Below are 72,089 nucleotides of genomic sequence, written 5' to 3' on the forward strand. Positions count from 1 at the left end.
CTCAGCATGTTGGAAAGAACATGATATATATATCTAATTGGATGTGGGGGAGCATGAACCATTATTGTTGACATTACCCTTGAGGTAAAAGGTTGTGGGGCAAAACTATAAGCCCCTATCTTTCTCTGTGTCCGATTAAAACTCCGTAACCACAAGTATTGCGTGAGTGTTAGCAATCATGAAGGACTAGATGATAGTTGAGTATGTGGACTTGCTTTTTAGCTCTGACATAGACTCTTTCCGATGTTATGATAAATTGCAATTGCTTCAATGACCGAGATTATAGTTTGTTGGAGCCCAATAAGGTTTATGATTTATACTTTTGCATTGTGAATAGATCATCACTTGAACATAAGTAATCATATGAAAAAATCAATATATGTTGTTGTTATGGGAATAATCATGATGCCTTCATGTCTGTATTTTATTTTTATCGACGCCTCTACCTCTAAACATGATGACATATTTATTGTTATCGGCTTTTCACTTGAGGACAAGCGAGGTCTAAGCTTGGGGGAGTTGATACATCCATTTTGCATCATGCTTTTATATCGATATTTATCGCATTATGGAATGTTATTTCACTTTATGTCACAATACTTATGGCTATTCTCTCTTATTTTACAAGGTTTACATAAAGAGGGAGAATGCTGGCAGCTGGAATTCTGGGCTGGAAAAGGAGAAAATATTAGAGGCCTATTCTGCGCAACTCCAAAAGTCCTGAAACTTCACGGGACATCTTAAAAGAAATAAAGAAAAATCCTCGCCAAAGATGAAGGCCAGGGCACCCACACCCTTCTCACGAGGGTGGGGGCGCCCCCCCCTAGGGCGCGCCCCCCTACCTCGTGGGCCCCCTGGTGGGTCTCCGACGTCCATCTTCTCCTATATGAAGTCTATCGATGAGAAAAAAATAAGAAGCAACCTTTCGGGACGAGACTCCGCCGCCATGAGGCGGAACCAATCTAGAGCTCTGCAGGGCTGTTTTGCCGGGGAAACTTCCCTCCGGGAGGGGGAAATCATCACCAACGCTCCTCTCATCGGGAGAGGGCAATCTCCATCAACATCTTCACCAGCACCATCTCATCTCCAAACCCTAGTTCATCTCTTGTATCCAATTCTTGTCTCAAAGTCCAGGATTGGTGCTAGTAGGTTGCTAGTAGTATTGATTACTCCTTGTAGTTGATGCTAGTTGGTTTATTTGGTGGAAGATCATATGTTCAGATCCTTTATGCATATTATTACCCCTCTGATTATGAACATGAATATGCTTTGTGAGTAATTACGTTTGTTCCTGAGGACAAGGGAGAAGTCTTGCTATTAGTAGTCATGTGAATTTGGTATTCGTTTGATATTTTGATAAGATGTATGTTGTCTAGCCTCTAGTGGTGTTATGTGAACGTCGACTACATAACACTTCACCATTATTTGGGCCTAGAGGAAGGCATTGGGAAGTAATAAGTAGATGATGGGTTGCTAGAGTGACAGAAGCTTAAACCCTAGTTTATGCGTTGCTTCGTAAGGGGCTGATTTGGATCCATATGTTTCATGCTATGGTTAGGTTTACCTTAATACTTTTGTTGTAGTTGCGGATGCTTGCAATAGAGGTTAATCATAAGTGGGATGCTTGTTCAAGTAAGAACAGCACCCAAGCACCGGTCCACCCACATATCAAATTATCAAAGTATCCAACGCGAATCATATGAACATGATGAAAACTAGCTTGACGATATTCCCATGTGTCCTCGGGAGCGCTTTTCCTATTATAAGAGTTTGTTTCAGCTTGTCCTTTTCTACAAAAAGGATTGGGCCACCTTGCTGCACTTTATTTACTTTTGTCACTTGTTGCTCGTTACAATTTACCTTATTACAAAACTATTTGTTACCACTTATTTCAGTACTTGCAGAGAATACCTTGCTGGAAACCGCTTATCATTTCCTTCTGCTCCTCGTTGGGTTCGACACTCTTACTTATCGAAAGGACTACGATAGATCCCCTATACTTGTGGGTCATCAATCATCATGTAGTGTCTCGGCACGACGAACTTTGGCAACGGTGCATACACATGGAGAACACTTGTATCTTGAAATTTAGTGAGAGATCATCTTATAATGCTACCGTCAATCAAGCAGAATAAGATGCATAAAGGATAAACACCACATGCAATCAATATAAGTGATATGATATGGCCATCATCATCTTGTGCCTATGATCTACATCTCCAAAGCACCGTCATGATCACCATCGTCACCGGCTTGACACCTTGATCTCCATCGAAGCATCATTGTCGTCATGCCAACTATTGCCTCCATGACTATCGCTACCGCTTAGTAATAAAGTAAAGCAATTACAGGGCGATTGCATTGCATACAATAAAGCGGCAACCATATGGCTCCTGCCAGTTGCTGATAACTCCGTTACAAAACATGATCATCTCATACAATAAAATATAGTATCATGTCTTGACCATATCACATCACAACATGCCCTGCAAAAACAAGTTAGACATTCTCTACTTTGTTGTTGCATGTTTTACGTGGCTGCTACGGGCTGAGCAAGAACCGTTCTTACCTACACATCAAAACCACAACGATATTTCATCAAGTTAGTGTTGTTTTAACCTTCAACAAGGACCGGGCGTAGTCACATTCGGTTCAAATAAAGTTGGAGAAACTAACACCCGCCAGCCACCTGTGTGCGAAGCACGTCGGTAGACTGGACCAGTCTCGCGTAAGCGTACGCGTAATGTTGGTCCGGGCCGCTTCATCCAACAATACCACTGAACCAAAGTATGACATGTTGGTAAGCAGTGTGACTTGTATCGCCCACAACTCACTTGTATTCTACTCGCGCATATAACATCTACGCATAAACCTGGCTCTGGTACCACTATTGGGGAACGTAGTAATTTCAAAAAAATTCCTACGCACACGCAAGATCATGGTGATGCATAGCAACGAGAGGGAAGAGTATCGTCCATGTACCCTCGTAGACCATAAGCAGAAGCGTTATGAGAACGCGGTTGATGTAGTCGTACGTCTTCACGATCCGACCGATCCAAGTACCGAACGCACGGCACCTCCGAGTTCAGCACACGTTCAGCTCAATGGCGTCCCACGAACTCCGATCCAGCAGAGCTTCATGGGAGAGTTCCGTCAGCAAGACGGCGTGATGACGGTGGTGATGTAGCTACCAACGCAGGGCTTCTCCTAAGCACTGCTACGATATGATCAAGGTGGATTATGGTGGAGGGGGGCACCGCACACGGCTAAGGGATCAATGATCAACTTGTGTGTTCTAGGGTGCCCCCTGCCCCCGTATATAAAGGAGCAAGGGGGAGGCCGGCCGGCCCTCCTAGGGCGCGCCAGGAGGAGGAGTCATCCTCCTAGTAGGAGTAGGACTCCCCTTTCCTACTCCTAGGAGGAGGAAAGGAAGGGGGAAGGGGAGAAGGAAGGAGAGGGAGGAAACGAGGAAAGGGGGCCGGCCCCCTAGTCCAATTCGGTTTGGGCTAGGGGGTCCGCGCGCCCTGCCTCCTCTCTTCCACCACTTGGCCCATGAGGCCCAATACTTCTTCCCTGTATTCCCGTAACTCCCCGGTACTCCGAAAAATACCCGAATCACTCGGAACCTTTTCGGTGTCCCAATATAGTGGTCCAATATATCGATCTTTACGTCTCGACCATTTCGAGACTCCTCGTCATGTCCCCGATCTCATCCGGGACTCCGAACTACCTTCGGTACATCAAAACACATAAACTCATAACACCGATCGTCACCGAACGTTAAGCGTGCGGACCCTACGGGTTTGAGAACTATGTAGACATGAACAAGACACGTCTCCGGTCAATAACCAATAGCGGAACCTAGATGTTCATATTGGCTCCTACATATTCTATAAAGATCTTTATCGGTCAAACCGCATAACAACATATGTTGTTCCCTTTGTCATCGGTATGTTATTTGCCCGAGATTCGATAGTCGGTATCTCAGTACCTAGTTCAATCTCGTTACCAGCAAGTCTCTTTACTCATTTCGTAATGCACTATCCAGCAACTAACTCATTACTTGTATTGCTTGCAAGGCTTATAGTGATGTGCATTACCGAGAGGGCCCAGAGATACCTCTCCGACAATCGGAGTGACAAATCCTAATCTCGATCTATGCCAACTCAACAAGTACCATCGGAGACACCTGTAGAGAACCTTTATAATCACCCAGTTATGTTGTGACATTTGGTAGCACACAAAGTGTTCCTCCGGTAATCGGGAGTTGCATAATCTCATAGTCATAGGAACATGTACAAGTCATGAAGAAAGCAACAGCAGTAAACTAAAACGATCAAGTGCTAAGCTAACGGAATGGGTCAAGTCAATCACATCATTCTCCTAATGATGTGATCCAGTTCATCAAATGACAACTCATATATATGGTTAGGAAAAATAACCATCTTTGATTAACGAGCTAGTCAAGTGGAGGCATACTAGTGACATTCTGTTTGCCTATGTATTCACACATGTATTATGTTTCCAGTTAATACAATTCTAGCATGAATAATAAACATTTATCATGAAATAAAGAAATAAATAATAACTTCATTATTGCCTCTAGGGCATATTTCCTTCATCTCTGGCTTCGGAGGTGCCAGGGTCGCTGATGTTGTTGCTTCTACGAGCTAGCCAACTGTCTTCTCCCACGCAAAAGCGGGTCATGAGTGCAGTAAGAGTTGCCATGGACTTCGGTTTTTCTTGGCCGAGGTGTCGGGCAAGCCATTCGTCACGGATGCTGTGTTTAAAGGTCGCGAGGGCTTAGGCGTCCGGACAATCGGCAATTTGGTTCTTTTTAATTAAGAACATAGTCCAGAGTTTTCGGGCTGACTCTCCGGGTTGCTGGACTATATGACTAAGGTCATCAGCGTCTGGAGGCCAGACATATGTACCTTGGAAGTTGTCTCGAAAGGCATCTTCCAAATCTTCCCAGCTACCAATGGAGTTCTCTGGGAGGCTGTTTAACCAGTGCCGCGCTGGTCCTTTCAGTTTTAAGGGGAGGTATTTGATGGCATGGAGATCGTCACAACGAGCCATATGGATATGGAGAAGGAAATCTTCAATCCATACCGCGGGATCTGTCGTGCCGTCGTATGATTCGATGCTTACGGGTTTAATCCCTTCCAAGAACTGGTGATGCATTACCTCATCGGTAAAGCATAAGGGGTGTGCGGCGCCTCTGCATCGGGCAACGTCACGACAGAGTTCGGATGACATCCGTATGCGGTTTTCTGCCCGGGTGGGGTTATGCCTATCGTGCTAGACCTGATGGTCATCTTCTTGCGTTGGGGCACGCCCCCTTGATCCATAGATAGATCTAGCTTGACCTGCTCTATTGTCTAGGTCTTGTCTTAGGTCATAGGTGTATCCTGGAGCCTTTGTCTCTCTGCCTCTACGGCCTAGGTGGTGTGGGTTGGTGTTCGGCGTAGATGGCCACTTTATCTCACCCACGTGGTGGCCGGTCTGGTTCATCAGCGCGTTCATGTCTTGACAGTATTGGCTCGAGGGCCTCGTCGTCAAATTGTGGTAGTAGCCGACGCTTCGGGTAACTCTTTGTTGGGCATTGGAGGCCATATTCTTCGGCAGCTAGGACCTAGGTCCATCTGTCATTGAGTGTATCCTGTTCGGCTTGGAGCTGTTGTTGCTTCTTTTTTAGGCTTCTCGCAGTTGCGATTAGTTGGCGCTTAAAGCGCTCCTGCTCGATGGGTTCCTCTGGCACGATGAAATCTTTGTTGCCGAGGCTGACATCATCCTCTAAGACCGGTAGATAGTTGCTATCTCCGAATCCACGTTCCCGACCAGATCGTCGGGGTTAACTTGCTCCTCCTCCCCATCATCCTGTTCGGATGCAGGCTCGACGGGGGCTTCGCGGTCTTCAGCGTTCTCTGGAGTGTTATTGTCTCTGGTGCCGGTATTACTGTCTTTTTCATGACTCAATTTTGAGCGGCGTCGCTGGCGTCGACGCTTCGGTGGTGCCTCAGCAGGTTTGTCCTCAACCAGATCCTTCCTGCCTTCACCGTCATTCTCTTTGGGTGTATCCACCATATACACGTCGTATGTGGAGGTGGTCGTCCAACGTCCGGTAAACGGCGGGTCTTGGCCTTGTTCGTCTGCGGCATCATCGTCCATGTCGTCGATGTCTTCGGAGGTGTAATCCAGTATGTCGGTTAAGTCCTCGATGGTGGCTATGAAGTGGGTGGTGGGTGGAACGTAAAATTCCCTGCTCTCAACCCCTAATCCGGGCTGGGCGTAGTTCAGAGGTGATCCCTCTGTAATGGCGAGCGATCACATTAAGTCTAGAGCCTCGTTTAATGGCGAGGATTGGATGGGGAAATGAGAGTCCGCAGAGCTAGCCAGGGAAAAAGCCTCCTGGCCATGCTCACTTGGTGTGGACTTTGAGAATTCGGAGCTAGAGTCCGGGGTGAGTCCGGCTTTTCAATGGTACGGGGAACACAGTCTGACTCCGGGCTTGCCGAGGACACAATCGCCTCCGGATCTCTGATAGAGAGCTTCATAGCAGAGAGTATGGCGGGCTCCAAACTCCCATCTTCGGACCCGGCAGTTTGCTCCGGATCGAAGGCCAGAGCGGTGGTCGGGGCCACGAACCCTTCGAAGATCAAGTCTCCTCGAATATCAGCGACATAATTCAGACTCCCAATACTGATCTGATGACCAGGGGCATAGCTGTCGATCTGTTTGAGGTGGCCAATTGAGTTGGCACGCAGAGCGAAGCCGTCGAACACAAAAATTTGACCGGGGAGGAAAGTTTCCCCCGAAACAGCATCGTTGTTGATGATCGAACGAGCCATCGAACCTTTCTGTCGACGACACAGTGGAACTCTCAATGAAAGCACCAATGTCGGTGTCAAAACCAGCCGATCTCGGGTAGGGGGTCCCGGACTGTGCTTCTGAGGATCGAAGGTAGCAGGAGACAAGGGGACACGATGCTTACCCAGGTTCAGGCCCTCTTAATGGAGGTAAAACCCTACGTCATGCTTGATTGTATTTGATGAGCATAGGGGTTACAAGAGTTGATCCACCTCGAGATCGTAATGGCTAAACCCTAGATGTCTAGCCTATATGAATTTTGATAGCCTCTACGGACTAACCCCTTCGGTTTATATAGATACCGGAGGGGCCTAGGGTTGTACATAGTCGGTTTACACAGAAAGGAAACTACGCATCCAGACGCCAAACTTGCCATCCACGCAAAGGAGAGTCCCATCCGGACATGGGGGAAGACCTTCTACATTGTATCTTCACGGCCCATCAGTCCGGCTCACAACACACGGACCGGACTCTCGAGAACCCCTTAGTTCAGGACTCCCTCAACTATAGTAAGCTAGAACTAGCACGACGGCGAGTTGTAAACGGAGGCGACAAATGTTACAATCGACGTACGGTAAGCTGGAATGGGAGCCTCGATGTTGCAACCGTCATGGCGGTGAGCTAGAATTGAAACGCCCGATGTTGTAACCAGGCGCGGCAGATAAGCAACCGTAGTGGGGCGACGACGTCAAGCATCTGCGAGCGCTGGTGCAACCGATGGCAATTCGGCCATGAGCGCGTTGGGTGGCAATTTTTTTTGCGAGCGAAACAACATTGTGCTGGCGTGGAGCTAAGCAGGGGAGGTTAGGGAACACCTGCTTCTTGTTGACTTTTTTTTGTTATGGGGAACCACCGATCCAATGGGCGTTACGCACTCAATCATGTGGCTGTTGTGCAACCGGCCGAGTTTTTGGCTGGCTGACCGGCGCGTTGCGTGGCCCTTGGCCCCGGCCCACGATGGGGCGGGACCCACCTTTTTTATTTCTTATTTTTTTGCTCCTTGTTTATTTTTAAAAAAAATCATAATTTTAAAACTAGTGTATTTCAGAAAAAAAATGTTTCAAGAAATAATAAAATATTTGAGAATTCAAAAAATAATCATGATCTTGAAATGTTCAGGAAAAAATATAACTTCGTGGATTTGAACGTTCGAGTAGTAAAAAAATGTTCAGGAAATCAAAAAATGTTCATGATTTTTTTTTAAATTGCATATTAAAAAATGGAAAAAGGCCGTGAATTAGAACAAGTTGTTCGTGAGTTGAAAAAATGTTCATCAACATTGTTCACAATTTCAAAAAATATTCATGTATTTGAAAATTTCCACTCTAATTTTTGAAAATTATTACTTAAAAACAGTTCGACGATTCAACAAATGTTCATGAATTACAAATTTTGTTCCTGAATTTCAAATATAAATTCTCAATTGAAAGAAATAACCGAATAAAAACGTTGACACCATTCGAAAAAATATTCAAGAGTTAGAAAAGTGTTCATGAATTTATAAAATTTGTTGATGAATTCAAAAAATGTTCATTATTTCAAGAAATTCATTATTTCAAAAAACATTTTTGCAATTTGAAGCAATGTTCATAAATTAAAAAAAATAGTAAAAGGAAAGAAAAAGGAAAGAGGAAGAAAAGAGGGAAAAAGGAAAAGAATAAACAAACATGAAAAAAAAGCAAATCAACAAAGAAAGAATGAATGAATGAGAACAAAAACGAAAGGGAAGAACATAAATGAAAAAATCCAAAGAAAACACACCCAAAAAAATCGGTCTGTGAAGCAGCTACTTTGGCCTGCCCAAAAATACGTAACGAGGAGCGGGGTTTGCGTGTTTGGTCCCTATCCTGTGAGGTAGTAGCCGACGTGGCGTGAACGGAACACTTGATAGGCCTAGCGTAGACTCGGGCATGGACAACCTAGCTCAGATAGCCTAGCCCGAAAGCCCGACATCTAGGTCGGGCTCTCGCTCTGCTTTTTTACGAGAAGCCTGGCCTGAAACCCGAAAATAAGCCCAAACAAAGCATAAATTATTATTTTATTAGAAATATAGGTATAATACATATTTTAAATACCGGCCCTAAAGACATATTTTAAATACTCAAAAAACATCATTTTAATAAAAAAGTTACTGTTCATCTATTTTGAGCTGGGCTGGGCAAGGCAAGGGCTTGGGATTTTAATGTTGGGCTTTACAAAGCCCGACCGAAACCAAACCCGGCATGGAGAATGCCCAGGTTTAGCCTAGCCGCAGCGGTCATCATGCTGATGTCACTTTGATTTATTTTTCTTCACCTTTTTATTTTTTTATTTTAAATGCATATATTTCCAAAACATAAATTTAGTTAAGAATTCAAAACCATGAATTTGAAAAAAAAGTTTAACATAGTATAAAAAATTGTTAGCACAGTTTTCAGAAAATGTGAATAACTTTCAAAAAAAAATATTCGTGACAACGAACAAATGTTTTGTTCCCGTGTTTCAACAAATATATGCGCAATTTTAAAAAATGGTTTATTCAATTAAAATAATAAATTAGAAATAGCCTTTGGTTTGCTGATCCAACTGAAAATCACAACCTTTGGTTTGTTGATTAGATTAAAAAAATCCCCTAAAAAAGATTAGATTAGAAAATTAGCGCCACCGACGTCAAAAAGAAAAAAAAACGCGCCTACTGTTGTTCCGAAAAGCATCGGATTGGATTTGGATAGAAGTTGCGCCAATCCGTCGAGCTGCGGATCCAAGAATCAGATTTAGTTTTTGCTTCGATAGATTTAAAGGGGACGACGCACCGGCGGGTTCGCAACCCTAGTTTTCGATCTGATCTTCCCCCGATCTTCGCCCCCCATCTTCCCAACTTCCCCCCATCTCGCGCACTCCGGCGAACATGGCAGCGATCATGGCGGCGCGCGGGCAGGGCCTGGAGCAAGATTTTGATTTCTTCGTGGTGGTCGACTTCGAGGCGACGTGCGTCAAAGACGCGCGGATCTTTCCCCAGGAAATCATCGAGTTCCCCGCCGTGCTCGTCGACGGCGCCACCGGCCGCATCAAGTCCGCGTTTCGCAGGTACGTTCGTCCAAAACATCACCCTGTGCTGACCCAGTTTTGCAGGGAACTCACCGGCATCCGGCAGGAGGACGTCGACGGCGGAGTGGATCTCGGCGACGCGCTCTGGCTGCACGACGCTTGGTTGAAGGCGGCGACGGCGGGGGCAGGGAACAAGAGACGCGTCCGCTTGGCCGTCGTGACCTGGGGTGACTGGGACTGCCGCACCATGCTCGAGTTCGAGTGCCGCTTCAAGGGCATCGAGAAGCCCTCCTACTTCGATCAGTGGATCAATCTGAGAGTCCCTTTCCAGGCGGCGCTCGGCGGCGGAGGGCGGGTCAACCTGCAGGAAGCGGTCCGGGCGGCGGGGCTGGACTGGGAGGGCCGCCTGCACTGCGGGCTGGACGACGCGCGCAACACCGCGCGGCTGCTTGCTGAGCTCATGCGGCGCGGAGTGAAGATCACCATCACCGGCTCGCTGGCGCCGCCGCCGCCGATGCAGAAGCAGCCTGCTCGCACAAGCCCTTGCGGTGGCTCACCGGGGCTGGCGTCGGCGCCGCCGCCGATCCAGCAGCAGCCGCCTCGCACAGACCCTTTCGGTGGCTCGTTTGCGCTGGTGCCGGCGCCGATCCAGCAGCAGCTGCCGCAGCCTTACATGATCAGCCCCTGCGGTGGCCACTCTGCGACGTGCTTGTGCTACTGCGGGCTAGCGAGCAGAGGAGGCGTGATGCAGGGCAAGTGCTTCTCGGGATGCGCTAACTGGGCGCCGGCCATGGGAACCGTCTGCCCCTACTTCGCGTGGAGCAACTGAATGAGTGACCCACGGCATGAGACTGAGATTCAGAATCCAGTGTGGCTCAGTTGTTAGCCATCAGAATCAGATTCTTGTCTAGGTGTAAATTTGGTCTTTGAAATAGAACTTGACCAATGGGGCTATTCTTGATGTAATCGGTGTCTGAACTAGTATTATCAATAGAAATTTCGTTTTAGTTATGTAATCGGTGTCTGATTCTACTATACTCCTAGTCTAGTGTGATTGTTCACTGTAATTGGTGTCTGAATTACTATTATCAATACAAATTTCGTTTTAATTATTACTATTAATACAAGATTCCTTTTTCTCTGTATTTCTTCAGTATTGAGCAACAGGCCAACGGTTCGCTTGCAAGTGAAATTGATAAATTTCTGATGAAGGCTGCAAAATTGATAAATTTCTGATGAAGGCTACAATTCCAATCGACAAAGCAAACTGTAAGTCATCATCCGATGAAGCCCCCTGCTCGTCCAAGGGGCGGCTCGCCGGGCAGCGCATCCATCACGTCGGCCAAAGACGCGGCGACAACGACCGATGCCGAGGAGAGGGATGCAGTGAACAAGGGAATGTTGACAACTTGCCATCTTGCCGCATATCACCATCATATAGGCAACATTATATCAAGATTGGAAAATAAAACAGCCAACTGTCGATTTCTGAGATAATAGCTAACTCAAATAATTTGCTCCAACACAAATGCCAACGGTTGTCAAGCTCTTACATAAACGCCATACATTTTCAGTCACAAAACGAAAGCTTGGTCACAAGCACACCACAACCGTTGTTGCTGGCCAATCAAGCGTCCCCTCTGCAGACCAGCAGGTAGCATCACAGCCAAACACAAGGAAGGACTAACCAGTAACCATGGTTTGGGTGGGTCGGTTACAAGGTGCTCAAAGACTAGCAAAATCTACTGCCTACTGAGGGGAACAAGCTACTCTGCACTACCTAGCCCTTGGTTTCTACTGCAAGGGCTTTATCAACTAGAGAAGTTGTCGCGGACCACCTGAAGTGCGCCTTCAGGCCAATAAAACCAAGGTTGCTGTTAGCATCACACCAGCTGATGTGAATGTGCATAGGAATTTCACTTTGTTGTGCTGATGTGTTTCCTGATCATGTTCAAGGTCTCCATAACCTGTGAAAGCAAGACTACAATAAGTATCCGACAGAAACATCAAAATCATAATTTGTAAGGGTGCAAGAAAATCATGCTGTATCGATGGATGCCAGCAATTCCTACCACACTAGCATGATATGGAGCAATAGGTAATCCTAGACGAGAAAAATCCACTTTACAACCCTCAACTTGCCACTCGCTTAGGACTGAGAACCCAAAATCGGTATCCCACATCCTTAACTTGCCACTTGGTTCAGAAATCCACCCCCTTTTTGGTTTTGACTGCGTTGACTGCTGAGTCAGCCTGTGGGACCCACCCAAAAAATAAAAGCTCTCTCTGCCACCTGCTGCGACCTGGCTGCCGACCTGCAGTGGACATGCACCGTGGGTGCAGACAGCAAAGTCGAGCAAGGAGCCAGTGCCAGCAGCTGCTCCAGCTCCTTTGCCATGGAAATGTTTGCTTGATGCGGCGTGCAAGTGCCTGACGAGGAGCGAGGCGTTGACGACGGTGCGAACCCAGCTGGGTGAGCAGGGTGCAGGTCTTGTCGCAGGCACCAGGTGCACGCCTGCCAGCTTGGTCGGCTTTGACAAGCTCCGCCGCCCCACGACCTCATTCTACGACCACCCCAGCTCCTCTGTCTATGTCCTTTCCTTTCTTAGGGATGTCGATGCACCCTTGCAAGCCATCCTCCCCCATCCTCCCCCCCCCCCCCCAGCTGTCATCGGCACACAACCTGCTCCTCCACATGCCGCGCAACGACGGCAGAGGCGCGCACAAAAACTCTGGGGAGCGCCATGGGCGAGGCCCAACCTCCGTGCCGGAAGCCACGCGGGGCGATGCCCCAGCCTCCTACTTCCCCAGCAATCTCCGTACCCGGGGCAGCGTGGTCGATGGCAAGAATGGGCGAGTCGGGGGACCGGCGCAGGCGAGGCTCAGCCACCTTGACTGGAGTGCCACGGGCGAGGCCCCAACCTCCTCTACCCGGCTACCTCCCTGCCTGGAGCGGCAGGATCGACGACAGGAATCAGTGAGTCGTGGGATGGCGGGCGTGCATATTAGGGGCATGGCAACCGCACCCATTTTCTCCTCATGCTTCCCACTAATTCAAACCGCACCCCTCTCCTCCAGCTCTGGCGGAAATCGCTGCTGCGTTTGCCGATGACCGTGTCAAACCTACGGTGAATCCCGGATCAATTCCCCACGCCTAGAGCTCCCTCTCCACCCGACTCAGCTGCTCCCCCTTCAATTGCAGGTCGGAGGCCTCCCCATGAGCGCAACGTCAACATGGCCGGTAGCTGTTGTCGCCGGCGAGAGAGAATAGAGAGATATTTATTTTTCTTTGATTTTTGGGTGGGTCCCACATGTAAGGAGGGTTCAACGTGGTCAAACCCAATCAAAACCAGCCAACATGGTTAAAACCGAGTGGGGGGTCAGGGTGTGGGACAACCGGTTTTGAAGTTCAGGGTTGAATCCTAAACCGAGTAAGTTGAGGGTTGTAATGTGGACTTTTCTGATCCTAGACATGCCCTCAAATTGCACGCAAAGAGCAAATTCATTAATGAAGAAACAAACCAGCAAAATTTGATTGGAATTTCTATTACCATCCATGTTATATGAATTCGTGCTTTTAGCAAATTGTTTTGGTCAACTTCAAACAGAGATGGACTAATTATCGAGAGTTACCCCAGAATAGTGTTGCAAAACTGGAGAATAGTGGTCGAGCGCAATATAAATTTTTGCAAGAAGATCCGTTAAGGCCTCAACTTCATCGCCAAGTAAATCCACCTGCAGAAAAATTCAGAAATCACAACTCAATACATCACTCGCCTCCCACTTTAGGGCATTATCAAGGTTATAACCTTGTTGCATTTTGCAGGCAAAGCAATATACATGGAACAGAAGCAATAAAGTATACTAGTCGTTACGATCTGAAATTATATTTACCTCGAGCTCAGCCTTTTGAAGATTAGATCCTCTTGTCTCAGATATCTCCTTGTATCGCAATGCCTTTCTTTTTAAAAGATTGCCTTCTTTCGTGAGGTGTTTACATTGGTCTTTCAGTAAACAGAACCTGTGCAAGAAAAGGACACCATCCTTATTCACAGAAATAGAACACAGAATAGCCATAAGTACTGTGAACTATAAAGGTAATCATATGGCAAGATTAGTTAAGATAAAATTAATTATCAGCAAGTAATCTAGTTTTCACAAAAATTAACAGGTATCCCCAGTACTGAATGCAATGCAAATACAAGCACCTTGATTCACTGTGCTGAATTTTGTTTGCAATGATAGTTTGTTGATCTGTAATCAGATTCTCAAACTCTCTCATAGATTCAACAAGACTTGTCATGCGTTCTTTGAACTCCTTTTCTTTATAAATGGTTGATGTGAATATTTTCTCCTTATCTTGGATGACGTTACGTAAATATTGATTTTGTTTCTCCGCCTCCTTTAGAGAGTCTGTAGCATTTCTAAATCTGTGGAGCAACTCACTGGAAATGATCTCATTTTGACGTACATCCTCCATAGCTTGCTCCAGCCTGCCAGCAATCATATCAAACTCCTTGTTTTTTTCAGATATACAAGAGTCTTGCTTGTCGACTCTGACTGTAAGTAAATCAAGTCGATGGGATAATAAATCCATATGACCCTTCATTGCTCCCAGTTCGATCTGACACGCCTCTTTTTCCCTCACTACTTTACTGAAAGAGTCAACAGCTCGCTTCAGTTTCTCAATCTCTTGCTTCTGTAGAGTCGATACCGCTTCAGAGCAGCTCCTTTCCTCATTGAACTTTAACAATGCAGAGTTGAGGTTTAACAGCGCTTCTGCTACAGCTTCATTCTGAATGACTGAACAAATGTCTTGCTTCATGTTATACTCCATCTCATTACCATGCAACCGTATTTCTATTTCGTTAACGAACTCTCTTAGTACAATCATCTCCATCTCTTCTCTAATGATGGTTGCCATCCTGGCGTCTTCAATATCAGATTCTAACATTCCAATTTTCTCTGCATGATCTGGCTCTATGGGTGTAGTGTGTGATGCCTGGATGGGAAAAGCACACGCTTCTACTTGATTATTAGTAGCAGCACAATGTATTGGCTGGATTTCAGAATCTAAGGCATTGCTCTTGTCGTGTTGGCCAGCAAATGTTTCTGCCTTGATGCCAGAAGTGGTTCTCTTATTATTCTCCAAGAGAAGGCCATCTAATCTTGCCATAACTTCCCCGATTTTCTTTCTAATTTGCTCGAATTCTTTGTTATTCCGTAAATGCCATGGGTTGGATCCTTCCTTTTTTAGCAGTTTTCGCTTTAGTGCGAATATCTCTTCTGTCTTCTCTTGCACGACCTTATCATGCTGCCTTTTCATATGATTCATCTCTTTATTAAAATGGGCTATCAAAGCATCCTGATCCATGTGCTTCAGGTATGACAGATCACCAAAAACCTCTTCAGGAGGGACTCTAGGACTGTCTTCCTTTGTTGTACCATTTCTACAGGATTGTTCCTTGCCTCTTTGTTTACTCACATCTTCTGCACCATCAGAGTTATACTGGGATCCCAAAAGCCCCCACTCAGAATTCAAGAGTGACTTGGAAATCGCATCAAGCTGTTGACGAATACTATAAATTTCATCATATTTTCTATCCCGACCCTCAGGCAAACTTAAGCTGCCATTTCCAAGCTGTAGCAGCTTTTGGTTCAGCAACGTTATCTCTTCATCCTTGGAGGCAAGCTGCTGACCTATTTCTTGTTCTGCATCTTTTACAAACCCTTTGATGACAGAGTATGTCACGAATGTTGAGATGTCAACCATGGTATTTACATCATCCCACAAGGAGTCCATCTCATCCACGATGATTAACTCATTTCCTTCCGAAGAACATTCATCCTGAACAGTGGCACTTCCATTCGTGTCACTTACTGGCACATCCAAGCTCTCTTCACCATGAACACTGGCACTTCCGTTGGTGTCACTGAGTGGCACACCCAAGCTCTCAGCCTGAACAACAGCACTTCCATTGGTGCCACTGAGTGGCACATCCGAGCTCTCTGCCATGTTTGCTAGGCTGGGATTTGAAGGCAAGTCACTGCAGAAATGAAAAAAATATAAATAAGGAAATTGCAGCAACTGAATGCAGCTGTAATTAGAACAAAGCTCACTCTAACAACAGATTGGAACACGCTATCCCGACCGTCTAACAACAGAATGATTTGTAAGCAAAGCCCTAGCTTTATCAATCAACCAACCAGCAAGGCTTACAAATATCTGGAACCAATCAGTTCATAATGCCCGGTTAACTATTTCTTATAAAGACAAAAAACAAATAGACGAGGATAAGGACACAAGCATCAGTATAGTCCAAATGCTCTACACCTGACTACATGCTAACCAAGAAAGGGACATGGATTGAGATCCAAAGGAGTGCGGAGATAAATTAATCCTTTCTAATCAGTCAAACATGGTAAAACAAGAAAAATCAGAACTACTCTAATATACTAACCAAGACCTAACCATCAACCGCCGAGATTAATCAGCTCCAGGACTAGACGAACTCGGAAGGACTCCATCAGCCTATGCTCGAATCAGGGGCAAAATATGGGAACGAGACCGAAAGAGTCTCAGCGAGAAGAGCTACGCACCACCAAGGACACGAACTTACAAGGAAACAGATGAAGAACATGGCAAGAAATCTAGAGAACACGGCCACATAAGGCAACTACTGCGACGATCCCCGCAAAAGATATAACAACTAATGCGACAATCAGCGGATGATTCTCGCAATCGGGCAGGGAATCATACCTTTCCTGCCGCGGTGCCGCCGCCGTGGTGGGTGCGGGGAAAAGCGGCCGCCTTTCCTCTCCTTTTCCGCCGCCGCCGCTGAACTGGTGCGCTCCCCGTGCTGTCGCCTGTAGTGGGAAGCGACTATGCAACTGCTGCTTCTCGGTTCGGCCCATAGCCCAAGCCCGAGTAGCCCATTTCGTTATAGAAGCCCAACCCATAGCACATTACCGCAACCACTAGTTTCGTTATATTTGCCTAAAAAACCTAATTTCGTTATAGAAGCCCAACTCAAGCCCAGCCCATGGGGCGTGAGCGCCACATGGAGAAAATAGCTTTCTCCCGAAATCCCTGGTTGAGGAATACTCGTTGCAAAGATCAAACTCCTCTAGTTGTAATAAGTGGCGCGCATGTCACTTGTCGCAATCTGGGAGTTTTCGTTTTTCGTAGATTCGTTTATTCAAAACGTTTTATTTCTCAAACCGTGCGTCCAAATCTCGATCCGCTTTCACCATTGGATTCCTCGCGTCGCGTTGAGATCTTTAAAAATAGATCCCATGTTGATAGGTTTTGACGAGCTTTTTTTCATAAAAAAATCGACCGAAAAAACCACACGAAAAAACTGAACCGGGAGCACGGGCTTTTTCCCTTTCCGAAAGAGGGTGGAAGCAAAACTGTGACTCTCGCGGAAGGGGAAGAAAGAGAAAACACGTTTTTTTCGTTTTCGAGGAGGCACAGTCGTGACTCTCGCGAAAGTACAACCGTGCCTTTCGTAGAAACCAAACTGTGGCTCTCGCGAAAGAAAAAAATAGAAAACATGTTTTTGTTTTGTTTTCGAGAGGCACGACCGTGACTCTCGTAAAAGCACAACCGTGCCTCTCGCAGAAGTAAAACCGTGACTCTCGTGAAAGGAAAAAAACAGAGAACACATTTTTTCCGTTTCCTAGAGGCACGGCCGTGACTCTCGCGAAGCACACCCGTGCCTCTCGTGGAAACAAAAACTGTGACTCTCGCGAAATGAATAAAACAGAAAAATGTGTTTTTTCGTTTCCGAGAGGCACGGCCGTGGCTCTCGCGAAAGCAAAACCGTGTCTCTCGTGGAAGCAAAATCGTGACTTGCGCAAAAGGGAAAAAAAGAAAACGTATTTTTTTGCGCAATTTTTTAATTGTTTTTTTATCAAAAAGCTATGGAAGACTGGTGGAAAACCAAAGCGTCAAAAATATCCGAAAAAACCCGTTTTAAAAGCCGAAAACGCGTGCGGAAAAATAAAAAAAATAAAATCTGAAGGGAGCGCCTAGAGCGCGACACGTGGCGAATGGCTAAGAGCGCGCCAACTGGCGTTGATTGTTATGAGGCTCCCGAAGAAGCGCTCATTAACTAGTTGCCCTCGCTTTCTCCTCTATCGCATATAGAAGCCGGCCCATATAAAGGCGAGCGCTCGATCGCCATTTGATTGCTTTCTCCTCTATCGCATTTTTGACCGGTCACGGATGACCAATTGACCTGAAAATAGCTGATGCTCGTGTTCCTTGCTCCATTAGTCCTTCGCTTATGCCTTTTCAGACGGTTGGTATTGTTGGGAATCATTGCATGGAAACAAAAAATTTATACGCACACGCAATGATCTATCCATGGATATGCATAGCAATGAGGGGGAGAGTGTGTCTACGTACCCTCATAGACCATAAGCGGAAGCGTTTCACAACGCGGTTGATGTAGTCGAACTTCTTCGCGCTTCAACCGATCAAGTACCGAACGCACGGCACCTCCGCGTTCTGCACACGTTCAGCTCGGTGACGTCCCTTACCTTCTTGATCCAGCAAGACGTCGAGGGTAGTAGATGAGTTCTGTCAGCATGACAGCGTGATGACGGTGATGATGAAGTGATATCCGCAGGACTTCGCCTAAGCACTACAAAAATATAACTGGGGTGTAAACGGTGAAGGGGGCGCTGCACACGGCTAGCACTACAAAAAAAGACACATCTGTGACATTTTGGGCGAAACAAAATTTTTTCTTTCATACTGATGACACTTCTATGACGATAATTGTGACAAAACCCGGTATCATCATATATGTGGTGGGGGCCTACTTCTATGACAAAAAAATATGACAGAAAATGGGCTTTTCGTCCTAGGCGGGCCGGAGACGCAGTTGCATGACATTCTTTGGGCCGTCCATGACGGAAAAAACCATGGTAGAAGCGAGGACGAGGAAAATATCGGAGAGTTCCCAGTTACGGCGGGTGGTTGGGGGCGAGCAATGCGCGTTTCTTTCGTATGTACGCGTGTGTGTGTGTGAGGTGTTGCGCTCTAACTGAAGCCAAGCGAGGCTTTGGGCTCTAACTGAACCCGAGCGATTGCACTGCAGGCTATGCGTTACTGGATCCGAGCGATCGATCGATGGCTGTTAACTGAACCCGATCGAGCGATTTCTTCCCTATTGCTACTAACTGAAGTCGATCGATGCTGCCTCTGGATGAACAGTGAGCGTTGTTGGCGGTTTGGATGAACAGTTTCCTGTGGGGGTTGGATGAACAGGAACCCATGGTAGTAGAGGTCGTTGCCGCTTGATGAACAGTACCCCGATCGATCGAGCTGGCGGATGAACAGGACCCCATGCAGGGCTGGATGAACAGGACCACGTGAAGGGCTGATTGAACAGTAGCCAATGGAGGGCTGGTTGAACAGTAGCCCATGGAGGGCTGGATGAACAGTAGCCCGTGGAGGGGTGGTTGAACAGGACCCCATGGAGAGGGCTGGTTGAACAGTAGCCGGTGGAGGTTGGATGAATAGGAGCCCGTGGATGAACAGTCGCAGGTGGAGGCTGGAGGAGGTCGACGGTGGATGAACAGTAGCCAATGGAGGCTGGAGGAGGTCGACGGTGGAGATGAATAGTATCCCGTGGAGTCCCGTTAGGCGGTACGCCACACCCCTCCCAATGAACAGAACCCCCGTTTCGACCGTAGCGCTCCAACACAAGTCTATTTCCTTCGTTTTGCGGTACGCCACACCCCTCCCGGTCAATAGGACGCCATTTCGATCGTATGAGGTCCAAGAGAAGTCCATTTCCTCCGCTTTGCAGTACGCCAGACCCCTCCTGATGAATAGGATCCCATTTCGACCGTGGCCGGTCGAACACAAGGCCGTTTCCTCCGTTCTATGGTATGCCAGGCCTCGTTTCCATCGGTTTTTCCGTCCAAGCAGGTTGGCTCCCGATGAACACGACGACGCAGTTTCTTCGTTCCGACCCAGCCATGTACACGAGCCCTAGCCATACGTATGCGCGAGTAGGCATTCGAGACCCTGTCCGTATGTACGTACGTGGCCGTATTTACTTTCTTGCACCCTGGCTGTTATACGTACGTGTACATGCTACGTGCGCGCCTCTACTATGACACGTGCCCTTTCTTGCACGGCCACGATTCATCGCTGCAGCCTGCAGACAGACCGATCGTATGTACGTACATTTTCGCGACTAGAATGACAATGATACATACACTTCGACCGAGTGGGTCCCGACTATCAGGCACTTCCTTGCATGCGAAGATGTAGCTGGTGGGTCCCAGCAGTCAGGGAAAAACATTTTTTTGTGAAATACGGTGGCCCGTCCGGTGGGTCCCTGCTCACAGGTGGAGGAATCATTATTTTGCATGTAATAAGGAGGCACTTCCTTGCTGCGGCCGTGGACCCACCTGTCAGCCTCTCCACGTACAGTACTCTTCCAATGAAAGTCGTTCGTTGATCACATTGACCACGCCACGCCAAGAGCACCAAGGCGGTGGACGATGGCGAGGCCTAGGAAAGGGACGACACGAAGCCGGGGTAGACGCGGTAGTGGATGCCTGCGTGGAGAGGAGTACGAGGGTTCACTGGTTTGACTGCGATGTGAGGCTGTTGGGGACCGTAGCAGAAATTTAAAATTTTCTACGCATCACCAAGATCAATCTATGGAGTAATCTAGCAACGAGGGGAAGGAGAGTGCATCTACATACCCTTGTAGATCGCCAAGCGGAAGCGTTCAAGTGAACGGGGTTGATGGAGTCGTACTCGTCGTGATCCAAATCACCGATGATCCTAGCGCCGAACGGACGGCACCTCCGCGTTCAACACACGTACGGAACGGAGACGTCTCCCACGCCTTGATCCAGCAAGGAGGAAGGAGAGGTTGAGGAAGAGAGTCCAACAGCAGCACGACGGCGTGGTGGTGATGGAGTGGCAGTTCTCCGGCAGGGCTTCGCCAAGCTCACGCGGAGGAGGAGAGGTATTGGAGGGGAGGGGCTGCGCCAGGTTCAAGGGTGTGGCCGCCCTCCCACCCCTCCACTATTTATAGGTGGGGAGAGAGGGGGCCGGCCCCCCTAGATGTAACATCCCAAATTTCCAATTTGGAATGTTATACATTAGATCATCATTGCATATCATATTTTATTTTGCATTTTGGTTGATCCTAGAAATTCTACGCAACTCACTGACCCACGAGAGAGTTGGGGATTTCGTTATTTTCATATTTGAGTTTTCTCAAATTTTGAGAATAGGATCATTTGATTTTATTTATTTTATCATCAATTATTTCTATTACAAAAATATAAGAGAGGGAATAAAATGACTTTCCCAAAATAAAGAAATATTGAGGATTTAATAATAAAATCAAATAAGATTTTTATTTCGGAGTTTTATTTGAATTTAGGAAAAATGTGCGTTTTTCAAAATTGCATTTAGGTCCCAAATAAATGTTCACCTTGTGCGGCTTGATTTTAGAAGCCCGTGAAAATTTATTTCGGAATTTTTTGAGTCCGTTTAGTATTTCTTTTTATTTTTCTTCCGCGCGTAATATTTTTTTTTAAAAAAAAGTGAACCGACCTAACCGGGCCGTGTCCGTCCGGGACTCTGGCCCGGCAGGCTTTAAAAGCCGGGGCAGCCCACCCGGGCAAACCCTAGCCCCGAGCCGCCTCGCCCCGCCCCCCGCGCCGCCGCCGCCCGCCGCCGCCGGATTCCGCCGCCCGAGGTTAGCCGCGCCTCCACTTCCATGCCATCAGTTTTCTTTTTTAAAGAAAATAGATCGGTTTTCGTCGGTTTTTTCGTCGGTTTTTTTAGTTTTGGTTTTTTTTAATAGATCGGTTTTTCCGGTTTATTTAAATAGTGAGCGTTCGTCCGTCCGTTCGTTCTAGCGAACGTTCGTCGTTTTTCTTTTTCTCGGATTAAATCCGTGATTTTTCTGATCGCGATTCCTGTTCCGATTTTCGTTTTAGTATAACTTTTCGCTCGTTTATCGGAATCAGGCGATTCAAGCGCCTAGAGTTTCGTCTCGAAACCCTCTATCCGTTTAACCAACTGAAACAAGATCTTGCTACTGTAAAATTTGCCCTAGATCCATATTACTAGAATGAAGTTGTTTTCTTTCGCCGTTTGACTTTTGTTGCTTCGTTCGATTTGATTCTTTTTGCCAACCGGAGTTCTTAAGTTGAACCTTCTAGTTAGATCTCTTATTTGAGTTTTACCTGTGCATTAGATGAGTTCTTATTGTATGCTTGTTTGTTTGTTTGCGATAGAGTACCCGGAGTGCGCCGCTTGTTACTTCGAATCTCTAGGTTTCAAGGATCATCAGCAAGGCAAGTAACACTTTGATCATACCTTTTCTACTACCCAATTTTATTGCATTAGATCAATCCTCACACATTGCATGATGAGGATCTAATTAAATTATGGGATGGGAAGTAGATGAGGTAGTACCTATTACCTGTTTATTATCAAACCTTTGGGAGTTACTTCTACGTTTGCTTATTATGCCATGCTATGCTAGTAGACGTGGATTGGGTGAGTGATATCCATGACAGATGTGAGTTTATTAATTAATGGTTTATCTAAGGTGGAAACTTAAACACACATCTAGGTGGATTGAGGCACCTGGGTATTCCAGGACTTGCCTGTTTTTCTTTTGGACCGCCACCCAGGCTCAAAGGGATCATGAGACTATTCATACTAGAAACTTCCATGTGTAGCCACAAGCTATTATGGGCTCTAGCATAGTTGACTAAGTTGTGTGAACTCTTACAGTGGTAGACTAGCAGATATAGGGGATGTAGGTGGTACGGTCTACCTGATCGTAAGGTGATAGCGCTTCTGAAAGACTATGTCTCGGTCATCCGTATTCTCAAACACCATGTAGTGCGAGAAACCAAACGGAGGCGATCAAGTCTTGTGGGGAAAAGTGCGCAAACCTCTGCAGAGTGTAATAAACTAATCATGGTTAGCCGTGTCCCCGGTTATGGACATCTTGAGTATCTAGTACTTGGATTATCATGTGAATCTCAACATGTTACTCTAAATTAATTTTGTTGGGTTATGTTTAATGATGATGCTTAATTGGGATTGAGAATGCTGTCAACCATTCTCAATGTTTAACAACTACCATGATAGTTAAATAAATTTATTTCTTTGAAGTAGGGAAAAATTGGCTTTCCGCAAAACTGTAACCATAGAGCTTTCCACCAGCCAAATATGCATATAGTATAGTTGTTTCATTCCATTACTCTCTATGTGTTACATTGCCAGCATATTCCATGTGCTGACCCGTTTTCGGGCTGCAACGTTAATGTTGTAGACTTTTCAGACGATGATTAAGGAGTTTTTAGGTCATGGTTCTATACTCAGTGATGCCATTGGAGTTGATGGACTCACTTATCTTCCAAGCCTTCCTCTGTTATCGTTATTAGATGGCCTTAAGCCATATTTATTGTAATAAGTTCTCTTTTGAGACACTCGATGTAATAAGTGTGTGATTGCTACTCTGCTCCGAGTACTGTGTGGTGTCAGCATTACTGATCCAGGAATGACACCGGAGCACAGAGATCAGACTGTTTGAGGTCTAGTCGCTACAGAGATGGTATCAGAGCACACGCTGACTGTAGGACACGACCACTAAGCTAAAGACCTAGATCACTATCCACTCTCTTCTTTTTTGACTTCTCATCTTTTCTACTCTTTAGGATGGCGGATGCAAGGAATAAGTTCACGCAACCGGATGAAGATACACCCTTTGGACATCACTTGAAGGAAGTCACTAGATACCTGAATATAGGAGTACCAAGCTTCACCGGAACCTACAACGCCACTTTACCTGAAGAAGAGCGCTAGATGATTCAAGTTCAAGTTCCAGGAAGGACGTTCATGCCCGTCACTGAGCCCATAGAGTTTTCTTTTGATGCACCAACTTGGAGTCTAGGAAAGAGCATGGTAGCTCACATCGCCATGGGACGCATTGGAGAAGTCTACCGCAAGGATCTCAAGGATACTATCTACCAGATTTGCGCCGAGATGAGCACTGGGAGATGATCAGCACCAGGAAGGATAGATCAATCGCAGCTTTTATCCAGGAGTTAAACCAGCACATTCGATGACAGGAGAACCAGATGTGCACCGACATGATAGATCTGAAGAAGGCAAGGACAAGAATCAAGGAACTGGAGGAAGAACTCAAGGCTACACGTGAAGATTATGAGGAGGGAATTGAAGTATTGGTGGAGAAGAATGACGACCTGATCAAGAAGATCGAAATATTTATGGGAGGCCCTACGCCAGTAGATGAAGATGAAGAACCCAAGGAGATTAGCCCGAAGACTACATCATCATCGACGACACCGACTCAGATCTAGATAGTAGCGATGATGACTATGTTGATGAAGCTGGAGCAGATATCATGGAGTCTGCAACCGAAGAATATTTCTAGTAGACCACCTCATCAGTAGTAGTAGTCCACCATGTAAATATAGTAGTCCGAGCACTTTTGCGATAGATAGATCGATTGTATGCCCTTGTTTGATTGAATGAAGTGAATTGTTTGCTTTTGCCTCATGTGCATATGGGTAGTGTTTTCTCTTTAGACCCCCTCTATTCTTACATCTCATCTTTTCTAAACCCTCAGATGCCTCCGAGACGTGACCCCAGATTTGCCTTTCCACCGGAGCTCACCCAGTTGATCCAGCAGCAGAACACATTGATGCAGTTGCTAGTCCAGAATCAGAATCAAGGGAACAACAACAACCCACCACCAGCACCACCACCTGTTAACCACTTAGCCCATTTTCTTAGGCTGAATCCGCCGATATTTTCCAGTAGCACCGAGCCGATAGTAGAAGATGATTGGCTCCGCAAGACAGCTAGAGAGTTGACCACAGCAGGATGCACGGATGCAGAGAAGGTGAAGTTTGCCGCACATCAGCTAGAAGGACCCGCGGCATCATGGTGGGAGAATTTCACAGCCACTTTCCCTGTCAACACTGTCACATGGGACCAGTTTCAGCAGGCTTTTCGTACTGCACATGTTTCAGCAGGAGCTATGGCCATGAAGAAGCATGAGTTTCACAACTTGCACCAAGAAGGACGGACAGTTGGCCAGTATGTAGAGGACTTTAGTAAGTTAGCACGTTATGCCCCAGATGACGTTGCTACGGATGCAGCTAAGCAGGAGAAGTTTCTGGAAGGACTGAATGATGAGTTGAGCATGCAGTTGATGGTAGCAACCTTCAACAACTATCAGGAGTTGGTAGACCGTGCTCTTATGATTGAAGGGAAGCAGCAGCAAATTGAGAATCGCAAGAGGAAGTATGGACAAGGGAAGTACAATTCAGGAGTTCAGTAGAAGCCACGTTTTACCCCTAGACCGGGAGGACATTTTCAGCATACCCATGGAGGAGGTAGCTCGCACAACCACAATGGCACCAAGAATGGAAATGGCAATGGAGGAAGCAACGGCCAGAATCGCACCAACCCATCAACCCCAGCTAAGAAGGACCTGAGCCAAGTCACTTGCTTTAAGTGTCAGAAGACCGGACATTATGCCAATGAATGTCCTGAAGGCCAAACTGACAATGGAAGTTCTGGGAAGAAGCCGAACCCTTTCAACAGGGGACAGGTGAACCACGTTAGCGTGGAGGAGGTTGAAGCTCAGCCTGATGCAGTAATAGGTAAGTTTTTGGTTAAGTCATTTACTGCACTTGTTCTTTTTGATACTGGTGCATCGCATTCATACATCTCAAGGGGATTTGTGGATAAGTATAACCTATCAACTCAAGCCCTTAGGTCACCCATGTTAGTAACCTCGCCTGGAGCAGAGTATATGGCTAGTCGATGGTGTGATTGGTTACCATTAAGGATTGGTAACTATGTTTTTCCCTTAGACCTAATAGTATTGGAATCTCAAGGATTGGATGTGATATTAGGCATGGATTGGTTATCAAAGTATGAAGGGAATATTGAATGTGCTAGTAAGTCAATTTTGCTTACCACCCCAGAAGGGAGAAGGATCAAGTATGTATCCCGACATGTGCCAAAGAGGACCCAAGTAAATTTCTTAACAGGAGTTGTGCAGGAGGAAGTACCAGTGGTAAGGGATTTCCCTGAACTATTTCCAGAAGAGTTGCCAGGCATGCCACCGGATAGAGATATTGAGTTTTTGATTGAGCTATTGCTAGGCACAGGGCCAATATCAAAGAGACCATATAGGATGTCAGCAAAGGATTTGGTGGAAATTAAGAAGCAGATTAAGGAGTTACTGGATAAGGGATATATTCGCCCAAGTTCTTTGCCTTGGGGATCGCCAGTACTTCTAGTGGAGAAGAAGGATGGATCGTTAAGGATGGTTGTTGATTATCGAGGATTGAATGAAGTAATGATCAAGAACAAGTACCCACTACCAATGATCAACGATCTGTTTGATCGATTGCAAGGAGCTAAGGTATTTTCCAAGATCGATCTGCGATCAGGATACCACCAGTTGAAGATTCGAGAACAGGATATACCTAAGACAGCTTTTACCACCAGGTATGGGCTGTACGAGTATACCGTTATGTCATTTGGTCTGACTAACGCACCTGCCTATTTTATGAACATGATGAACAAAGTGTTTATGGAGTTTTTGGATAAGTTCGTCGTAGTGTTCATTGATGATATCTTGGTTTATTCGAAGAATGAAGAGGAGCATAAGGAGCATTTGCGTTTGGTACTTGGAAAGCTCAGAGAACATCAATTATATGCCAAGTTCAGCAAATGTGAGTTTTGGTTGATGGAAGTAGGATTCCTCGGACACGTTATATCTGGAGAAGGTATAGCAGTTGATCCCACTAAAGTTGAAACCGTGACCAAGTGGGAAGCCCCAACAACAGTTGGAGAGATCCGGAGTTTTCTTGGACTCACAGGATACTACCGGAGATTTATTGAGAATTTCTCAAAGATTGCGAAGCCTATGACCGAGTTGTTAAAGAAAGATACCAAGTTCATATGGACAAAGGAATGTGAGGCTAGTTTCCAGGAGTTGAAGAAACGCTTAGTTACCTCACCAGTATTGATTTTGCCAGACCAGACCAAAGATTATGAGGTGTATTGCGATGCTTCACGTCGAGGACTTGGAGCAGTGCTTATGCAGGAAGGGAGAGTTGTTTCATATGCCTCAAGACAACTGAAGCCTCATGAGTTGAATTATGCTACGCATGATTTGGAATTAGCAGCCGTAGTGCATGCATTGAAAACATGGAGACATTTTCTGATTGGAAATCATTGTGAGGTGTACACGGATCATAAGAGTTTGAAGTACTTTTTCACACAGAAGGAGTTGAACCTCAGACAAAGGAGATGGTTGGAGCTCATCAAGGATTATGATATGAGATTGCATTATCACCCCGGAAAGGCTAATGTAGTAGCTGACGCATTAAGCCGTAAGAGCCATGTCAACACGCTAATGACGGGAGAAATACCCAAGGAGTTAGCAGAAAATCTTCGTGAACTATGTTTGGAAATAGTTCCAAGAGGCTATGTAGCAGCATTGGAGATTCAGTCAACTTTGATGGATAGAATCAGGGAAGCTCAGAAAACTGACAAAGAGATTGCCGCTATAAAGGAGAAACTGAGCAAAGGAAAAGCTAAAGGATTTCATGAGGATGAGCACGGCACCCTATGGTTTGAAGACCGTGTTTATGTGCCCAATGACCTAGAGATCAGGAAGTTGATTTTGCAAGAGGCACACGATTCACCATATTCAATTCACCCAGGAAATACCAAGATGTATTTGGATTTGAAAGATATTTTCTGGTGGACCGGAATGAAGAAGGATATTGCGGAGTATGTAGCAGTTTGTGATGTATGTCAGAGAGTAAAGGCAGAGCATCAGAAGCCAGCAAGATTGCTACAACCATTGCCGATACCCGAATGGAAGTGGGATAAGTTAGGCATGGATTTTATGACGGGATTACCCAGGACTCGTTCAGGCTATGACTCGATTTGGGTTGTAGTCGATCGATTGACGAAAGTAGCTCATTTCATCCCAGTAAAGACCACTTACACCAGTGCTAAGTTGGCAAAGATATACATGACCAGGATCGTATGTCTGCATGGAGTTCCAAGGAGTATCGTATCACATAGAGGAACCCAATTTACCTCAAAGTTCTGGAAGCAGTTGCATGAAACTTTGGGAACCAGGCTAGAATTGAGTACAGCTTTTCATCCACAGACAGATGGACAGACCGAGAGAGCAATCAAATTTTGGAGGATATGCTGAGAGCTTGTGCGCTAGATTATGGATCTAGTTGGGACAATAATTTGCCATATGCAGAGTTCTTTACAACAACAGTTACCAAACCAGTTTAAAGATGGCCCCTTTCGAAGCATTGTACGGAAGGAGGTGCAGGACACCGTTATCATGGGACGAAGTTGGAGACCGCCAGTTGTTTGGACCTGACTTGATTAAAGAGTCTGAACAAAAGGTGAAGTTGATTCGCGATAGGCTCAAGATAGCCCAATCTAGGCAGAAAAGTTATGCAGATGCTAAACGCAAGGAGACAGTTTACGAAGTCGGAGATAGAGCTTATCTTCGAGTATCTCCACTTCGGGGAACAAAGCGTTATGGAGTTAAAGGGAAGTTAGCGCCATGATTTGTAGGACCGTATCGAGTTTTGGAGCGTATGGGAGAAGTGGCCTACAAGTTGGAATTGCCCGAAGGATTGTCAGGAGTTCATGATGTGTTCCACGTTTCTCAGTTAAAGAAATGTCACGCGGAGATGGCTGACATACCATTGAGAGACACAGTGCCATTGGAAACTATTCAGTTGGATAACGATTTGACCTACGAGGAGAAACCAATTAAGATTCTCGAATTTGCCAATCGAGTCACTCGCAGCAAGGTTATCAAGTTTTGCAAAGTTCAGTGGAGCCACCACACAGAGGATGAAGCCACCTGGGAACGAGAGGAAGTTTTACTCAAGGACCACCCTCACCTATTTTCTAGCCAACCCGAATCTCGAGGGCGAGATTCATCTTAAGGGGGGTAGGTTTATAACATCCCAAATTTCCAATTTGGAATGTTATACATTAGATCATCATTGCATATCATATTTTTTTTGCATTTTGGTTGATCCTAGAAATTCTACGCAACTCAATGACCCATGGAGAGAGTTGGGGATTTCGTTATTTTCATATTTGAGTTTTCTCAAATTTTGAGAATAGGATCATTTGATTTTATTTATTTTATCATCAATTATTTCTATTACAAAAATATGAGAAAGGGAATAAAATGACTTTCCCAAAATAAAGAAATATTGAGGATTTAATAATAAAATCAAATAAGATTTTTATTTCGGAGTTTTTCGGTGTTTTATTTGAATTTAGGAAAAATGTGCGTTTTTCAAAATTGCATTTAGGTCCCAAATAAATGTTCACCTTGTGCGGCTTAATTTTAGAAGCCCGTGAAAATTTATTTCGGTATTTTTGGAGTCCGTTTAGTATTTCTTTTTATTTTTCTTCCGCGCGTAATATTTTTTTAAAAAAAGTGAACCGACCTAACCGGGCCGTGTCCGTCCGGGACTCTGGCCCGGCAGGCTTTAAAAGCCGGGGCAGCCCACCCGGGAAAACCCTAGCCCCGAGCCGCCCCGCCCCGCCCCACGCGCCGCCGCCGAATTCCGCCGCCCGAGGTTCGCCATGCCTCGACTTCCGTGCCATCGTTTTTTAAAATAGATCAGTTTTCGTCGGTTTTTCCGTCGGTTTTTTTTAGTTTTGGTTTTTTAAATAGATCGGTTTTTCCGGTTTATTTAAATAGTGAGCGTTCGTCCGTTCGTTCGTTCTAGCGAACGTTCGTCGTTTTTCTTTTTCTCGGATTAAATCCGCGATTTTTCTGATCGTGATTCCTGATCCGATTTTCATTTTAGTATAACTTTTCGCTCGTTTATCGGAATCAGGCGATTCAAGCGCCTAGAGTTTCGTCTCGAAACCCTCTATCCGTTTAACCAACTGAAACAAGATCTTGCTACTGTAAAATTTGCCCTAGATCCATATTACTAGAACGAAGTTGTTTTCTTTCGCCGTTTGACTTTCGTTGCTTCGTTCGATTTGATTCTTTTTGCCAACCAGAGTTCTTAAGTTGAACCTTCTAGTTAGATCTCTTATTTGAGTTTTACCTGTGCATTAGATGAGTTCTTATTGTATGCTTGTTTGTTTGTTTGCGATAGAGTACCCGGAGTGCGCCGCTTGTTACTTCGAATCTCTAGGTTTCGCGGATCATCAGCAAGGCAAGTAACACTTTGATCATACCTTTTCTACTACCCAGTTTTATTGCATTAGATCAATCCTCACACATTGCATGATGAGGATCTAATTAAATTGTGGGATGGGAAGTAGATGAGGTAGTACCTATTACCTGTTTATTATCAAACCTTTGGGAGTTACTTCTACGTTTGCTTATTATGCCATGCTATGCTAGTAGACGTGGATTGGGTGAGTGATATCCATGACAGATGTGAGTTTGTTAATTAATGGTTTATCTAAGGTGGCAACTTAAATACACATCTGGGTGGATTGAGGCACCTGGGTATTCCAGGACTTGCCTGTTTTTCTTTTGGACCGCCACCCAGGCTCAAAGGGATCAAGAGACTATTCATACTAGAAACTTCCGTGTGCAGGCACAAGCTATTATGGGCTCTAGCATAGTTGACTAAGCTGTGCGAACTCTTACAGTGGTAGACTAGTAGATGTAGGGGATGTAGGTGGTACGGTCTACCCGATCGTAAGGTGCTAGCGCTTCTGAAAGACTATGTCTCGGTCATCCGTCTTCTCAAACACCATGTAGTGCGAGAAACCAAATGGAGGCGATCGAGTCTTGTGGGGAAAAGTGCGCAAACCTCTGCAGAGTGTAATAAACTAATCATGGTTAGCCGTGTCCCCGGTTATGGACATCTTGAGTATCTAGTACTTGGATTATCATGTGAATCTCAACATGTTACTCTAAATTAATTTTGTTGGGTTATGTTTAATGATGATGCTTAATTGGGATTGAGAATGCTGTCAACCATTCTCAATGTTTAACAACTACCATGATAGTTAAATAAATTTATTTCTTTGAAGTAGGGAAAATTGGCTTTCCGCAAAACTGTAACCATAGAGCTTTCCACCAGCCAAATATGCATATAGTATAGTTGTTTCATTCCATTACTCTCTATGTGTTACATTGCCAGCATATTCCATGTGCTGACCCGTTTTTGGGCTGCAACGTTAATGTTGCAGACTTTTCAGACGACGATTAAGGAGTTTTTAGGTCGTGGTTCTATACTCAGTGATGCCGTTGGAGTTGATGGACTCACTTATCTTCCAAGCCTTCCGCTGTTATCGTTATTAGATGGCCTTAAGCCATATTTATTGTAATAAGTTCTCTTTTGAGACACTCGATGTAATAAGTGTGTGATTGCTACTCTGCTCCGAGTACTGTGTGGTGTCAGCATTACTGATCCAGGGATGACACCGGAGCACAGAGATCAGACTGTTTGAGGTCTAGTCGCTACACTAGATCCCAACTAGGGTTGGGGGCGGTGGCCAAGGAGGGGAGGAGTGACTCCCAAGTCAAGTGGAGGCCCTCCCCCTTAGGGTTTCCCCTCTCCCATGCGCATGGGCGTTGGGGGGGCTGGTGCCCTTGGCCCATTAAGGTTAGGGCGCCCCCCTACAACCCATGCTGCTGTATTGGACGTGGTGGAACATTTTCCGGACCTCCGGACCCCTCCGGAATCCTCCGGAAGCTTCCCGGTACAATACCGGAAAAAACCGAACTTTTCCCGGAACCCGAACAACAAATTTCCATATATAAATCTTTACCTCCGGACCATTCCGGAACTCCTCGTGATGTCCGGGATCTCATCTGGGACTCCGAACAACATTCGGTAATCACATACAAGTCTTCCTAATAACCCTAGCGTCATTGAACCTTAAGTGTGTAGACCCTATGGGTTCGGGAACCATGCAGACATGACCGAGACAACTCACCGGCCAATAACCAACAGCGGGATCTGGATACCCATGTTGGCTCCCACATGTTCCACGATGATCTCATCGGATGAACCACGATGTCGAGGATTCAATCAATCCTGTATTCAATTCCCTTTGTCCAGCGGTATTGTACTTGCCCGAGATTCAATTGTTGGTATCCTGATACCTTGTTCAATCTCGTTACCGGCAAGTCTCTGTACTCGTTCCATAACACATCATCCTATGATCAACTCCTTGGTCACATTGTGCATATTATGATGATGTCCTACCGAGTGGGCCCAGAGATACCTCTCCGTTACACGGAGTGACAAATCCCAGTCTCGATTCGTGCCAACCCAACAGACACTTTCGGAGATACCTGTAGTGAACCCTTATAGCCACCCAGTTACGTTGTGACGTTTGGCACACCCAAAGCACTCCTACGGTATCCGGGAGTTGCACAATCTCATGGTCTAAGGAAATGATACTTGACATTAGAAAATCTTTAGCAAATGAACTACACGATCTTGTGCTAGGCTTAGGATTGGGTCTTGTCCATCAAATCATTCTCCTAATGATTTGATCCTGTTATCAACGACATCCAATGTCCATGGTCAGGAAACCGTAACCATCTATTGATCAACGAGCTAGTCAACTAGAGGCTTACTAGGGACATGGTGTTGTTATGTATCCACACATATATCTGAGTTTCCTATCAATACAATTCTAGCATGGATAATAAAGATTATCATGAACAAGGAAATATAATAATAACCAATTTATTATTGCCTCTAGGGAATATTTCCAATAGTCTCCCACTTGCACTAGAGTCAATAATCTAGTTCACATCGCCATGTGATTAACACTCACAGGTCACATCGCCATGTGACCAACATCCAAAGAGTTTACTAGAGTCACTAATCTAGTTCACATCACTATGTGATTAATACTCAAGGAGTTCTGGGTTTGATCATGTTATGCTTGTGAGAGAGGTTGTAGTCAACGGGTCTTGCCATATTCAGATCCCTATGTATTTCACAAAATTGTATATCGTAGATGCTGCTACCACGTTCCACTTGGAGCTATTCCAAATTATTGCTCCATTATACGTATCCGGTATCTCTACTCAGAGCTATCCGGATAGGTGTTAAGCTTGCATCGACGTAACTCTTTATGTTGAACTCTTTATCACCTCCATAACCGAGAAACATTTCCTTATTCCTCTAAGGATAATTTCGACCGCTATCTGGTGATCCAGTCCTAGATCACCTTTGTACCCTCTTGCCAGACATGTGGCAAGGCACACATCAGGTGCAGTACTCAGCATGGCATACCGTATAGAGCCTATGACAAGAGCATAGGGGACGACCTTCGTCCTTCTTCTTTCTTCTGCCGTGGTCAAGCTTTGAGTCTTACTCAACTTCACACCTTACAACTCAAGTAAGAACCCCTTCTTTGACTGATCTATTTTGAACTCCTTCAAAAACATGTCAAGGTGTGTGTTCTTTGAAAGTATCATCAGGCGTTTTGATCTATCTCTATAGATCTTGATGTCCAATATGTAAGCAGCTTTATCCAGGTCTTCCTTTGAAAAACACTCTTCAAACAACCGTTTATGCTTTCCAGAAATTCTACATTATTTCGGATCAACAATATGTCATCCACATATACCTATCAGAAATGTTGTAGTGCTCCCACTCACTTTCTTGTAAATACAAGTTTCTAGCAAACATTGTATAAACCTAAAAGCTTTGATCACTCCATCAAAGCATATATTCTGACTCCGAGATGCTTGCTCTAGTCCATAGAAGGATCGCTGGAGCCAGCATACCTTTTAGCATCCTTAGGATCGACAAAACTTTGATTGTATCACATACAACTCTTTCTTACGAAAACTGGTAAGAAAACTTGTTTTTGACATCCATCTGTCAGATTTCATAATCGAAAAATACAGCTAATGCTAACATGATTCCGACGGACTTAAGCATCGCTATGGGTGAGAAATTCTCATCATAGTCAACTCCTTGAACTTGTGAAAAAAAACTCTTTGCCACAAGTTGAGCTTCATAGACGGTAACATTATCGTCCACGTCCGTCTTCTTCTTAAAGATCCATTTATCTCAATGGCTTGCCGATCATCGGGCAAGTCCACCAAAGTCCATACTTTGTTCTGATACATGGATCCTATCTCGGATTCCATGGCTTCTAACCATTTGTCGGAACACGGACCCACCATTGCTTCTCCATAGTTCGTAGGTTCATTGTTGTCCAACAACATGATATTTAAGACAGGATTACCGTACCACTCAGGAGTAGTACATATCCTTGTCAACCTACGAGGTTCGATAGCAACTTGATCCGAAGCTTCATGATCACTATCATTAACTTCCTCTTCAACAGACGTAGGCGCCACAGAAAACATCTTTCTGTGTTGCATCACTCTCTGGTTGAAACAAAGGTTCGACAACCTCATCAAGTTCTATCTTCCTCCCACTCAATTCTTTCGAGAGAAACTCCTTCTCGAGAAAGGACCCATTCTTAGCGACAAACAATTCGCCCTCGGATCTGAGATAGAAGGTATACCCAACTGTCACCTTTGGGTATTCTATGAAGATGTGTTTGTCCGCTTTTGGGTTCGAGCTTCTCCGGCTGAAGCCTTAAGCATCGCAGCCCCAAACATTAAGAAACGACAACTTTGGTTTCTTGTCAAACCAATGTTTATATGATGTCGTCTCAACGGACTTAGATGGTGTCCTATCTAAAGTGAATGCAGCTGTCTCTAATGCATAACCTCAAACTGAAAACGGTAGAATGGTAAGAGACATCATAGATCGCACCATATCTCATAGGGTTCGATTACGACGTCCGGACACACCATTACCTTGTGGTGTTCCAGGTGGCTTCAATTGTGAAACAATTCCACAATGTCTTAAGTGATTGCCAAACTCATAACTCAGAAAATCCCCTTTTGATCAGATCGTAGGAACATGATCTTATTGTTATGATGATTCTTAACTTCACTCTGAAATCGCTTGAACTTTTCAAACGTTTCAGACTTGTGCTTCATTAAGTAGATATACCTATATCTACCCAAATCGTCAGTGAAGATGAGAAAATAGCGATACCCACCGCACGCTTCAATTCTCATTGGATCACACGCATCAGCATGTATGATTTCCAATAAGTCACTTGCCCGTTTCATTGTACCTGAAAACGGGGTCTTAGTCATCCTGCCCATGAGGCATGGCTCGCATGTGTCAAGCGATTCAAAATCAAGTGACTCCAAACATCCATCGAATGGAGTTTCGTCATGCATCTTACGCCAATATGACCTAAGCGGCAGTGCCACAAGAAAGTGGTACTATCATTATTAACTCTACATCTTTTGGCGTGAACATGTGTATTACTACGACCGAGATTCAATGAACCATTCACATAGGGTGCATGACCATGAAAGGTATTATTCATGTAAACAGAATAACCATTATTCTCTAACTTAAATGAATAACCATATTGCAATGAACATGATCTAATCATATTCATGCTCAACGTAGACACCTGATAACATTTATCTAGGTTCAATACTAATCCCGAAGGCAGATGGAGCGTGCGATGGTGATCTCATCAACTTTGGAAACACTTCCAACACACATCGTCACCTCGCCCTTAGCCAGTCTCCGTTTAGTCCGTAGCTTTTGCTTCAAGTCACCAATAATAGCAACTGAACCGGTATCCAATACCCAGGTGCTACCAGGAGTACTAGTGAGGAACACATTAATAACACGTATATACTTTGAAGTTGCCAGCCTTCTTATCTACAATGCATTTGGGGTAATTCCGCTGCTAGTGACCGTTCCCCTTACAATAGAAGCACTTAGTCTCGGGTTTGGGTTCAACCTTGGGTTCCTTCACTGGAGCGGCAACTGGTTTGCCATCCATGAAGTTTCCCTTCTAGCCCTTGCCCTTCTTGAAACCAGTGGTCTTGTTAAACCATCAACACTTGATGCTCCTTCTTGATTTCTACCTTTTGCGGTATTAAGCACCGCGAACAGCTCCGGGATCAACTCCATCCCTTGCATGTCATAGTTCATCATGAAGATCTAGTAGCTTAGTGATAGTGGCTAGAGAACTCTATCAATCACTATCTTATCTGGAAGTTTAACTCCCACTTGATTTAAGTGATTGTAGCACCGAGACATTCTGAGCACATGCCCACTAGCTGAGCTATTCTCCTCCATCTTGTTGGCAAAAGAACTTGTCAGAGGTCTCATACCTCTCAACACGGGCATGAGCCTGGAATCCCAATTTCAGCTCTTGGAACATCTCATATGTCTTATGACGTTCAAAACGTCATTGGAATCCCGATTCTAAGCCGTAAAGTATGGTGCACTAAACTATCAAGTAGTCATCAGGATGTGTCTGTCAGGTGTTCACAACATCCACACACGACGTTGTAGGGGTTTGCACATCGAGCGGTGCATCAAAGGCGTAAGCCTTTTGTGTAGCAATGAGGAAACTCCTCGGACTACGGACCTAGTCCACACCATTGCTTACAATATCTTTCAACTTAATCTTTCTCTAGGAACGTATTGAAACAAGGAGCTACAACGTGAGCTATTTATCTACAACATATTTGCAAAGACAATTTAGACTATGTTCATGATAATTGAGTTCATCTAATCAAATTATTTAATGAACTCCCACTCAGATAGACATCCCTCTAGTCATCTAAGTGAAACATGATCCGAATCGACTAGGCCGTGTCCGATCATCACGTGAGACGGACTAGTCATCAACGGTGAACATCTCATGTTGATCGTATCTTCTATATGACTCATGTTCGACCTTTCGGTCTTCCATGTTCCGAGGCCATGTATGTACGTGCTAGGCTCGTCAAGTCAACCTAAGTGTTTCGCATGTGTCCCGAGGCCATGTCTGTACATGCTAGGCTCGTCAACACCCGTTGTATTCGAACGTTAGAATCTATCACCCCCGATCATCATGTGGTGCTTCGAAACAACGAACCTTCGCAACGGTGCATAGTTAGGGGGAACACTTTTCTTGAAATTTTAGTGAGGGATCATCTTATTTAAGCTACCGTCGTTCTAAGCAAATAAGATGTAAAACATGATAAACATCACATGGAATCAAATAGTGACATGATATGGCCAATATCATTTTGCTCCTTTTGGTCTCCATCTTCGGGGCTCCATGATCATCGTTGTCACCGGCATGACACCATGATCTCCATCATCGTGTCTTCTTGAAGTTGTCTCGTCATCTATTACTTCTACTACTATGGCTAACGCTCTAGCAATAAAGTAAAGTAATTACATGATGTTTATGTTGACACGCAGGTCATAAATAAATTAAGACAACTCCTATGGCTCCTGCCGGTTGTCATACTCATCGACATGCAAGTCGTGATTCCTATTACAAGAACATGATCAATCTCATACATCACATATATCATTCATCGCATCCTTTTGGCCATATCACATCACACGACATATGCTATAAAAACAAGTTAGACGTCCTCTAATTGTTGTTGCAAGTTTTTACGTGGCTGCTATAGGTTTCTAGCAAGAACGTTTCTTACCTATGCGAAAACCACAACGTGATATGCCAATTTCTATTTACCCTTCATAAGGACCCTTTTCATCGAATCCGATCCGAGTAAAGTGGGAGAGACAGACACCCGCTAGCCACCTTATGCAACTAGTGCATGTCAGTCGGTGGAACGAGTCTCACGTAAGCGTATGTGTAAGGTCGGTCCGGGCCGCTTCATCCCACGATGCCGCCGAATCAAGATAAGACTAGTAACGGCAAGTAAATTGACAATATCGACGCCCACAACTGCTTTGTGTTCTACTCGTGCATAGAAACTACGCATAGACCTGGCTCATGATGCCACTGTTGGGGATCGTAGCAGAAATTTAAAATTTTCTACGCATCACCAAGATCAATCTATGGAGTAATCTAGCAACGAGGGGAAAGAGAGTGCATCTACATACCCTTGTAGATCGCCAAGCGGAAACGTTCAAGTGAACGGGGTTGATGGAGTCGTACTCGTCGTGATCCAAATCACCGATGATCCTAGCGCCGAACGGACGGCACCTCCACGTTCAACACACGTACAGAACGGAGACGTCTCCCACGCCTTGATCTAGCAAGGAGGAAGGAGAGGTTGAGGAAGAGAGTCCAACAGCAGCACGACGGCGTGGTGGTGATGGAGTGGTAGTTCTCCGGCAGGGCTTTGCCAAGCTCACGCGGAGGAGGAGAGGTATTGGAGGGGAGGGGCTGCGCCAGGTTCAAGGGTGTGGCCGCCCTCCCACCCCTCCACTATTTATAGGTGGGGAGAGAGGGGGCCGGCCCCCCTAGATCCCATCTAGGGTTGGGGGCGGCGGCCAAGGAGGGGAGGAGTGCCTCCCAAGTCAAGTGGAGGCCCTCCCCCTTAGGGTTTCCCCTCTCCCATGCGCATGGGCCTTGGGGGGGGGGCTGGTGCCCTTGGCCCATTAAGGTTAGGGCGCCCCCTACAGCCCATGCTGCTGTATTGGACGTGGTGGAACATTTTCCAGACCTCCGGACCCCTCCGGAATCCTCCGGAAGCTTCCCGGTACAATACCGGAAAAAACCGAACTTTTCCCGGAACCCGAACAACAACTTTCCATATATAAATCTTTACCTCCGGACCATTCCGGAACTCCTCGTGACGTCCGGGATCTCATCCGGGACTCCGAACAACATTCGGTAATCACATACAAGTCTTCCTAATAACCCTAGCGTCATCGAACCTTAAGTGTGTAGACCCTACGGGTTCGGAAACCATGCAGACATGACCGAGACAATTCTCCGGCCAATAACCAACAGCGGGATCTGGATACCCATGTTGGCTCCCACATGTTCCACGATGATCTCATCGGATGAACCATGATGTCGAGGATTCAATCAATCCTGTATTCAATTCCCTTTGTCCAGCAGTATTGTACTTGCCCGAGATTCGATCGTCGGTATCCCGATACCTTGTTCAATATCGTTACCGGCAAGTCTCTTTACTCGTTCCGTAACACATCATCCTGTGATCAACTCCTTGGTCACATTATGCACATTATGATGATGTCCTACCGAGTGGGCCCAGAGATACCTCTCCGTTACACGGAGTGACAAATCCCACTCTCATTCGTGCCAACCCAACAGACACTTTCGGAGATACCTATAGTGAACCTTTATAGCCACCCAGCTACGTTGTGACGTTTGGCACACCCAAAGCACTCCTACGGTATCCGGGAGTTGCACAATCTCATGGTCTAAGGAAATGATACTTGACATTAGAAAAGCTTTAGCAAACAAACTACACAATCTTGTGCTAGGCTTAGGATTGGGTCTTGTCCATCACATCATTCTCCTAATGATGTGATCCCGTTATCAACGACATCCAATGTCCATGGTCAGGAAACCGTAACCATCTATTGATCAACGAGCTAGTCAACTAGAGGCTTACTAGGGACATGGTGTTGTTATGTATCCACACATATATCCGAGTTTCCTATCAATACAATTCTAGCATGGATAATAAACGATTATCATGAACAAGGAAATATAATAATAACCAATTTATTATTGCCTCTATGGCATATTTCCAACAGAGCCTGCCGTTGCCGCAGGGCCTGGCCAGCGGTGGGAGTAGTAGGGGGCGGTGAGGCCTCTGCGGCAGTACAGCCGGCCACGGGAGGCAGGAGCAGGCGGCACGACCAGCATTGCTTTGGGTGGCTGGAGCAAGAAGACCAGAGGTTGAAGAAGCACTTCGGCCGTTGAATGGACATCACACGGTCACTGGAGCTAGAATCGTTCATATTGACTAAGTTGACAAAGCCCTTCGTCTCCGTCAACTTAGTAGTCTCACATGTCAGCCTCTCACTATGCTGAGTCCCAGCTAGCAGGGGGAGTATTCATTTTTCTGTGCGTAATAAGGAGGCACTTCCTTGCGTGCAAAGATATAGCTGGTGGGTGCGACCTATCAGTGGGGGGAACATTTTTTTCGTGAAATACATAGGCCCTTCCGGTGGGTCCCAGATGTCGGGTGGAGGAATCATTATTTTGCAAGTAATAAGGAGGTATTTCCTAGTGTGCGGCTGTGGACCCAGCTGTCAGCCTCTCCACGTACAGTCCATGTCCGATGGATGTCGTTCGTTGACCACGTTGACCACGGAGCGCCGAGAGCACCAGGGCGGTGGAAGACGTCGAGGCCTAGGAAGGGAATGACACGGAGCCGGGGAAGACTCGGCAGTGGTTGCCCATGCGGTGAGGAGTACGAGGGTTTACTAGTCCGGCTGCCGTCGTCGGAAAATAACAGAAGGTGTGGGTGAGTACAGGAATGGCCTGACCAACAATGGAGTAGGGTGGGGCGGTGCGGCCTGTGCGGCAGCACAGCCGGCCACGGGAGGCGGGAGCAGGCAGTCCCACCGGCGCTGGTTTGGGCGGCTAGAGCAAGAGGATCAGATATTGAAGAAGCAGCACGGCCGTTGGATTAACATCCAACGGTCACTGCTGCTAGAATCGTTTGTGGACTAAGTTGACAAAGTCTTTCGTACACGTCAACCAAGTGGACCCATAAGTCAGCCTCCAAATCTGTTCCAAACAACATATAGCCTGAAAATTCTAGCCAGATTTAAATTAATTTAAAACCTAAACATACCTTAATTAAATCCAATGAAATTTTACCCGCACAAAAACAATGAAATTTAAAATATCAAAATCCAAAAAAAGTATTTTGAAACTAATTGCTTGTTTGCTGTATTTTTTCATTTTACAACCCATTTAATATTACTTATAGCCCATTGTAAGTGCATCTAGTGCCACCCCTAGTTGGTTTTGGAGTATTGACGACAAACCTGGTTGAGGGACTAATGTGTTTGTGAGAATTGCAGGATAACACAGGTAGAAGTCCCTCATTGATTCGGTTTTCCTACCGGAGATGACCCCTAAAAATGTATGAAGACATTGAAGTCAAAGGTGGTATGTGAAGACATTCACATTGAAGACTATGACAAGAGAAGACATCGCGTGAAGACTATGGAGCGTGAAGACTTAGTTGTTTCGTCGTTCTTTTTCTTCTTTGTTGAGTCATAGGGACCACCCTACTGTTAAGTGGGGTCCAAGTGAACCAGTTAGAATGACTGAAGTGATGCTTAACCAAAATCCTATGTCTTCGAGTGAACACAATGAGAGCAAATCTTATCCAGAGCTGGATAAGTCAGCTTTGCTTGCATCTCAAGTAAAGTTGCCATGTGTGTTTGAAATCTGACCGTTGGAACACGTGTCAGTTCCTTAGTGACCCAGGGTCATTTCGGACAAATCAGGTCGGGTTGCCTAGTGGCTATAAATAGCCCACCCCCTACACCATAAATTGGTTGGCTGCTCAGAGTTAGTGCACGGCTTTTGTCGTTTGAGAGCAACCCACCTTGAAGCCTTTGAGAGAGAAATCCTTGCGAGGACAAAGCCCTAAACACCCACAGCCAAAGAGTGTTAGGCATCACTGAAGTCTTCCTGTCTGTGTGATCTGAAGACTTATTACACTTGAGGACTGTGAATCCTCCAGCCGGTTAGGCGTCGCGTTCTGAGCATCCAAGAGTCATTGTGGATCACCGGTGAACGAAGTCTGTGAAGGTTTGGAAGTCTACCTTGAAGACTTACCAGAGTAATTGGGCGAGGACTGGGTGTCCTTAGCTCAAGGGGAATAAGGTGAAGACGCGGTCTTCTAAGTTGAATCTCAGCCTCCCTAACCAGACGTACAGTTTTCACAGCAACTGGAACTGGTCCAACAAATCATTGTCTTCAACGACCCACTGGTTCTATCTTTCCCATCTCTTTATTTGCAGATTGGTCCTTGTGAAGTCATTGCCTGTTTGCATTATCTATTTGTCTTCATTGTGTGACTGCTAGTTCTGATTGGCTTCATACTATCTTCCATTCTGATCTATACTATCTAGCTGCTATTAGTCTTTGTGCTTTCATTTCATTGAATACTTGACTATGGCTTGCTTAGTGTAGTCTACCTTTCGCTGCATGGTAATAGGTTTATTTCTATCGTTTGTCTTCGAAACTTCCATGTTTTGAAGACTTCCATAAAAATTGCCTATTCACCCCCCTCTAGTCGATCACTAGCACTTTCAATTGGTATCAGAGCAAGGTACTCCCTTGTTCTGTGTGATTCGGTTTAACCACCTAGAGTTTTAGCTATGTCGACTGCAGGGATAATCAAAGTCTCTGCTGCGTGCCTAGTCTTCGATGGAACTGAATATCCCTACTAGAAGAATAAGATGTGCATGCATATGGAAGCCATTGATGTTGACCTCTGGTATGTCGCCAAGAATGGCCTCCCCAAGGCTGGTGAAGGTGTCACCGCTGCTGATGTCAAGAAGTTCATTCAACTGGATTCCACTGCCCAGAACATCATCTGTGGTCATCTGACCAAAGGAAAGTATGGCCGTGTGAGTGCTCTGGAAACATCCAAGCTAGTCTGGGACTGGCTCTCCAAGGTCAACGAAGGCGTCTCAACCCAGAGAGATCAAAGAATCAGTGTCCTTCGCAACCTCTTCAACCGCTTCAAGAGAAACAACAATGAGAATGTTCAGCTCATGTTTGATCGACTCACTGACATCACAAATGAGCTTCAAGCTCTCGGCACTACTGAGATCACCAAGCATGAAGTCGTCAAGACACTCCTGAGATCACTTGACAGCTCGTTTGACACCCTAGCCCTGATGATTCAAGAACGCCCTGACTTCAAGACACTCGATCCGTCTGACATACTTGAAAGGCTCAACACACATGAGTTTCAGCTTTTTGAGAAAAGAGACACCTACGGTCCCAACTATGGGCAAACTCGTGCTTTGAAGGCAAAAGCCGTTTCCTCATATGAAGAAGAATCTGATTGCAGTTCTGATGATCCTGAAGACATTGGAAAGGAGCCTGCTATGCTTGTGAAGAAGTTCCAGAAATTCACCAAGAAGAAAGGCTTCAGAAAATCCTCACGATCCAGCTCAAGAAATGATGAAGTTTCTACTCATGACTACAAGAAGAGAACATGCCACAAGTGTAAGAAACCTGGTCACTACATCTCTGAGTGTCCGCAGTGGGACAATGAGAACAACAACAAGAAGAAGAGCAAGGAATATGATTCTGACGACAAGAAGAAGAAGAAATACTCAAAGTCTTCTTCCAAGTCTTTATCAAAGTCTTCATCACACAAGAAGAGCTCATCTGGCAAGGCTGTGCATTTGTTGGCAAGGAAATGGATTCAGAGGAGGAGTCTGCTTCTGAGGAGGCGGAGGTGGAGTCTGAGGAGGAGTCCGATTCTGGCGTTGCAAGTCTGGCTACAGCCTACGTTGCCAAGTCCATGTTCAACACTAAAGATAATGACTTCATCACCGACGCCGATGCTAATGACAAGGACAACTCCGCTCCCACCTACTGCTTCATGGCACGCGGTGCCAAGGTAAACTCACGCACTACTCACTATCAAACATCCAGTGAAGATGACTCTGATTGTGGTTCCAAACCCAGCTACAAAACACTTGCTAAAATTGCAACTGAACAACAGAAAGCTATGGAACATATTCAAAAACTGTTAGACAAAAGCGATGACCTGTTAGACGCTGAAATGACTCGATCTCAGTCCTTAATTGAAGACATAAAAAATCTTCATGTTAAGTATGAGGAACTTGAAAGTCGTCATGAAACACTCTCAACAACTCATGAAAAGCTTTCCTATGATTATCTTCAAAGGAAGCAAGATCTTGAGAAATTGAGAGCGGCTCATGAAGATCTTTAAAAGGAAAACGAGTCACTTCGCGCCAAACAGATCAGTTCCGCTCAGGAAGGATTTGAACCACCATGTCTTAAATGCATTGAGCATGACAACGCTACTTCTGTTGCTGGATGTTCTACTACTGGTACTGTTGCAATATCTTCAACTATTGATGTGGTAACTAACCCCTCTGTTGAGGATGCCACTGCTATTGCTGATGAAAATGCTAGGTTGAAGACATTGCTTGAAACAGGGATGTACAAAAGTCTCAAAGGGCATCAGACACTATGTGATGTCCTCAAAAGGCAGATCCTGAACCGAAACCCTAGGAAAGAGGGTGTTGGGTTTGAAAGGAAAATAAATGCTGATGGCTCTTACTGGAAACCTGAGCAGTACCCCAAAACCACATGGGTTGCTGCAAAGGAACCTTCAGTGGATCCATCCACCCTATCTGGCTTCACTTGTGCTAATCCCATTGTTATTGATGAATCCTTTGATGCAAACTATAAACTGTTTAAGAATCAGAATGGTGAAGTGTTTGCCAGGTATATTGGTACTAACTGCAGGAATGGGCCACCTATGAAGAAAGTCTGGGTGCCGAAAAAGTGTCTGGAAAATCTTCCTGTGTATGTCGTCATGACACCACAAGTGAAGAAGACAAACCCCAGACCACGGGCTTCATATGGTCGAAAGGCCTCATACAGACAGAGGACTCACTCGAGTTGCACTAACGCAAATGTTTTGCAGGGAAACCATACTCAGGCCTATGAATATGAGCGCGTTTCATCAAACCGCCATGTTCATAAGACCAAGAACTACTCTGCTTATTCTTATGAGTACTATTGTCCACCTGCAAGACTATTTGCTAGGGCTCCAAAGCCAAAGTTCTCAGATGCTGCACTTAGACTCATTGCTTCGAAGCCACCCTTGAAGATGTGGGTGGCTAAGAAAGCTTAATTCTCTTTTGCAGGGAAGGGTCTCCAGCCGAAAATCAAATGCGTTTGAAGCTATTGCTGGGGACCTTAAGCATCTTGTAGGGCGCAAGATCAAATGCCCAAATGGTCTTATTATGTATTTTGTTCCTGAGTCGCTTGCTACTTGCCCTATCAGTCCTAACCTCGATCTAAGCTTTCATAATCCACTTGCTCGTCAAATGTTTATGCTTCACAATTCTCTTTGTGAAGCCTATCCCCCTAACTGCACTGTAGGGTATGACACCAGCTGCTTCAGAATGGATTATTGATAGTGGATGTACTAATCACATGACTGGCAAGCGAAGTCTTCTCATGGACTCAACCTTACGTCCATCTGACAAGAGTCACATCACATTTGCTGATACTAGTAAAAGCAAGGTATTGGGTCTAGGTAGAGTTGAAATCTTAAGGGATCAACACATGGATAAAGTGATGCTTGTTGAATCCCTTGGTTTCAACTTAATGTCTGTCTCAATGCTTTGCGATTTAAACATGATTGTGATGTTTGGAAAATATCGTTGCCTTGTTCTAATGGAATCTGACAAGTCTCTAGTCTTTGAAGGGTATCGGAAAGATGATTTGTACATGGTAGATTTCTCAGCAGGACCACAGCTTGCCGTATGTCTTCTTGCAAAAGCTTCAGAATGCTGGCTCTGGCATCGGAGGCTAGGACATGCTGGCATGAGGAACTTGCATACTCTTGCAAAGAACAAGCACGTCATAGGCATCAAGGGCGTCAAGTTCAAGAAGGATCACTTATGCGGTGGCTGCGAAGCTGGAAAGATGACGAGGGCCAAGCATCCCTCGAAGACAATCATGACAACGACTCAACCCTTCGAACTGCTGCACATGGACCTCTTCGGTCCCACTCACTACTCAAGTCTTACTACTACTTCTTGTCTCTATGGCTTTGTCATTATTTATGATTATTCAAGGTATACATGGGTGCATATAATCCTCTACAAGACTGAAGTGCAGGATGTCTTCAGACGCTTCGCCAATCGAGCCATGAACAACTATGGCGTCAAGATCAAGCACATCAGAAGTGACAATGGCACTGAATTCAAGAACACCGGCCTCTACACTTATCTTGATACTTTGGGCATCACTCATGAGTTCTCAGCTCCGTACACGCCGCAGCAGAATGGCATTGTGGAACACAAGAATAGAACACTCATTGAGATGGCCCAGACGATGCTCGATGAATACAAGACTCCAAGAAAGTTCTGGCCTGAAGCCATTGATACTGCATGCCATGTCATCAACCGTGTTTATCTTCACAAGCTTTTGAACAAAACATCCTATGAGCTCCTCACTGGTAAGAAGCCAAATGTCAGTTACTTCATAGTATTTGGTGCCAGGTGCTGGATCAAGGATCCACATCACACTTCAAAATTTGCACCAAAAGCACATGAAGATTTTATGCTTGGTTACGAAAAGGATTCGCACTCCTACAGAGTCTTCAACCTCTTTCACTATAAAGTGGTTGAAACTTTGGATGTGCAGTTCGATGAGACTAACGGCTCGCAAAGAGAGCACCTGCCAAATGTGCTAGATGAAGTTCCATCCAGTGAATCCATCAAGCTTATGGGAACTGGTGAAATCATACCGTCTGAAGCACAGCCCGAAGAGGAACTCGTCATCTCTGCACCTGATCAACCTGAAGACAATACTCAGCCTGAAGACAATCCTTCTAACGATGACAATGATCAGCAAGAGCAAAATCTTCGTCCTGTTCATCCTCGTGTTGCAAATGAAGTACAGATTGAGAAAATAATTGATAGCATCAACACACATGGTCCACTCACTCATTCAAGGGCAACACAACTAGCAAATTTCTGTGGGCACTTCGCATTCGTCTCAATATCTGAACCCAAGAAAGTTGATGAAGACTTCATGGAACCTGAATGCATTCAAGCTATGCAAGAAGAGCTTCAACAGTTTGAGCTTAATAATGTATGGGAACTAGTCAAGCGTCCTGATCCTCGTAAGCATAACATCATAGGCACTAAATGGATATATCGCAACAAGCAAGATGAGCATGGACAAGTTGTCAGAAACAAGGCTCGTCTTGTTGCTCAAGGATACACTCAAGTTGAAGGAATTGACTTCGATGAAACATTTGCTCCTGTGGCTAGGCTTGACGCATACTGCTGGCCTATGCAAATCATCATAACATTCTTCTGTGTCAAATGGATGTGAAGAGTGCCTTTCTCAATGGCAAGATTGAAGAATAAGTGTATGTTGCACAACCGCCTGGCTTTGAAGATCCAAAACATCCTGAAATGGTTTACAAGCTCAACAAGGCACTGTATGGCCTCAAACAAGCCCCTCGTGCTTGGTATGACACACTCAAAGACTTCCTGAAGAGCAAAGGCTTCAAACCTGGTTCCCTGGATCCCACGCTCTTCATGAAGACATATGATGGTGAACTGTTTGTGTGCCAAATATATGTGGATGACATTATCTTCGGTTGCACTAATCAGAAATATAGTGATGAGTTTGGATACATGAGGCAAGAGCAATATCAGATGTCCATGATGGGTGAGCTGAAGTTCTTCCTTGGTCTTCAAATACGAGAGCAACGCAACGACATCTTCATATCTCAAGAGAAATACCTCAAGGATTGCCTGAAGAAGTTTGGAATGCAAGACTGCAAAGGTTACACGACGCCAATGCCTACCAAGAGTCATCTAGATTCTGACGCCTGATACGTCCATTTTGCATCATGCTTTTATATCGATATTTATTGCATTATGGGCTGTTATTTCACATTATGTCACAATACTTATGGCTATTCTCTCTTATTTTATAAGGTTTACATAAGGAGGGAGAATGCCGGTAGCTGGAATTCTGGGCTGGAAAAGGAGCAAATATTAGAGACCTATTCTGCACAACTCCAAAAGTCCTAAAACTCCACGGAATACCTTATAATAAATAATAAAAAATCCTCGCCAAAGATAAAGACCAGGGGGCCCACACCCTGTCCACGAGGGTGGGGGGCGCCCCCCTAGGGCGCGCCCCCTACCTCGTGGGCCCCCTGGTGGCTCTCCGATGACCATCTTCTGCTATATGAAGTCTTTCATCGAGAAAAAAAATGAGAAGCAACCTTTCGGGACAAAACTCTGCCGCCATGAGGCGGAACCTTGGCGGAACCAATCTAGGGCTCCGACAGAGCTGTTCTGCCGGGGAAACTTCTCTCCCGGAGGGGGAAATCATCGCCATCGTCATCACCAACGCTCCTCTCATCGGGAGAGGGCAATCTCCATCAACATCTTCATCAGCACCATCTCATCTCAAAACCCTAGTTCATCTCTTGTATCCAATTCTTGTCTCCAAGTCCGGGATTGGTGCTAGTAGGTTGCTAGTAGTGTTAATTACTCCTTGTAGTTGATGCTAGTTGGTTTAATTGGTGGAAGATCATATGTTCAGATCCTTTATGTATATTATTACCCCTCTGATTATGAACATGAACATGATTTGTGAGTAGTTACGTTTGTTCCTGAGGACAAGGGAGAAGTCTTGCTATTAGTAGTCATGTGAATTTGGTATTCGTTCGATATTTTGATGAGATGTATGTTGTCTAGCCTCTAGTGGTGTTATGTGAACGTTGACTACATAACACTTCACCATTATTTGGGCCTAGAGGAAGGCAATGGGAAATAATAAGTAGATGATGGGTTGCTAGAGTGACAGAAGCTTAAACCCTAGTTTATCCGTTGCTTCGTAAGGGGCTGATTTGGATCCATATGTTTCATGCTATGGTTAGGTTTACCTTAATACTTTTGTTGTAGTTGCGGATGCTTGCAATAGAGGTTAATCATAAGTTGGATGCTTGTTCAAGTAAGAACAACACCCAAGCACCGGTCCACCCACATGTCAAATTATCAAAGTACCGAACGCGAATCATATGAACGTGATGAAAACTAGCTTGACGATATTCCCATGTGTCCTCGGGAGCGCTTTTCCTTATATAAGAGTTTGTCCAGGCTTATCCTTTGCTACAAAAAGGATTGGGCCACCTTGCTGCACTTTATTTACTTTTGTTACTTGTTGCTCGTTACAAATTATCTTATCACAAAACTATCTGTTACCACTTATTTCAGTACTTGCAGAGAATACCTTGCTGAAAACTGCTTATCATTTCCTTCTGCTCCTCGTTGGGTTCGACACTCTTACTTATCAAAAGGACTATGATAGATCCCCTATACTTGTGGGTCATCAAGACTCTTTTCTGGCGCCGTTGCCGGGGAGTGAAGCGCCTTTGGTAGGTGGAATTTGGTAAGGAAAAATTTATATAGTGTGCTGAAATTTACTATCACTTGTTACTATGGAAAGTAATCCTCTGAGGGGCTTGTTCGGGGGTATCTTCACCCCGACCAGTAGAGCAAAGAGTTGCTCCTCAACCTACTGAACCTATTGAAAATGAAATTCCATATGAGTATCATTTGGGTATGATAGAAAAACTGCTAGCTAATCCTTTTACAGGAGATGGAACAAAGCATCCTGATGAACACCTAATATATGTGGATGAAGTTTGCGGATTATTTAAGCTTGCAGGTATACCCGATGATGTTGCTAAGAAGAAGATCTTCTCTTTATCTTTGAAGGGAGACACATTGACATGGTATAGGCTATGTGATGATACGAGATCATGGAACTATAGAAGATTGAAATTGGAATTTCATCAAAAGTATTACCCTATGCATCTTGTTCATCGTGACCGCAATTATACATATAATTTTTGGCCTTGCGAAGGAGAAAGCATCGCTCAAGTTTGGGGGAGGCTTAAATCAATGTTATATTCATGCCCCAATCATGAGCTCCCAAGAGAAACAATTCTTCAAAAATTTTATGCTCGGCTTTCTGAAAATAATTGCACCATGCTCGATACTTCTTGTGCTGGCTCTTTTATGATGAAGACTATTGGATTTAGATGGGATTTATTGGATAGAATTAAATGCAACTCTGAAGATTGGGATCTCGACAAAGGTAAGGAGTCAGGTATGACACCTAAGTTTGATTGTGTTAAATCTTTTATGGATACCTATATTTTCCGTAAGTTTAGCACTAAATATGGACTTGATTCTGAGATAGTAGCTTCTTTCTGTGAATCTTTTGCTACTTATGTTGATCTCCCTAAGGAGAAGTGGTTTAAATATCATCCTCCCATAGAAGTAAAAGTAGCTGCACCTATTAAAGTTGAAGAAAATACTGTCACTTATAATGATCCTATTGTTCCTACTTGTTATGTTGAGAAACCACCTTTCCCTGTTAGAATAAAGGATCATGCTAAAGCTTCAACTATGGTTCATAAAAGCAATATTAAAACATATACACCTCCTGAGCAAGTTAAAGTTGAACCTAATATTGCTATTGTTAAAGATCTCTTGTCTGATAATATAGATGGGCATGTTATTTACTTCTGTAATGAAACTGCTAGAATTGCTAAACCCCGTGATACAGATAAACCTAGACCTGTGGTAGGCATGCCTGTTATTTCTGTTAAAATAGGAGATCATTGTTATCATGGCTTATGTGATATGGGTGCTAGTGCTAGTGCAATACCTATTGACTTATACAAAGAAATTATGCATGACATTGCACCTGTTGAGTTAGAAGAAATTGATGTCACTATTAAACTTGCTAATAGAGATACTATTTCACCAATGGGAATTGTTAGAGATGTTGAAGTCTTGTGTGGGAAAACTAAATATCCTGTTGATTTTCTTGTTCTTGGTTCTCCACAAGATAGCTTTTGTCCCATTATATTTGGTAGACCCTTCTTGAATACTGTTAATGCTACCATAGATTGCACAAGGGATGTTGTTACTGTCGGCTTAGATGATATTACTCATGAGTTTAATTTCTCTAAATTTAGTAAACAACACCGTGAAGAAGAATTTCCTAGTAAGGATGAAATTATTGGTCTTGCTTCTATTGCCGTACCTCCTAGTGATCCTTTAGAACAATATTTGCTAGACCATGAGAATGATATGTTTATGAATGAAAGAAGGGAAATAGATGAAGTATTCTTTAAACAGGAACCTATTCTGAAACACAATTTGCCTGTTGAAATCCTAGGGGATCCCCCTCCACCTAAGGGTGATCCCGTGTTTGAGCTTAAACCATTGCCTGATAATCTTAAATATGATTATCTTGATGAAAAGAAGATATATCCTATTATTATTAGTGCTAACCTTTCAGAGCATGAAGAAGAAAGATTATTGAAAACTCTGAAGAAGCACCGTGCTACTATTGGATATACTCTTGATGATCTTAAGGGCATTAGTCCCACTCTATGTCAACATAAAATAAATTTGGAAGCAGATGCCAAACCAGTTTGTGATCCTCAACGATGTCTGAATCCTAAAATGAAAGAAGTGGTAAGAAAAGAAATACTAAAGCTTCTGGAGGCAGGCATAATTTATCCCGTTGCTGATAGTCAGTGGGTAAGTCCTGTTCATTGTGTCCCTAACAAGGGAGGTATTACTATTGTTCCTAATGATAAAGATGAATTGATTCCACAGAGAATTATTACAGGTTATAGGATGGTAATTGATTTCCGCAAATTAAATAAGGCTACTAAGAAAGATCATTACCCCTTACCTTTTATTGATCAAATGCTAGAAAGATTATGCAAACATACACATTACTGCTTTCTAGATGGTTATTCTGGTTTCTCTCAAATACCTGTGTCAGCTAAAGATCAATCAAAGACTATTTTTACATGCCCTTTTGGTACTTTTGCTTATAGACGTATGCCTTTTGGTTTATGTAATGCACCTACTACCTTTCAAAGATGCATGATGGCTATATTCTTTGACTTTTGTGAAAAGATTTGTGAGGTTTTCATGGACGACTTTTCCGTCTATGGATCTTCTTTTGATGATTGCTTGAGCAATCTTGATCAAGTTTTGCAGAGATATGAAGAAACTAATCTTGTCTTGAATTGGGAAAAGTGCCACTTTATGGTTAATGAAGGTATTGTCTTGGGGCATAAAGTTTCTGAAAGAGGTATTGAAGTTGATAAAGCCAAGGTTGATGCTATTGAAAAGATGCCGTGTCCCAAGGACATCAAAGATATAAGAAGTTTCCTTGGTCACGCCGGATTTTATAGGAGGTTCATTAAGGACTTCTCAAAAATTCCTCGGCCTCTGACTAATTTATTGCAAAAGGATATACCATTTGTCTTTGATGATGGTTGTGTAGAAGCATTTGAAATACTTAAGAAAGCATTAGTCTCTGCACCTATTGTTCAGCCACCTGATTGGAATTTACCCTTTGAAATTATGTGTGATGCTAGCAATTATGCTGTAGGTGCTGTTCTAGGGCAAAGAGTTGATAAGAAATTAAATGTTATCCATTATGCTAGTAAGACTCTAGACAATGCTCAAAAAAATTGTGCTACAACTGAAAAAGAACTTTTAGCAGTTGTATTTGCTTGTGATAAGTTCAGGCCTTATATTGTTGATTCTAAAGTAACTATCCACACTGATCATGCCGCTGTTAAATATCTTATGGAGAAGAAATATGCTAAACCTAGACTTATTAGATGGGTTCTCTTGCTACAAGAATTTGATTTGCATATTGTTGATAGAAGAGGAGTTGAGAACCCCGTTGCAGACAACTTATCTAGGTTAGAGAATGTTCTTGATGACCCACTACCTATTGATGATAGCTTTCCCGATGAACAATTAAATGTCATAAGTACTTCTCGTAGTACTCCTTGGTATGCTAATTATGCTAATTACATTGTTGCTAAATTCATACCACCTAGCTTCACATACCAACAAAAGAAAAAGTTCTTCTATGATTTGAGACATTACTTCTGGGATGACCCACATCTTTATAAAGAAGGAGTAGATGGTATTATTAGACGTTGTGTACCTGAGCATGAACAGGAACAGATCCTACGCAAGTGCCACTCCGAAACTTATGGAGGACACCACGCGGGAGATAGAACTGCACATAAGGTATTGCAATCCAGTTTTTTTGGCCTACTCTCTTCAAGGATGCCCGTAAGTTTGTCCTATCTTGTGATGAATGTCAAAGAATTGGTAATATTAGTATACATCAAGAAATGCCTATGAATTATTCACTTGTTATTGAACCGTTTGATGTTTGGGGCTTTGATTATATGGGACCTTTTCCTGCCTCTAATGGATATACACATATTTTAGTTGATGTTGATTACATTACTAAGTGGGTAGAAGCTATTCCAACTAGTAGTGCTGATCATAACACTTCTATTAAAATGCTTAAAGAAGTTATTTTTCCGAGGTTTGGAGTCCCTAGATATTTAATGACTGATGGTGGTTCACATTTTATTCATGGTGCTTTCCGTAAAATGCTTGCTAAATATAACGTCAATCATAGAATTGCATCTCCGTATCACCCACAGTCCAGTGGTCAAGTAGAATTGAGTAATAGAGAACTCAAATTAATTTGCAAAATACTATCAATAGGTCTAGAAAGAATTGGTCCAAGAAACTTGATGATGCATTATGGGCCTATAGAACTGCATATAAAAATCCTATGGGTATGTCTCCGTATAAAATGGTATATGGAAAAGCATGTCACTTACCTCTCGAACTAGAACATAAGGCATATTGGGCTATTAAAGAGCTCAACTATGATTTCAAACTTGCCGGTGAAAAGAGGTTATTTGATATTAGCTCACTTGATGAATGGAGAACCCAAGCTTATGAAAATGCCAAGTTGTTTAAAGAAAAGGTTAAAAGATGGCATGACAAAAGGATACAAAAGCGTGAGTTTAATGTAGGTGATTATGTATTGCTATACAACTCTAGTTTAAGATTTTTTGCAGGAAAACTTCTCTCTAAATGGGAAGGCCCCTATGTTATTGAGGAGGTCTATCGTTCCGGTGCCATAAAAATCAACAACTTCGAAGGCACAAATCCGAAGGTGGTAAATGGTCAGAGAATTAAACACTATATATCAGGTAATCCCATAAATATTGAAACCAATATTATTGAAACCGTAACCCCGGAGGAATACATAAGGGACACTTTCTAGAATGTTTCGGACTCTGAAAAGGAATAGGTATGTGGTACGGTAAGTAAACCGACTCCAAAACAATTTTTAAGGCAATATTTCTCCGTTTTGGAATATTTAGAAAAATAGAAAATTAAGTAGCAGTCCAGGAAGGACACGAGGGCCCCACGAGGGTGGAGGGTGCGCCCCCTACCTCGTGAGCACCTCGTGTGCCTTCCGGACTCCGTTTTCCTGCACGATATGTATTTTGGTCGGTAAAAATTCACTATATATTCTCCCGAAGGTTTTGACTCCCGTATCATGCAATTATCCTCTGTTTTTGTTTCGAGCTGTCCCGCTGCAGATTAGATCAACATGTCTTCCCAAGATTCGGAAGGAGAAAGCTATGTGGATGATTACTTAGCTAATCCTAAGGTCTATGGAGATGTGGAGCACAATGGTTGGACCACGGAGGAAGAAGAGGACTATGAACCCAATGGGAAGGAGGAGACGAGCTCAGATGAAGATGAAGCCCCATTACCTCAACCTGGGGATATGCACGTGGAGTTCAAAAAGTCAAGTCTCCCTGATAGGGTAAAGAAACCAAAATTTGAGTTTATCCCTTTTCATCTCTTGCAGGAAAATAAGCAGGACCTATGCAAAAATATATTAACCCTGGAGTGGGAGATTGATGATCTAAGGGATCAAAATGCCGTCCTCAAGCATAAATTAAGGGAGAAGTCTATGCCATCAACTAAGTCAACAACACCTCCACCTTCTTCACCAACCAAGGAGATATAATCACGTGGGTATGGGCACTCCCCTTGGCAACAACCAAGCTTGGTGGGGGGGGGTGCGCTGGTATCATATCACAATCACAACTCCTATCTTTAGCGTTTTCCTTAGTTCGATCCTATTAGTAGTATTTTGATCTAGTAGAATAAAGTTTATGGCATGATCTAGTTTTGAGTTTTGCCTTATGATCTCTCTATGTAATCGAGTCCGTGAGCTATATAATAAAGATTAGTGTTGAGTCAAGGGCTTGATTTTCTTGCTATGATCTTGGGTGAATAAAAGAAAAGAGAAAAAGAATAAGAAGAAACAAGAGATCATATTGATCTTATTGATAGTAATGACTTCACATAGAAAGAGTGTGACGATTAAAAGTTGTTGGGAGTTGGCAGACATAGCTTTGGTCATCATTGCAATTAATAGGAAGTAATAAGGAAAGAGAGATTTCACATATAAATATACTATTATTGACATCTTTTATGATTGGGAGCGCTCATCAAAATATGACATGCTAAAGAGTTGATGTTGGACAAGGAAGACAAGGTAATGGGTTATGTTTTCTTATATCTGAGATAAAGTATGTTGTCATGGTTCATCCAACATGTTGAGCTTGCCTTTCCCCCTCATGCTAGCCAAATTCTCAGCACCAAGTAGAGATACTACTTGTGCTTCCAAATACCCTTAAACCAGTTTTGCCTTGAGAGCCCACCATATCTACCTATGGATTGAGTAAGATCCTTCAAGTAAGTTGTCATCGGTGCAAAGCAATAAAAATTGCTCTAAATATGTATGATTAGTGTGGGAGAAATAAGCTTTATACGATATTGTGATGTGGAAGTAATAAAAGCGATGGACTGCATAATAAAGGTTCATATCACAAGGGGCAATATAAAGTGACGTTCTTTCACATTAAGATTTTGTGCATCCAACCATAAAAGTGCATGGCAACCTCTGCTTCCCTCTGCGAAGGGCCTATCTTTTATTATTATCTTCTACCTTATGCAAGTGTCAAGGTGATCTTCACCTCTCCCTTTTTCATTTTATCCTTTGGCAAACCCAACATGTTGGAAAGAACCTGATATATATATATATAATTGGATGTAGAGGGGCATGAGTTATTATTGTTGACATTACCCTTGAGGTAAAAGGTTGTGGGGCGAAACTATAAGCCCCTATCTTTCTCTGTGTCCGATTAAAACTCCATAACCACAAGTATTGCGTGAGTGTTAGCAATTATGAAGGACTAGATGATAGTTGAGTATGTGGACTTGCTTTTTAGCTCTGACATAGACTCTTTCTGATGTTATGATAAATTGCAATTGCTTCAATGACTGAGGTTATAGTTTGTTGGTTCTCAATAAGGTTTCTGATTCACACTTTTGCATTGTGAATAGATCATCACTTGAACATAAGTAATCATATGACAATATCTATATATGTTTCTGTTATGAGAATAATCATGATGCCTTCATGTCCGTATTTTATTTTTATCGACACCTCTACCTCTAAACATGGGGGCTTTTGCTTGAGGACAAGCGAGGTCTAAGCTTGGGGGAGTTGATACGTCCATTTTGCATCATGCTTTTATATCAATATTTATTGCATTATGGGCTGTTATTTCACATTATGTCACAATACTTATGGCTATTCTCTCTTATTTTATAAGGTTTACATAAGGAGGGAGAATGGCGGCAACTGGAATTCTGGGCTGGAAAAGGAGCAAATATAGGAGACCTATTCTACACAACTCCAAAAGTCCTGAAACTCCACGAAATACCTTATAATAAATAATGAAAAATCCTCGCCAAAGATGAAGACCAGGGGCCCACACCCTGTCCACGTGGGTGGGGGGCGCCCCCCTAGGGAGCGCCCTGATGAAGCTATGTACCTAGGGTAGGGTCATGGATCTGTCCAACATACCCTCCCCAAGGACATCTCTGCAAAGAATCAGAAGCAGTCAAAGAGAAACCATCATCCACTCGACCGTGAAGATGTACTCACTCGACCACCTTGAAGACACTCGACCACCAGAAGATGAGAAACCCTCCACTCTACAACGGTCAGGACTTAAACCATAGCTTTATGGACATTTACAACACTTTACTGCAAGCGTTACCAGTAACGCTCCTCCTTTATGAACATTGAACCCTGTGTAACAGGGGGGGAGCAGGGGTCCTGGCGCACTCTATATAAGCCACCCCCTCCTCTGGGACAAGGGTTCGCACTTTCTGTAATTCACACATATATATTCAGTCGACCGCCTCCGGGCTCCAAGACGTAGGGCTGTTACTTCCTCTGAGAAGGGCCTGAACTCGTAAAACTCGTGTGTACAACTCCTCCATAGCTAGGATCTTGCCTCTACATTCCTACCCCCTTATTCTACTGTCAGTCTTAGAACCACGACAGTTGGTGCCCACCGTGGGGCAGGTGTCTTAGCGACTTGTTGGAGAAGTTGCATTTTTTCCGATCCCCTTCATCATGGTTCCAGGTGGAGGTTTGGTTGAGGGCCGCGAGATCCGTCTCGGCGCGCTCATGTTTCTCGCCGACGACTCCGCTTGGCTTCAGGAGGCACCACTCGACGCCGACGCGCTCCCCGCCCACGGGGAGACGCACTTTCGCGCGTGCGTCCGCGGCATCCTCCCGCGGCAACCGTCGACCCAGTACCAGTCGACTCCAGCAGCTTTCCCCCTTCCTGCGACTCGCCGGAGAAAACGCTCCGGTCGGTCGAGGCTTCAGCGGTGGGTGAAGCATGCGGTGGCCCACCAGTCGGCCACCCCTCAAGTCGCGGCGATCGAGCCCGACAAAACTCTCTACGGCCTGTTCGATCTGTCGACTGGCTCCGTAGAGACCGCATCCGAGTGCGACAGCAGCGACCCGGCGGCGGAAGTTTTGATGGTCAATGGACCACGCAGCCCTCCTGGCTTCAACCGTGAAGATGGATGTGACGGGAACGGTGATCCGTCGCGCGTTCACGAGGAGTACCGCCCCGAACCCCTCTCCTCGCAGCAGAGGGAGGAACTTCACCGCCGGAACATGGATGCATTGCATACTCCTATAGTTGGAGAAACCCCCGAGGCCCAGGCCTTGGAGCAGGCGCGCTTGGCCAACCTGGCTGAGCGCACTCGACTGGAGAACCTCCAGCGCGCACTCGACGATTGCACTCGGCAGCGCGCTCCCGAATCCAGTTGACGCCAACTTTTTCCTCCTCCGACTCAGGTATATCGAACCCCGATCCAGAATCTGGCAGCTGCTGCCCGGATGGCGGAGTCGATCCAACCCTCCCGGTCAGAAGCTGGTCGAGGTCTGGTGCAGATCCGAGCCTTGCTCCGGGCGGCGGGAGAGCAGAATACGGTTGTATCTCAGTCGCGGAATAGGATCCACAACAGATCCGTGGTTGCAGACACAGTTCAGTCGGCCCATAGCCCAAGATCGCCTCCGAGGCGTGAGGGACGTGGGGATCGACGAGATCAGTATAGAAACCGAGAGCAGTATGATCACCGTCGAGTGCCCACGCCTCCCTCGAGGAGCGGGTCGTACGTGCCTTGGCAGCATGAAGACAGACACCCTCACAGTGTTGGGCGAGGTATTCCAGTCGTCCCCAGGGAGCCAGGCTTTGATGCGAGATCTATTCTCGTGCAGGGCTTGGTCGACAGAAACAGAGCTCACCGAGAGGGCCATGACAGAGATCCACAAACCAGCAACAGGGTGCATGTCTCTGGTCCAGAATGCTTCAGCAGAGCTATCAGAGCTGCGGTGATTCCCCCAACTTCAGGTTGGCATCTGGAGTTAGTAAGTTCACCGGAGAGTCCAAGCCTGACACTTGGCTTGAAGACTACCGAGTGGCTGTCCAGATTGGTGGCGACAATGATGAAGTGGCCATGAAACACCTTCCTCTGATGTTGGAGGGCTCGGCTAGAGCATGGCTGAATCAGTTAGCGCCTGGCAACATCTATACTTGGGAAGATCTCGCCCGAGTGTTTGTTAGAACATTCGAGGGCACTTGCAAACGGCCGACAGGTTTGACAGAATTACAGTGTTGTGTTCAGAAGCCGAATGAAACTTTGAGGGATTATATCCAGAGATGGATCACCCTACACCACACGGTAGAAGATGTGTTGGATCATCAGGCAATTTGTGCCTTTAAGGAAGGCGTCAGGTATCGAGAGTTGAATATGAAGTTCAGCCGGACAGGAAATATGACTCTGGCTCGGATGATGGAAATTGCCACCAAGTATGCCAATGGTGAAGAAGAAGAGCGACTCCGGAGCGGCAAGCACAAAGTAGTCGCACACGAAGCCGGGGGAGGAAACTCCAGTCGGAAACAGAAGTGCAAGGCCGAGCCAGCTGCTCCGGGTGAAGCCTTGGCTGTGGTTCAAGGAAAGTTCAAGGGGAAGCCCAAAGGGCCGTGGAACCCCAAGAAAGTAAAATATCAAGATGGAAATGACGCGTTGGATCTGCCATGCCATATCCACACCAAAAAAGATGAAGAAGGCAATTTCATTTACCCGAAGCACACCACTCGGCAGTGTTGGCTCCTAATCCAGCAGTTCCAAGAGAAACATCCCAAGGAAAAGGAGAAAGAAGCAGACAAAGCTGAGGATGAGGAAGAGGATGATGATGGTTATCCCCACGTGAATTCCACTCTGATGATTTTTGCTGGCGTTGAGAGCAAAACTCGATTGAAAGTCATCAACAGGGAAGTGAACATGGTCGCTCCGGTGACACCCAGTTACTTGAAGTGGTCACAGACTGCCATTACATTCGACCAGTCTGACCATCCAGCGCACATAGCCACCCCTGGGAGGCAAGCACTGGTGGTCGACCCGGTGGTCGAAGGCACTCAACCGACAAAGGTCCTGATGGACGGTGGCAGTGGCCTGAACATACTGTATGCAGAGACGTTGAAGGGAATGGGCATTCCGATGTCCAGACTTAGCGAAAGCCATATGAGTTTCCATGGGGTCATTCCGGGAAAGAAGGCTGCATCCCTCGGTCAGATTGCACTCGATGTGGTTTTCAGTGATTCCAAAAATTACCGCAAAGAAAAGTTGACGTTTGAAGTTGTTGATTTCCAGAGTGCTTATCATGCAATTCTGGGCAGGCCAGCTTATGCACGATTCATGGCTCGACCATGTTATGTGTACCTCGAACTGAAGATGCCTGCCCCTAGACGAGTGATCACTATCTCTGGTAATTGGAAGAAGGCAGAAGAGTGCTTCCAGAAGGGCTCAAAGATCGCCGATGCCCAGATGGCCGTGGTAGAATTGCAAGAATATCAGAAAAATGCAGATCTGAGTGACTTGCTGGGAGCCAAGAAGCCAGCCACAAATTCAGCATTCCACTCATCTGGTGAAACGAAGTTGATTCACATTCACCCGACAGATCCCAATGCAGCTCCGACTCACATTTCAACTACACTCGACTCCAAATAGGAAGAAGCCCTCACCCAGTTCCTCTGTGAGAACTGGGACATCTTTGCATGGAAGCCTTCTGACATGCCGGGTGTTCCCAGGGAACTGGCTGAGCATCATTTGTGAGTCGACCCTAAGGTGAAACCAGTCAAAGAGCATCTTCAACGGTCCGCCGTCCAGAAAAGAAAGGCAATCGGTGAAGAGGTGGCTCGGCTTTTGGCAGCTGAGTTTATCCGAGAGATTTATCACTCCGAGTGGTTAGCCAACGTTGTCATGGTCCCAAAGAAAGACGACTCACTTCGCATGTGCATTGATTTCAACCACATCAATCGGGCCTGCCCGAAAGATCACTTCCCTCTCCCTCGCATCGATCAGATAGTCGACTCGACTGCAGGGTGCGAGCATTTGTCCTTTTTGGACGCCTACCCCGGGTACCACCAGATCCATCTGTACGGACCCGACGAAATAAAGACAGCTTTCATCACCCCGTTTGGGTGCGTCTGTTATCTCACAATTGTTGGAAATATGCCCTAGAGGCAATAATAAAATGATTATTATTATATTTCCTTATTCATGATAATTGTCTATTATTCATGCTATAATTGTGTTATCCGGAAATCATAATACATGTGTGAATACATAGACCATAACATGTCCCTAGTGAGCCTCTAGTTAACTAGCACGTTGATGAACAGATAGTCATGGTTTCCTGACTATGGACATTGGATGTCATTGATAACGGGATCACATCATTAGATGAATGATGTGATGGACAAGACCCAATCCTAAGCATAACACAAGATCGTGTAGTTCGTTTGCTAGAGCTTTTCCAATGTCAAGTATCATTTCCTTAGACCATGAGATCGTGTAACTCCCGGATGCCGTAGGAGTGCTTTGGGTGTACCAAACGTCACAACGTAACTGGGTGACTATAAAGGTATACTACAGGTATCCCCGAAAGTATCTGTTGGTTTGACACGGATCAAGACTGGAATTTGCCACTCCGTATGACGGAGAGGTATCTCTGGTCCCACTCGGTAATGCATCATCATAATGAGCTCAATGCGACCAAGTTTTTGGTCATGGGATCATGCATTACGGTACGAGTAAAGTGACTTGCCGGTAACGAGATTGAACGAGGTATTGGGATACCGACGATCGAATCTCGGGCAAGTAACGTACCGATTGACAAAGGGAATTGAATACGGGATTGATTGAATCCTCGACATCGTGGTTCATCCGATGAGATCATCGTGGAACATGTGGGAGCCGACATGGGTATCTAGATCCCGCTGTTGGTTATTGACCGGAGAGTCGTCTCGGTCATGTCTGCGTGTCTCCCGAACCCGTAGGGTCTACACACTTAAGGTTCGGTGACGCTAGGGTTGTAGAGATATTAGTATGCGGTAACACGAAAGTTGTTCGGAGTCCCGGATGAGATCCGGACGTCATGAGGAGTTCCGGAATGGTCCGGAGGTGAAGATTTATATATAGGAAGTCCAGTTTCGGCCATCGGGAAAGTTTCGGGGGTAATCGGTATTGTACCGGGACCACCGGAAGGGTCCCGGGGGTCCACCGGGTGGGGCCACCTATCCCGGAGGGCCCCATGGGCTGAAGTGGGAGGGGAACCAGCCCCTAGTGGGCTGGTGCACCCCCCATGGGCCTTCCCCTGCGCCTAGGGTTGGAAACCCTAGGGGTGGGGGGCACCCCACCTGACTTGGTGGGCAAGTTCCCCCCCTTGGCCGCCGCCCCCCTTGGAGATGGGATCTCCTAGGGCCGGCGCCCCCCTTGGAGATGGGATCTCCTAGGGCCGGCGCCCCCCTAGGGGCCCTATATATAGTGGGGGGGGAGGGAGCAGCCGCACCCAAGTCCCTGGCGCCTCCCTCTCCCCTCGTAACACCTCTCCCTCTCGTTGGAGCTTGGCGAAGCCCTGCCGAGATCACCGCTGCTTCCACCACCATGCCGTCGTGCTGCTGGATCTCCATCAACCTCTCCTTCCCCTTGCTGGATCAAGAAGGAGGAGACGTCTTCCCCAACCATACGTGTGTTGAACGCGGAGGTGCCGTCCGTTCGGCACTTGGTCATCGGTGATTTGGATCACGACGAGTACGACTCCATCAACCCCGTTCTCTTGAACGCTTCCGCTCGTGATCTACAAGGGTATGTAGATGCACTCCCTTCTCCCTCGTTGCTAGATGACTCCATAGGTTGATCTTGGTGATGCGTAGAAAATTTTAAAATTCTGCTACGTTCCCCAATATTGGTATCAGAGCTAGGTCTATGCGTAGTTTCTATGCACGAGTAGAACACAAGATGTTGTGGGCGTCGATTTTGTCAATTTACTTGTCGTTACTAGTCTTATCTTGATTCGGTGGCATCGTGGGATGAAGCAGCCCGGACCAACCTTACATGTACGCTTACGTGAGACATGTTCCACCGACTGACATGCACTAGTTGCATAAGGTGGCTAGCGGGTATCTGTCTCTCCCACTTTAGTCGGATCGGATTTGACGAAAAGGGTCCTTATGAAGGGTAAATAGAAATTGGCATATCATGTTGTGGTTTTGGTGTAGGTAAGAAACGTTCTTGCTAAGAAACCTATAGCAGCCACGTAAATTTTTTGCAACAACAATTAGAGGACGTCTAACTTGTTTTTGCAGCATGTGCCATGTGATGTGATATGGCCAAAAGGATGTGATGAATGATATATGTGATGTGTGAGATTGATCATGTTCTTGTAATAGGAATGGAGATCATGATGATGGAGATCATGGTGTCATGCCGGTGACGATGATGATCATGGCGCCCCGAAGATGGAGATTAAAAGGAGCAAAATGATATTGGCCATATCATGTCACTATTTGATTGCATGTGATGTTTATCATGTTTTACATCTTATTTGCTTAGAACGACGGTAGCTTAAATAAGATGATCCCTCAAAACAATTTCAAGAAAGTGTCCCCCCTAACTGTGCACCGTTGTGAAGGTTCGTTGTTTCGAAGCACCACGTGATGATCGGGTGTGATAGATTCTAACGTTTGAATACAACGGGTGTAAGCCAGATTTACACACGCAATACACTTAGGTTGACTTGACGAGCCTAGCATGTACAGACTTGGCCTCGGAACACGGAAGACCGAAAGGTCGAACATGAGTCGTATAGAAGATACGATCAACATGAAGATGTTCACCGATGATGACTAGTCCATCTCACGTGATGATCAGACACGGCCTAGTTGACTCGGATCATGTATCACTTAGATGACTAGAGGGATGTCTGTCTGAGTGGGAGTTCATTAAATAATTTGATTAGATGAACTTAATTATCATGAACTTAGTCTAAAAACCTTTGCAAAATGTCTTGTAGATCAAATGGCCAACGCTCATGTCAACCTCAACTTCAACGCGTTCCTAGAGAAAACCAAGCTGAAAGATGATGGCAGCAACTATACGGACTGGGTCCCGAACCTGAGGATCATCCTCATAGCTGCCAAGAAAGCATATGTCCTAGAAGCACCGCTAGGTGAAGCACCCATCCCAGAGAACCAAGATGTTATGAATGCTTGGCAGTTGCGTGCTGATGATTACTCCCTCATTCAGTGCGGCATGCTTTACAGCTTAGAACCGGGGCTCCAAAAGCGTTTTGAGCAACACGGAGCATATGAGATGTTCGAAGAGCTGAAAATGGTTTTCCAAGCTCATGCCCGGGTCGAGACATATGAAGTCTCTGACAAGTTCTAAAGTTGTAAGATGGAGGAAAATAGTTCTGTCAGTGAGCACATACTCAAAATGTCTGGGTTGCACAACCGCTTGTCCCAGCTGGACATTAACCTCCCGGACGAGGCGGTCATTGACAGAATCCTTCAGTCGCTCCCACCTAGCTACAAGAGCTTTGTGATGAACTACAATATGCAGGGGATGGTGAAAACTATTCCTGAAGTATTTCCAATGTTGAAATCAGCGGAGGTGGAAATCAAAAAGGAACATCAAGTGTTGATGATCAATAAAACCACTAGTTTCAAGAAAGGCAAGGGTAAGAAGAACTTCAAGAAGGATGGCAAGGGAGTTGCCGCAGCCGGTAAATCAGTTGCCGGGAAGAAGCCAAAGAATGGACCCAAACCTGAGACTGAGTGTTTTTATTGCAAGGGAAAGGGACACTGGAAGCGGAACTGCCCCAAATACTTAGCGGACAAGAAGGCCGACAACACTAAAGGTATATGTGATATACATGTAATTGATGTGTACCTTACCAGTACTCGTAGTAGCTCCTGGGTATTTGATACCGGTGCGGTTGCTCATATTTGTAACTCAAAACAGGAGCTGCGGAATAAGCGGAGACTGGCGAAGGATGAGGTGACGATGCGCGTCGGGAATGGTTCCAAGGTCGATGTGATCGCCGTCGGCACGCTACCTCTACATTTACCTACGGGATTAGTTTTAAACCTCAATAATTGTTATTTAGTGCCAGCTTTGAGCATGAACATTGTATCTGTATCTCGTTTAATACGAGATGGCTACTCATTTAAATCCGAGAATAATGGTTGTTCTATATATATGAGAGATATGTTTTATGGTCATGCCCCGCTGGTCAATGGTTTATTCTTAATGAATATCGAACGTGATGTTACACATATTCATAGTGTGAATACCAAAAGATGTAAGATTGATAATGATAGTCCCACATATCTGTGGCACTGCCGCCTTGGTCACATCGGTGTCAAACGCATGAAGAAGCTCCATACAGATGGACTTTTGGAGTCTCTTGATTTCAAATCATTTGACACGTGCGAACCATGCCTCATGGGTAAAATGACCAAGACTTCGTTCTCCGGAACAATGGATCAAGCAACCAACTTATTGGAAATTATACATACTGATGTGTGCGGTCCAATGAGTGTTGAGGCTCGCGGTGGCTATCATTATGTTCTCACTCTCACTGATGACTTAAGTAGATATGGGGTATGTCTATTTGATGAAACACAAGTCTGAGACCTTTGAAAAGTTCAAGGAATTTCAGAATGAGGTAGAGAATCAACGTGACCAAAAGATGAAATTCTTACGATCAGATCGTGGGGGAGAATATTTAAGTCACGAATTCGGTACGCACTTAAGGAAATGTGGAATCGTTTCACAACTCACGCCGCCTAGAACACCTCAGTGTAACGGTGTGTCCGAACATCGTAATCGCACTCTATTGGATATGGTGCGATCTATGATGTCACTCACTGATTTACCGCTATCATTTTGGGGATACGCTCTAGAGGCAGCTACATTCACTTTAAATAGGGCACCATCTAAATCCGTTGAGACGACACCGTATGAATTATGGTTTGGGAAGAAACCTAAGCTGTCATTTCTAAAAGTTTACGGATGCGATGCTTATGTCAAGAAACTTCAACCTGAAAAGCTCGAACCCAAGTCGGAAAAATGCGTCTTCATAGGATACCCTAAGGAAACCATTGGGTATACCTTCTACCTCAGATCCGAAGGCAAGATCTTTGTTGCCAAGAACGGGTCCTTTCTGGAGAAAGAGTTTCTCTCGAGAGAAGTAAGTGGGAGGAAAGTAGAACTCGATGAAGTACTGCCTCTTGAACCGGAAAGTAGCACAGCTCAGGAAGATGTTCCTGTGGTGCCTGCACTGACTAGAGAGGAAGTTAATGATGATGATCAAGGTACTTCGGATCAAGTTGCTACTGAACTTCAAAGGTCCACAAGGACACGTTCCGCACCAGAATGGTATGGCAACCCTGTCCTGGAAATCATGTTGTTAGACAACGGTGAACCTTCGAGCTGTGAAGAAGCAATGGCGGGCCCAGATTCCAACAAATGGCTTGAAGCCATGCAATCCGAGATAGGATCCATGTATGAAAACAAAGTATGTACTTTGACAGACTTGCCGGATGATTGGCGAGCGATAAAGAATAAATGGATCTTTAAGAAGAAGACAGACGCGGATGGTAATGTTGCCATCTATAAGGCTTGACTTGTCGCTAAGGGTTATCGACAAGTTCAAGGGGTTGACTACGATGAGACCTTCTCACCTGTAGCGAAGCTGAAGTCCGTCCGAATCATGTTAGCAATTGCTGCATACTATGATTATGAGGTATAGCAAATGGACGTCAAAACGGCATTCCTTAACGGCTTTCTTAAGGAAGAATTGTATATGATGCGGCCAGATGGTTTTGTTGATCCTAAGAATGCTAACAAGGTATGCAAGCTCCAGCGCTCCATCTATGGGCTGGTGCAAGTATCTTGGAGTTGGAACATCCGCTTTAATGAAATGATCAAATCGTTTGGGTTTATGCAGACTTATGGAGAAGCCTGCGTTTACAAGAAAGTGAGTGGGAGCTCTGTAGAATTTCTCATATTATATGTGGATGTCATACTTTTGATGGGAAATGATATAGAACTTTTGGACAATATTAAGGCCTACTTGAATAAGTGTTTTTCAATGAAGGACCTTGGAGAAGCTGCTTACATATTAGGCATCAAAATCTATAGAGATAGATCGAGACGCCTCATAGGTCTTTCACAAAGCACATACCTTGATAAGATATTGAAGAAGTTCAATATGGATCAGTCCAAGAAGGGGTTATTGCCTGTGTTGCAAGGTGTGAAATTGAGCTCAGCTCAATGTCCGACCATGGCAGAAGATAGAGAAAAGATGAGTGTCGTCCCCTATGCCTCAGCCATAGGGTCATCATGTATGCCATGCTGTGTACCAGACCTGATGTAAACCTTGCCGTGAGTTTGGTAGGAAGGTACCAAAGTAATCTCGGCATGGAACATTGGACAGCGGTCAAGAACATCCTGAAGTACCTGAAAAGGACTAAGCATATGTGAGGGAGTCCTGGATTAGGGGGTGTTCGGATAGCCGAATTATACCTTCAGCCGGACTCCTGGACTATGAAGATACAAGATTGAAGACTCCGTCCCGTGTCCGGAAGGGATTTTCCTTGGCGTGGAAGGCAAGCTTGGCGATACGGATGTTCAGATCTCGTACCATTGTAACCAACTCTATGTAACCCTAACCCTATCCGGTGTCTATATAAACCGGGAGGTTTTAGTCCGTAGGACAACATACACATCTACAATCACACCATAGGCTAGCTTCTAGGGTTTAGCCTCTCTGATCTCGTGGTAGATCAACTCTTATACTACCCATATCATCAATATTAATCAAGCAGGACGTAGGGTTTTACCTCCATCGAGAGGGCCCGAACCTGGGTAAAACTTCGTGTCCCCTGCCTCCTATTATCATCCGGCCTAGACGCATAGTTCAGGACCCCCTACCCGAGATCCGCCGGTTTTGACACCGACATTGGTGCTTTCATTGAGAGTTCCTCTGTGCCGTCGCTGTCAGGCCCGATGGCTCCTACGATCATCAATGGCGATGCAGTCCAGGGTGAGACCTTCCTCCCCGGATAGATCTTCGTCTTTGGCGGATTCGCACTGTGGGTCGATTCACTCAGCCATCTAGAGCAGATCGAAAGCTACGCCCCTGGCCGTCAGTTCAGATTTGAAAGTTTAAACTATAAGGCCGACATCCGCGGGGACTTGATCTTCGACGGATTCGAACCACTGCCGAGTGCGCCGCTCTGTCACGACGAGCATGATCTAGCTCTGCCGCCGAACAGTGCCTTGGAGGCCGCACCCGCATCGGCTCCGACCCTTAGTTCGGAGCCGACCACGCCGATCGAGGATGGGCGGTTGGACGCCACCTCGGGGGCTACGATCCCAACGGCAGTTGAGCCGAACACCAGTCCCGTACTCATCAAGACTCGTGACTCCATGGAGCCGGATTCTTCTCCAGAATCCGAACTCTTCGCGCCCCTGCCGAGCGAATCCGATTGGGCGCCGATCATGGAGTTCACGGCCGCGGACGTCTTTCAGCACTCGCCTTTCAGCGATATCCTGAAGTCACTGAAGTCTCTCTCTTTATCAGGAGAACCCTGGCCGGACTACAGTCAGCAAGGTTGGGATTCAGACGATGAAGAAATTCAAAACCCGCCCACCACCCACTTGGTAGCCACTGTCGATGATTTAACCGACATGCTCGACTTCAACTCCGACGACATTAACGGTATGGAAGCTGATGAAGGGGACGATGAAGAATCAGTGCCTATCGAGCCCTGGAACGCCACCTCGTCACATGATGTATACATGGTGGACGCACCCAAAGATGACGGCGCGGAGCGGAAGAATGCACCGAAGGATTGTTCCCTCGGAAAGCAGTCAAAGCGGCGATGCAAACGCCGCCCCAAATCCTGCCTCGACAGAAATAGTGATCACACTGATCCAGCGCTGAAGCAGGGCTAACCACTGCCAGACAATGGCAATCCGGACAATCAAACCGAACAAACAAATCCTATCAATGATAATGGTCCGGACGACATAACGCCGGACAGGCACTCGGAGCAGCAGAATGCCCGTAAAAGGCTCGTTGCCACCGCCAAGAGCCTCAAAAAGCAGAAGCGGAGGCTCAAGGCCGCGCAAAACACGCTCCAATTCAGATGGAGCAAAATACTCAACACTGTAGCAAGGTACGGCGACAATCGCCCCTCCAAGAGCTACCCAAAGCGGAAGCTGCTACCCGAATTCGATGAGGAGGCCTCAGACCCCCCACAACCAAATATCAAAGCAGCCACCTGGTCGGATAGATGACCCCTCTACCACCACAGAATGGCATTCAATGCCGCTCACAATGCAACACGCAACCCATGCGAGGGCCCGCACCTAAAGGACGGTGCAACAAGATCCATCTATGGACCACGCAAGCGCGCCCCAGAATACAATGCAACACAACAAACATCCGAACAACGCGGCACACCCAGCTACAGGGGTGCCGCACACCCCCTATGTTTCACCGATGAGGTGCTGGACCATGAATTTCCAGAGGGATTCAAGCCTGTAAACATAGAGGCATACGACGGAACAACATACCCTGGGGTCTGGATTGAGGACTATATCCTTCATATACATATGGCTCGAGGGGATGATCTCCATGCCATCAAGTACTTACCTCTCAAACTCAAAGGGCCAGCTCGTCACTGGCTCAAAGGCCTCCCCGAAAGCTCCATTGGAAGTTGGGAAGAGCTCAAAGACGCCTTTCGGGCAAACTTTCAAGGGACTTATGTCCGACCTCCGGATGCGGACGACCTGAGTCACATAACTCAACATCCCAGAGAGTCAGCCCGAAAGCTTTGGAATAGGTTTCTTACTAAAAAGAACCAGATTGTCGACTGCCCGGACGCTGAAGCCTTAGCGGCTTTCAAGCACAGCGTCCGCGACGAATGGCTCGCCAGACACCTCGGCCAAAACAAAACGAGAACGATGGCCGCATTAACAAACCTCATGACCCGCTTTTGCGCAGGTGAGGACAGCTGGCTAGCCAGATGCAGCACCAACGACCCCAGTACATCTGAAGTTAGAGATGGAAATGGGAAATCACGGCACAACAGCAATCACAAACGCCGGAATAAAGAAGACAGCACGAAGGGCACGACAGTAAATGCCGGATTCAAAGTCCCTCGGCCAAACCAAAAGCCGCCTTCCAAAGGCACCAGGGATGAACTGTCCAGCCTCAACAAAATTATGGACCAAGTATGTCAGATCCATAGTACCCCTAGCAAACCTGCTAATCATACCCACAGAGAATGTTGGGTCTTCAAGCAGTCCGGCAAGCTTAACGCCATACACAAGGGGGAGGATACACCAAGTGAAGACGAGGACGAACCTCCCAAACAAGACAAGGGGGAACAAAAGAAATTTCCACCCGAAGTCAAAACAGTAAACATGTTACACGTGATCAAGAGAAAAAACAATGCGGCACTCCCTGAAAAATTTACCCAAGTGCCTGCCACCGCGAAGTCCCGCCACTGGTCGTCTCAACCGATCACCTTCGACCGTCGTGATTACGCATCAAGTATCCGACACGCAGGATGGGCTGCACTGGTATTAGACCCAGTAATTGGCGGATACCACTTCACACGAGTCTTGATGGATGGCGGCAGTAGCCTAAACCTAATATATCAGGATACAATCCGTGGGATGGGGTTAGACCAAACACAAATTTGCCATAGCAATACTACCTTTAAAGGAGTAACGCCAGGCCCAGGGGCTCGTTGTACGGGCTCCCTCCTACTACAAGTTATATTCGGCTCCCCCGATAACTTCCGTCGCGAGCATTTAACTTTCCACATTGCCCCGTTTAAAAGTGGCTATCAAGCACTACTCGGACACGAAGCTTTTGCTCGCTTTAATGCAATACCACACTACGCCTCCCTAACACTCAAGATGCCCGGTCCACGTGGCATCATTTCAGTGCACGGAAGTATCAAGCGATCTCTGTGTGCCAAAGAGAGTGAGGCTGCCTTGGCAGCCGCACACTAAAGGCGCCCGGACCAGCAAAAGAATCCAATAGGTCGTCAAGACCTTAGACACAACTAATCAAGTCCGGCGCCGCTACTCATATCGAATAAACGGTCACACCCCTATCTTTCAAAAGTACAAGGGGCTCAACGCACGCAGATGAATGATCATTGTGCTACACCCGTCCAGGATACGGCACAACGGAGACACAGGCGCAGACGTGCAGCAGGGACCCGACCCAAGGATTCTTTTTAGATTAAGACCCTGCGTAAAACTTTTTTACTGTCTCTTGTTGATACATATCCACTGTTGGGAAGGATGCCGACGTCTTGGCATGTGGCCACGCCAGAACTATGCGCGTACCTGGACACAAGGGGCTTCTTACAAAGGCCATTCTTCAGGCCTGGTTTATACCACAAAGACCGAATACCCTAGGGAGTGTTCGGCGTCGCGAGTTTGGCCCTATATGCATCAGCTCCGAATCATTGTCTTTGGTAAAATGTTGGGTTTGCCCGGCTCCTGTGTTTTGGTGCCTTACGTTCTGCTTTACCGGCTAAGGTAGCACTAGGAGAACTACTGCGATTGTGCCCTGGTTCATCCGGACGAGCACCTCAGTAGAGAAAGCTGAAAACTGACTGTCATGATCTAGCGTGAGACTGGTCAACCACTCGATGACCCATGGGAATGTTAGAATTTCTCCGCCTTAACGAAGGGCCGCTTTCTCGCCAGGCATATACGCACCCCGGGATCGGGAGAGTGCGGAGCCACCAGGGGCTATCTAGTAGCCCCACTGTCAAACTCCTATGGCTAAGTGAAAGTGTTAAAGCATTATAGTCCGGTTGCCTCGCTCGCTCCGCTATCACCTCCCTAATAGGACCAAGACATTGGGTTAAGTGTGAACGCGTGTTTTTGCGAACACCTCCGCATTATATGCGTGGGGGTTGAAGCCGACGACTGCAATCTTTCAGGTTATACACATGTATACATAAACGGCCGCCCAGGAGGCATCACATTACTTTCAGGCAAAAGTATAAAAGTAGCCTCATAAAAAATCTAAAAAGCATTTCGCTTACAATGAGATTACATGTCATTCAAACATAATATTTTTTGAGCGCTGGGTCTCTATCAAACGAGCACCCTCAAGAACTTCCTGAAAGTAGTGCTCAGCAGCCCTTCGACCTATGGCCGAATCCTGCACCGCAACAGTGGTAGCATCAATCTCTGCCCAGTATGCTTTAGCACGGGCAAAGGCCATCCGTGCACCTTCTATGCACGCCGACCTCTTCATCGCATTTATGCGCGGTACCACATCGAGGACCTGCTGCACCAAGCTGAAATAGCTACTCGGTTTTGACCTTCCCGGCCATAGTTGATCCACAACAGACCTCATGGAGAGTCCGGACAACGTATTTAGTTCGGACCATTCGGCTAATTGGTCCGTCAACGAAAGCGGACGCTCGGGAGAAAGGAATTGCTCCCAAAACAGCTGGTCTACTTCACGGTCCGTCCGACTCTAGAAGTACTTGGCCACATCAGCAGCGCTCGCCGCCAGATCCATATACGCATCCTCCGAACTCCACAGCCGATCCAGAGGGGCATACCGTGGATCTCCGTACTTCCTCTGCAGCATAAAGGACTTCCCGGCTACAATATCCCCGGCTTCCCGCAGCTCCTCCTTCTTTGCCCTCATAGTAGAGCGGAGGTCTTTTCCCGTTACAGCAGCCTTCTCAAGGTCTGATGCCTTCGCCTGGTTCTCCTTTTCAAGAGCCCGGCAACGGTCTACGGCGGCTTTTAATTCTACGACCATATTGGCCATCTTCTTTCAG

At 45.5% G+C, this 72,089-nt stretch overlaps 2 protein-coding genes across 3 annotated transcripts; one reads left to right on the forward strand and one right to left on the reverse strand.

Annotated features, from left to right (window-relative positions):
• Window positions 1-9,525: 9,525 nt before the first annotated feature.
• LOC125543486 (uncharacterized) lies at window positions 9,526-11,009 on the forward strand. Its single transcript, XM_048706852.2, has one exon. It carries the CDS (start codon window positions 9,758-9,760, stop codon window positions 10,724-10,726), a length of 969 nt encoding a protein of 322 aa, XP_048562809.2. The 5' UTR covers window positions 9,526-9,757; the 3' UTR covers window positions 10,727-11,009.
• Window positions 11,010-11,363: 354 nt separating this feature from the next.
• On the reverse strand, window positions 11,364-16,813 carry LOC125543485 (WPP domain-associated protein). Of its 2 annotated transcripts, none has more exons than XM_048706851.2 (5): window positions 16,658-16,813; window positions 14,106-15,944; window positions 13,792-13,918; window positions 13,531-13,632; window positions 11,364-11,864 (listed from the first exon to the last, which is right to left on the reverse strand). In XM_048706851.2, exons 1-5 carry the CDS (start codon window positions 16,810-16,812, stop codon window positions 11,814-11,816), a joined length of 2,274 nt encoding a protein of 757 aa, XP_048562808.2. In that variant the 5' UTR covers window position 16,813; the 3' UTR covers window positions 11,364-11,813. The 2 variants fall into 2 exon arrangements, with proteins under 2 accessions (XP_048562808.2, XP_048562807.2); XM_048706850.2 differs by lacking the exon at window positions 16,658-16,813 and adding an exon at window positions 16,518-16,651.
• Window positions 16,814-72,089: the final 55,276 nt, after the last annotated feature.

This window comes from Triticum urartu, chromosome 3A, assembly GCF_056163025.1.
Source record: "Triticum urartu cultivar PI428250 chromosome 3A, HENAU_Tu73, whole genome shotgun sequence".
NCBI classification, from domain to species: domain Eukaryota; kingdom Viridiplantae; phylum Streptophyta; class Magnoliopsida; order Poales; family Poaceae; genus Triticum; species Triticum urartu.

Bases quoted from the DNA above. Each gene is read 5' to 3' on its own strand.
- LOC125543486 (XM_048706852.2), top strand. From the start codon at position 9,758: ATGGCAGCGATCATGGCGGCGCGCGGGCAGGGCCTGGAGCAAGATTTT.
- LOC125543485 (XM_048706851.2), bottom strand. From the start codon at position 16,812: ATGGGCCGAACCGAGAAGCAGCAGTTGCATAGTCGCTTCCCACTACAG. The intron at 15,945-16,657 runs GTATGATTCCCT...TCATTTCTGCAG, and splicing joins GCGGCACCGCGGCAGGAAAG to TGACTTGCCTTCAAATCCCA. The intron at 11,865-13,530 runs GTAACTCTCGAT...TTGCTTTCACAG, and splicing joins TTTTGCAACACTATTCTGGG to GTTATGGAGACCTTGAACAT.